This window comes from Gambusia affinis, linkage group LG03 (assembly GCF_019740435.1).
Source record: "Gambusia affinis linkage group LG03, SWU_Gaff_1.0, whole genome shotgun sequence".
NCBI classification, from domain to species: Eukaryota; Metazoa; Chordata; class Actinopteri; order Cyprinodontiformes; family Poeciliidae; genus Gambusia; species Gambusia affinis.
The window spans coordinates 13,796,628-13,867,965 of NC_057870.1; the positions used below are offsets into that span (position 1 = coordinate 13,796,628).

A 71,338-nucleotide genomic window follows, 5' to 3' on the forward strand; every position below is an offset into this window, starting at 1 on the left:
GAAAATGCAATATGGAAGATCTGGACTTCCAAGACGCTCCAGAAGCCTTGAATATGTTTAAACGTGTCATGTGAAGAAAAGCAGCGAGTTCATGTGGCGAGATGTTCTTTCACAAGAATAAAACATTACAGACAACCTGGATTATTTCTCACTGTACTGCTACAGTTGACAGAGAACAACAGTCTCCTTACAGCAGTGGAGCTTAGTAGCTCGGTGCTTGAACATGTGTGTGTGTGTGAGAGAGAGAGGAAGAGGTAGAGAGGTGTCATTATTGTGGATATATTCCTGTTGAGCAGCTACTGCAACATGTTCTTATTTTTCTGTGTTGACTCATTTCAGTGCTTGATTTTATTTTATCAATCATTTATGAGGGAACGGTGCATGAGCACAGAATAAATGTAAGTACACCTGCAGGGACATGAGTAGTGAATTTCAGTTCAGACATGTGATAGAAATATATCTGCATTTTCTTACATTCTGGAACATATGAACGCAAGGCTGTGGGTGAGTTTCAGTCAAAGGGGTTGCACTACAGAAGTGGGTGATGAAAACATTTGAATAATGCGCTTGTTATGTTCCATGCATTCTGCAGACCCCCTAAAAAGACACTGATGTGTTGCCCCGGGGCCAAAAATTCACCTGCGCGCACACATGCAAGCGCAACAATGTGTATTTCGGTGCACAAGATAATCCCCCTATTACTAAAATTTATAGGAGCTGCACACTATATGTTGCTTTTAACTGAATACAAATAGACACACAGAGCATCACACACACACACACACACACACGCACACACACACAAACACCCAGAAGGAATCTGGGGATCTAATGAGGCCCGTGGAGACACTGCTGAATTGTCAGTCAACCTTCAGCTTGCTGACACGCAGTCAACAACATCAGTGGCTTCTTTTCTTAAACAAGAGCAGCCTGTCAGATGGCATCAGCAATAAAGAAAAGTCCCGGGTCCACTGGCGTTGGGCTGAAATAGGTGAAGGCGTAATGAGGCAATATTCTAAGAATAATCATAAAACTGCTAACTTGCTTGTGGTAAACCTTGGGAAAAGTTGCAGCGCTTCGGGATTGCACATAATTCTTATTTTAGAGCTTTAAAGTACATCTCTGACCCATTGTTATGATTAAGATTTATGTGCAGGTTGCACCACAAGAAGAAAACAAAAAAAGAGAGAGGAAAAAAAGTGTTGTAACTACTACTTCCCCCCTGTCCTTCCACGAGTGCTTGCAACACCAAGCCCACAATCCTGTTCCTCAAACGTCAACGTCTGTCTAAGAGACGGACGGGAGGATCAGAGCGCAGCCGGCTTGAGGCATGAGAAACCCCGGCTGCTACTTAGGGCCTCCAGGCCAGCAGGGGGCAGCCAAAAAACTCTCACGCAGAACATACTGTGAGACTACTAAAAAATTTGCTTTCAAGGTTTATGAATAGGCATTGGTTGGCAAAAATGGCAGAAGCTGCGAGAAACTTTCCATTTTACTATTTCTGAAGTGAGAAGTACTTTTAATGAAATGACTGGAGTTTTTTTTAATACAGTGCTGTTTTTCCTCCAAGTGCTGGCTGAGTTATTACACAGCTAATGCATAAGCTAATGCCAGCTTGTGTTAGCAGATAATGGATAAAATAAATATTATGCACAGCTTCTTGAAACCTAGCTGCTAATTATTCCATTTTTGTTATTTTTTCCATGTACCAAAACTAAAAGAATAAATAAATGTTACACGCAATGTAACATTACTGTATCAACAATTATATTATTAATAAAGCATACTGTTCAAACAAACGCTATAAAATCATGTTGTTTACATTTTTGTGTAAATCCCATGACACATACAAACAAAAAGTGTTTTACAGACGGTTATTAAACCATAAGAATCTCAAACTGTGCATGTCTTTTTATGACTAACAGGTATTTAAAAACATTTTAATTCTACAAAATTTTATTTGTCAAGATATTAAGGAATTTATAAAGTACAAGTCGCAAATGAACAGAGGACAATTATAATAGTTTAAAAAGGGCATGTTGGTCAGGTTATAGCTCTGGGGCCCAATTGAGATTCTGCTTTGGACCCAATAAAAGACTCGCCCAAACTGGATCAGAGTAAGACATCTTCTCCCACCCAAACATTTACACTCTCTTGATTTTCTTCCCTGTTTTATCTCTGGGCCATAATGGCAAGGGCTTAACCCAGGTGTTAGGGCATAGTGTCTTTCCCCAGACATACAATTTACACAGTTGTGTATAATTTTCACTTTTATCACTAAAAACCCGGGCCAACACTGATGAAACAAACTGTGTTTCGCTGAATTTAACCAATAAAGTTGGAGCGTAGCAGTGTTAAGCAGAGGTTGTGAGTAAAAATGATAGAAATAAATAATTGTGATTCCTTTACGTGACTTATGTGATCTTCACTTAAATCCAATAACAAATCCTTTGTAAACAAACTGGAGTGACAAATGTCGTTACATTGTAGTCAGAGTTGAACCTACGTCTAACCGACTTAAATATTACTGGATGACATTTAATAGCTTTAAAAGAAATCCTTTTTGCAGCGCATAGGGGTAGCAGTGTGCTCTCTGGTGTCTGTAAATCTCAGATAGTTGTTAAGGTCTAGTCAAATAAACAGAGTCGGCCCAAGGCATATGCAAGCTGTTCAATGCCAGCAGAGCACGCCCGGCCCATCACAAAGATTATAGATCTCAAAACTTTACTTTCATAATTACGGTTATCAAGAATAAGCTTTGTTTGAACATTAATCAACACCATATTTCAAAATTTTAAATTTAACGTTAGAAAAGGACTGACAAGGGGGAGTCTGTGTGCACACGACTTTCCTTGTGGTTATCACAGTATCAGTCCATATGTAACATGGCTGCAAAACACTATTTACTGCTAAAAATCTAATAAGCAATGCAAAATGAATAATGCAGAGCTTATGCAAAAACACATTTTACGATCAACTATGAATGTAGAGTATTAAATGTGCAATATTCAAATGCTACGGTTTGTAAAATCAAACAAATATCCTATTCTAAATGTTTAATCAAAAAATATTTAAACAACAACGTGAAGTGGAAAATCACAGGAACATCTGAGGCCTTTGCACAAATAATAGCCTGCCACAATTAAAACTATTTATTCCACATGGCTGGGTTTAGGGGATGCTAAACCCTGGACTGGAGACAGTTTAGGTGCCGAACTCATACAGGTTCCCAACAAAGTGGCATGTTTTCAAGAAATTTCTCAATAATCGCAAAAAAACTTTTTGATGTCAGCAAAAAGTGAACTTAACATGGAAGTTGTTCATTTGTAAACAAACCAACTTAAAAACAGTCTCTTGTGAAAATGTGATTTTAAATAGCTAAAATCTGCTAAAACGTTGTCACCAGTCTGACTAACTGCCAGCCCTCCATGGATCTGGGAATTTATTTTTTTACTTTTCTGCAAATTCACAGGTTAGTGATGATATATATACACACACAGATATTTTTTAGACTTTTTTTTCCCTACAGGTACTTCTGATATAGTCACTATCTCTTTAAGTGCAAACGAAATTCTTCTCAGGGCCCCTTTATAATCCTGAGCCGCCCTGTTAATGAATAAGAGGAGGAAACACCAAATCAGCATTGTTATTATTATCATCATTATTATTATTATGTAGTTGTAGCCACTGCGCTTGCAAGTGTGTGTGTGTGTGTGTGTGTGTGTGCAGGCGTGTGTGCGTGTGTGTGTGTGTTAGGGGGCGGGAGGGGGTGGGGATAGTAGATGGGTTGAGGGTTAAGAATAGCTGATCTGCATGCTGCTGAATGAAGTGTCGGTTTTCAGCGCTCTAAACTCCTCCTCTACGGACGGGGCTGCTGCTTTCCTTCCACTCGAACAACCCGAGTAGTTTTTCGGAGCGCACTCTCCGGCAGCAATGTGGAGGGAAGGGGCGAACAGTTGAGCAGTTTTTCTTTTCCCCACTCCCACTTCTTTTTGAGTTCTCCTTTTTCTCCCCCCCCCCCTCACCCCCTAGTTTTGAACTTTGCGTGTGTTTTTTTTTATATTTTATTTTTGGTCGTGGAGAGGGAACACAGCGCAACACTGTTCAATAAAGGGAAGGAAAGCAGCTCTGCGACGCGTGTTTTCTTTTTTTTTCCCCTGCTGTTTTTTTATTTTATTTTTATTTTTTACTTGAGCCATTGTTTCTCACGCATGGATATTAAGGAGATAAAGTCGGACGTGCTGCTTTCTCTTCGGTAGGGTTGTAGTCAATGCCAACTCTGTAAGGAGGACGGCATTATTCCTATTCCTCAGGAGCACAAGAGCTCAAAACATATATATATAAAAAAAACACGTACAGGGACCACAAGTTTGTCCGCAAGCTGCGAAAGAGGCGGAACTTTGCCAAGTTGCTGCGCATCCGGCCGTAGAAGCCAAACATTTATCGATATTTTTTTTCCAACTTTTTTTTTCCTCTCTTTTTAACTGTGGATTATCATCACAAGCCTGGTCATGGATCACGGAACCAAGTTCAGAGGATGAAATGGGAGTTGTGAAACATGAACTATTGTAGTTAGTTGACTCCACCAGTGGCACGTTTTGGACTGTACGCTGAGAAGAAAAACTGCTTTTTGTGAGTGTGTGTGTTTTTCTCCTTCCTTCCTTTTCGATCCTTTCCACTCCGGTGCCAAAATGCCACAGCTGAACGGAGGCGGCGGGGACGATCTGGGGGCCAACGATGAAATGATCTCGTTCAAAGACGAAGGGGAGCAGGAGGAGAAGATCTCCGAAAACGTCTCCGCGGAGAGGGACCTGGATGACGTGAAGTCCTCCTTAGTGAACGAGTCGGAAAACAACAGCAGCTCGTCAGACTCGGAGGTAAAACAAAAATAAAAAATCCCCCAAAACAACAACAACAACAAAAATTTCCAAAATTGAAAAGAAAGTGGCTTGCCAAAAGGAATGGGGGGAGTTTTAATCCATATGCATGCATGTCCTCCCTTTCTGCAGCAGGCAGAGAGGCGCCCCCAAACCAGACCCGACTCAGAAAGTTATGAGAAAACAAGAGATTACTTCGGTGAAGGTAAAAAAAAAAAACCCATTCAAGATTCCCTGTATTTATCTTTTTAAGTCATGAAAAAAGTGAGAAAATGTGTCGCTTTTGCCTCAGCAAACCCTTAAATTTTTCCTTCTCCTCTGCAGCACTAAGAAGACAGCAAGATGGTGGCTTTTTTAAGAGCCCTCACTATCCGGGCTACCAGTTTCTTATGTTTCCTGACCTCACCAACCCATACCTGTCCAATAGTTCGCTGTCTCCCAGTGCAAGAACGGTAAGTTTCCCGTCATGGGATATTGTGCTCTCTGTGCTCATGCATTCTCTCAATTCTGTCATTCTCTACAAAAAGAGAGAGAGAGAGAGAAAAAAAGAGGAAAAACAACTTTGGCCGTGCGTGAAAGTTCCTTGTGCACTGCCAGACCGCCATATTCCCTCCAAGTGGCCTCTCAAGGAGCAGTACTAACTACCTCTTTGTTCTTTTAGGGGGTATAAATTTCTCCCTGCCACCCACTCTTTGCAAAGCCTTGCATTTGAACTTCTTGTTATGTATGGAACTCAGATTGCTTTCTTTATTTTTTATTAAAAAAAAATAAAATAAAAAAAATTTATATATATATACCTATATAAAATAAAAAAGAAAACCCCATACACTTATTTTCCTAACGGCCTTGCCTTAATATTTAAGTCTTTATTTTTTCTTACATTTCAGATCAGAGATGGTCTCCTTTTGATTTGTATTGCAGAAATCCTTGACAACTCAGAAAAGCCCTACATACAGAAGTAGAACAGTTGTTCTCGTACTTGTGTCCTGCAGTGGCAGCAGCATAAAACCTCGCAGCCCGCTGCAGCTGCAGCGCCCCGTGCAAGACGTTTTCCAGAGACTTTCGGTGTCCAGATAAGGCCGACAGTCTCAAGCAAAGTGTTGTTGACGCAGGGTTTGCTGAGCTGCATTTACTTGTTGCATGATGGCGTCGCGCTGTTTGTTTGCAGAGGTTTAAAACCGATTATTGCATTAGTTTGTCTGCAGCATTTGTTTTTGATGTGTGTGTGTGTTTTTTTATGTGAATGGACATGCAGCAAGTTTGGTAGGAATGCTGCCTCCAAACATTTGGCGTTCATTAGACAAATTCTAACTTGGAGCTGTGCAAACTTCCTTGGGATAATCCCCGTGTTCCTCTGAGCTTGTCCGACCCCCCCCCCAAACCCCCTCGTTCCTCCACCAACCTTGTCACATTCCCTCCCCCCCCCAAAAAAACGAGTACTTTCCTTAAAGCCTGGCAGGCATCTGACTGAAGAGACACCCCGCCAGCCCCATCCCCACCTCTCTGTGTCCCTTTTCACTGTTTCAGGCCCACTCACATCGCCTCCCCGCACCTTCCATTCAATTAGAAAGGCGTTAGTTGACCATTGTTATTCTGAGCGGCCTTGATGGCTTCATTGGAGGTCTCCATTGGGGCTCATTAACTAAATGGCTGCCTCTGCTCGGACCATGTGATGCGTAGTTGTCTCTGTGTTGTTGGTTTTAGAGGAATACCAGCTAACAGGTAGGCGTAAGCTCAGATTAAGAGTTGAGCAATATTTTTTTTCTTCTCCTCTACTATGTTCTCACTTTTTTTTTTTTGTTGAGAAGTTTGGCTTTTTGGTCATTAAACTCTGGATCACATCTTGTAGGGCAGCTAAAATCCATCCATCCAAGTGGGCAGATATATATTTGTTTCAGACAGAACATCAATACACGTCATCTGAATTATAAAAGACTTCCAAATATTGCAGCCAGGCAGTTTTTTTTTTTTTTTTTTTTGCAGCTGCAGTATTACAGGCTTTAATATGGTGATGATGGCTGTGGTTTGATCCGTGGTCATCATAAATTATAGAGATAAGTGCTCAAATCTTACTCTTAATCTAAATCTGTTGTGTGTTATTTTCTGAAAGCTTTACTTCTCACCTTATTTCCATTTATTTTGGGGCTGCTTCCTTTTTGGTTGAGATGATTCATGATTTAAAACAGCTTGAGAGCTCCTGGTCAAATTAGAATAACTATAAGCCATCTTGTGCTGAGAGCTGATATTTATTGGAGACATATAACCAGGCTTCCCTAAAGCAGATTTTATAGAATGTAAAAAAAAAGAAAAGAATGAATGGTTGTCAAAGTACGAATTTACACGATTGATGTGAAATCTCCATGGCGAGCATCCTCTACTCGTGTTTGAAAAGACTATGAAATGGTGAAGGGTTGACACGTACCAGCATCTGTTTCTATTGATTTCTTGACTGAAGATTTGCTGTGGAACCTGACATATTATGACCTCTGATCAAGTCAACAACAGCTGCTCTTGGTGGATATCCTTTACAAGGTCCCTGCAGTGTGTTGAAGCGTCATAAAAAGTTTCATGTTGTGAATATGACATGTTTTTACTTATTTGCTGAGAAATGCAGAACATGTATTTATTTATGTTTGAGAAAATCGGGTGTTATTTACCGCTTTGACGAATCAACTAAGCCTAGTAGACCGCCGAACCCTCGAGTCTTGCATCCAAAAGTATCAATTTCAAGCCTTAGAAAGTCTCGCATATGCAATATATTCTGTAATATGTCTTATGATACAACAAAATGTTGCACTTTTAATCATTTATAGGTCCGTCTGTGACTTATTTTTATGGTATATAATTATTTAGATAGAAATACAGCAAGGCATTAATTTCTTACTTTTTTTTGTAAGTTGGCATCGGAAAATCTGGAATCTGGTGTTATTTGACAAATTTGCAAGGTCGAGGGAGTCATTCATCCTTTCGGAACCAGGTTTTCCAATAAACATGAGAAATTTTAGACCTTGAAATGTATCTTAATATGCTGGGTTTTCCAAAATACCTCCAAACGATCATTTAGGATCATAACATATTTGTAGTTATTCCTTGCGTCTTCTGCGGTCTTTCATATTGGATCAATATTGTTATTCACTGAGAAGAGAAACGAAGGGATTACTTTGTTGCATTCGCTGTAATTTTGGTGTCTTAAACAAGATTTTTTGGTCACATATTACTCTTTAATTAAGCGCTAAAGTTAACTTATCTGGGTTGTTCTTTTGAAAATCATTTAATTCATAAAAATGCAGAAACTTCTCAACAATAGTTGCATTCAACAAACTTCCAGAAATTCAGTATTTATAGGAGGCACACGGCCACATTTTCTTGTCATAAACTATATTTACAGCGTAGAAAAGTAATATATCATTTCCTGACCCCGCAGTTAGACAGTTGGTTATAAAAATGACTGAAATGACATAACTGTGAAATAGGGAAGGGGCAAAATGATTATCACGACAATATTTTGCTCTTTTTGTGGATTGTGTCTAAGGAAATGTTGTTTGATTACAGTGTTTGGGACTAAAACAGGGAGGAACAACTCTATCCCAAACTGATGGAGAAAGGTTACTACTCTATCCTTATCTCAGTCTAACTCTGTTTTTTTTTGTTGTTTTTTTTTTGTTTTTTTGTGTGTGTGTAAGCCTCTCACTTCCTCGTGTTTGCATTGGCCAAAGCAAAGTTTAAATTAAAACAGCCATCTTTGTAGCTTCAGGCAACGCAGTGAATAATTAGAGACTTTTCTAGACGTATAATCCTCCATATTTAAAAAAGAGAAAGAAAATGAGGTCAATGGGACAGAATGCGCTGACTGTGTCAATCATCGCTGTGGCAGAAAACAAGCAGGCAGACAATGGCTGGCATACTTAGCGGTCGTCTTGAGGTCTCCATATTGCCCTGCCCTCATGGCTTAGTGTGAATGTGATGCAGTGAGTGTGATTGATGAGAGGCTCATGTTGGAACCTTTTTAGACTCGCATTCTGGGCGCTGGGGGCTGTTCAGACCTGCGGATCTCCGTCGTCTTCGTCGCAGTCCGATCTGGCTGCTGGTATTTTACAAGTTGGCCTGCACCAGCACGTCCGTCCGGTGGCTCATTTAAACTTGCTGAGCACCGCGCTTAAATGTATCGCCGCATCGCCACACTTGTTTGTGAAAAATGCGGCGATTAGCTGGAGAGATGGGCGCAAACAATCCTGGCGCTTGGCAAACACGTTATGGTATTGCATGGCTTGGAAAACCCTGCTGGGACAGAGAGGTTTGTTTTATAGGCATCGGGTGGTATGCGGTTGTACTTGTGCTGCGGGAGACGCATTAAAAGTTGCGTCTGTCAACCAGACTGTATGATTCATAGCAGGGAGCAAAATCCCAAGTTATTTTTTTTTTAATTCAAGGTGGGGACTTATACTTTTTTTTTTTTTTTACAGCTTTGAGTTAATAATGCAGTAATTACACGACTCCATTTGTTTTCATACGTATCCTGCATGTAAGCGCTCGCATCTCGTCCTCTCTTACGGGCTTTCTGGTATCGTCACATGTATGCCATGCATGCAGCAAACACAACAAACTCGAGCTGTTGCTCAAGAGTCGTCACGCAGTAATTTCACTCAAGAATGCGCTACACGATAACGGATTTAAAGTCCCCAACTTGATGAAAAAATCTGGATGTGGCAACCCCATCACGAGTAATGAGAGAAAGGCCTACATGGGATCAGCACAGAGTTCCCCCGAGGGCCAAGCATAACTGATTTAAAGCCTGCTCAGAGCTGACATTCCGCTGTAATCCACCGAGAGCTGAGGAGGAGGTTTTATGTTTGCAGAGATGTTCCACCAGACTCCAGCCTGCTGTGCAGCTTTTTTTTCTTCTTCTTCTTCTCCTCCCCCTTTCTACAAACTCAGCTCGATAAATCCAGCTCATTGTTCCAGCAATAGACGGGCTAGTGCCAGATTTAATTGGTGAACTCGCACTCCCGTCGGACGCCGCCTCTCGCCACCTCTCGCCACCTCTCGCCACCTCCCGCGTCACTTTTCGCTAACTCCGCCGGCCACGCTGTCGTCATCATCGCCGCCACTCGAGAGCGAAATGCCTCTTGTGTGCGAGAGGTGGCAAGTGGGCAAGAGCGAGGCGCGCCGCCTTAAACATATCTTCATCAAATAACGCGGTGGGACGCTCAAACTCCCGAGCATGATTGTTGAATAGGAAACTGTTTGAGATTGGGGATATGAATAGGAAAGGCTTGTATAAGTCTGAACTTGTCAGTGGCTGCGATTGCATGCCTCTCTTGACTTTTTTTTTCTTCTTCTTTCCATTCTTTCTGCTGCTGTTGGTGCTTAAAACGAGCAGACAAAGAAAAGTCAACACAGACATTGTCCAGCCGAAGAAAAGGGCCTCTCCTTGCGTAAGCAAAGCCTGGTTGTGTGGAGGTGTCTTTTCATCAGGTGGCTCACTTGGCATTTCACTCACCTTGCTGTGCATGTGTGTGCGCATGTGTGTGTGTGTTCAAGAATGAGCAAACATGCAGCCATGCGTGCTGTATGTTTGTCTGTAAGTGCCAGAGTATGAGGGAGGAGGAAGGGTGTGCGTTCAGGTGAGGCTGTGTGGACATTTTGCAACAGAGGGGACAGTGTGTGCCGCTCACGTTCTGACAACCGTCTGTGTTGTATTCCTGAATCGCAAATATTTTTTCAACCAAGCGCTATGTCAACAGAGCTAGCGTTTCTGACTAGGTTTTTAGTTTTGAAAGGAGTTTTCCTTCAAAGGCAAACACATCCACAGCAATCCGGTGGCTCTGTTCAATTAGAAGCAGAAACGCGGAGAGCTCTCGGCCTGCAGTGATTAATTTCGATAATGATCTTTTATGCTCAGGCTTGGAAAGTAAAGAGAAACAGGTGATTACAGTCTAAATAGTTACATAGCTCCACCACTTTTTATATGCTCGTGGCCAATTGAGATCAGATGTAATTAGTGCGAACACAAACCAAAGCTGCTTTTAGCCTCTCCTGCAAGCCTTTCATTTTGGCTGTTACGCGAACATGCATCTCCCATTTGCATTTCCTTTTCATCACAGATGCCCATGCTCACTTCCTAACCTCGCTTACACAGATCTGTGTGAAATGGTGTCAGTCCTGGTCTGCATCCTTCCCTCTCTGGTCTCTGTGGAAGGCGTTAGCTGGCGTCAATTCCTCCCTGCTACGCCATAGCCTGCTAGCTCGCTACCTAACCCACCCACTCGCCCGCTTGGCATTAGAAATTCTGTTTATAGCGCTCTCTGGCTTCTCGAGCGCTGGGCCCATCAGGAGCATCTCTGCACCCTTTGAGGAAAGGATAACCAACATCTCCCCTCTCTAGCCGCAGACTCCCCATGTTCAGTGACATCAATGAATCCCTTTGATGTGCCAAGATGAATATATGTGTGCAAATGTTTTTTTTTTTTTCCCCTTCTTTTTTAAAAATCAATTTATGTGTTTTTTCGGATTTGCTATGTTTGGCCCGGGCTGCTGCTGACTTTGGTGCATTGCTTTCCCCCTCAAACACTCAGGCAAACTTATGTTTGAGTTCAAAGACTTGGCGGGTGAAGGTGAACACCTCCAACGCACCTGAATTCACTCCAGAGTCTGAAGTTTTACAGTCCCGAAACAGATTCGAGATATGTTATTGACCTCATTTCTGCGGCCTAACAACAACAACAACAACACAAAATACTCCTGTTGCAAAGTTAAAGATCTGAGTGTTGCAGTGAACTCAGAACTTGTAGCTGTTTATCGAGGAAACTGCTGGTCATGCCCACGCATGTTCTGACTGCTTCGCAACACTTACAACCTGCAGAGGATAACAATCACTGCAGGTTTGGTTGCACTTAAAGACACCAATGGATTAATTCATAGAAACTAAAGCTTGCTCTCTTATGCTCAACAGATGCCAATCTATAAAAAGAGACTTTCATGGGGAGATTCATCGCTATAAGAGGTGGGGGATGGATTCATGTATGGTGCATTTTGTGAATACCAGTATAGTCCTGTCTGTGGTGTGGTATTAACCCAGAGTCCTGGTGCAAATGGTGAGGTCGGAGCCCCTGGGATGGTTGGAATAGTCAGACTCAATCAGATGTGGAATCACGCTAAAAAAACCCCAGGGTTTCTATTTGTAGCTAAAACCCCTGAAAACACAAAACGTACAAATTGATGAACAATTTAAAAAAATCACAACATATTTTGAATTGGATATATTTAACACTCGTGTCATAGATTAGAATAAGTCCCACTGCAATGTAGGTAAACTAAAAATGTTAGTAAAAGGTTGAGTTTGTAGAGCTGTAAAATGTTATGAAGTAGAAACAAGAGATAATCAATCAATCAATCATTTATTTCTGTTACACTTTACACAACCACAGAGTTGGTGACCAAAGTGCTTCACAAAGTCAGTATAAAGAAAACATGACAGTAGTAAGGCCTTTTAAAAGGAATGAAAGAAAACAACATGGTTCAATTCTATGTTTTGCTCCATCAGTAAAGTTAAAATGAAAATTAAGAACTTTTGAAGCAGCATTCGTGTAAAAAGGTTCTCAGTAGATAACATCTTACTTGCTTTGGGTAACTCTCTGGTTGTCTCTTATTTTGTAAAAATAACCTTAAGTTTACAGCTAACTCCTAGCACACTGATAGATAACCTACTCCCGAAGGCTAAAGCTAAAATCTGACCTCATTTTCACAAATGTGTAATCAAAGCAAAAGTTTACTGTCTTAAAAAAACCTTCTGGTCTCAAATATATCTTACGAGTTTATGGAAATGCTACTCAATCATTGTCGAGTTTGTATTAGATGGCTTATTAGTTGCATAGAAAATGAAAGTTGTATCCACCGAGAATAGAATATGTCCAGCGTTTCAGGTTAGAAAAAAAATTCAGTTAAGTCAAACTTTGGAATTTTATCGTTTTAAAACACTATCTTCAGCTTTAAAGAACAACTAACATGTATTTATACAAAAGGAAGACACTTTCAGAAATACGTACTACAAGTAAGACGTTTATCTGAATAAAACTGTCTTAGAAATTTTGAAAAAAGTTTTCACGCAAAATGCCTCTTTACATTATTTATTTGTTCTATAAAGTGACTGTGCGCTTGATTCATACCAGTGAACCATAATGCACACCTCACCGAATTAAATGTTTTCTCCCATGAGTGTACCATAAGTTTTTAAGCTTCGTTCTATTAAAATGTTCGGGAAGAAAACTCACAGAAAAACTCTTTAACAGGGTTTCATCAGTCTGGTATTCCAACCAGCTGTTTTCAGTTTAAGCTCTGCAGGCAGCAGGAGAGGAAGAGGGAGAGAAAAAGGGAGAAAGGAGAAGGCAGGAGGAGAGATTGTTGATGAGATGTGGTGGTGGGAGCGTAAACTAGGGCAGATACGGGTGCTGCTATTCGTTCCCCCTGCTATCCCAAGGTGGGCCTGCTTCCAGACCTTGAGGCATTCACTTATCAGAGGGATTTCTGTCTCCCACAGAGCACAGTTTCTCCTCTGTAGACCACAATGCTTCGCCGTCACCCTTACAGTAAGAGCCCAATCAAGAGACGGCAGCAGGATATCAGATGGTGCCCATGTAGCATCAGCAGTCCTCTAAGATTTACATCAGGCTCCTCTTCAGGTCACGCATGGGGCAAGCGGTCTGCTAAAGGCCGTGTAGAACATTACGTGAGTCGTATTAGGGAGGCTGAAGTGGCCATACTAAATTGAGAAGTGGACGGATATCTGTCCAGGATGAGGTTAGCTGACAGCGAGCAGGGCAGCTGTTCTTCTTCTTGAAGTTATAAATCAGCTTTGTTACTTTTCTCTCAATTTGTTCTTGTAATGGAACAACGTTTTAGAGGCCTCTGTCCCCCTTACAGGCCTGTCACAACAATTAGACCTCCACATGCAAAATGGATTTTAAAAAAAAAATAAAAAATTCTTGAATGCTTAAATTGTGCTGGGCTTTGGTTAAGCAGGTTGTATATATTTTACATGTTTTTAGTTGCTGGATTTGTTTTTCTTTTCTTTTCTTTTTTTTTTTTTTTGTTTCAGCTCCACAACTACTAGAACTTCAAGTAGCGGATGAGACTCACTCACCATCTGCAATATCTATTCTCTGAGTCTAAAAACACATGCAGCGCATGTAACAGATCTTATTTCTGACTGCATAAATCTTGAAAGCAGCCAAGGGAAATTTTCCATCTTTAATACATTCATATAAGTAGGACACATGTTACTCTGTGCTTGCTTTGATGTTGAAGTTGGTGTTGAATATAACAGAAAAGTACGAGTTGAAGAAAGATGAGCTTAAAAGATTTATCAACTATACTACATAACTGATTCGTTATAAATAACTCAGGTGCTTTGAATGTGTCGTCTTGGCTCGTCAACGGAATTGATATTTTGTCATGAACTTAATCAGTTGCGATTTAGCAATACACTTAGCTCACAGTACCATGTGAAGACAACAAATGATTTAATCAATATTTTCTGTCTTCTTAATTCTAGGGTTGCCCTAAGGCCAAAAAAGATGTGAAAATGCGAGGCTTTTAACGTTTAAAAGGATGGAATGGATATTTAGTAAACCTTAAGCTGTGTTTTAAACAATATGTCAGCTGAAGAATAATCTTATTCAGGTTTATATATTATTTTAGATTATTAATTAGAGATTAAGCTGCACAAAGGATTGAATTACAGTAATCGCCACAATATCAATGCATTTTTGCAACAAAAAAAAAACCAACAAAAAAAAAACATAACTATTTGGATACAAATGTATTTGGTTCTTATATTTTAGGTTTTCTTGATACATTGCTCTACAGAGCTAGAATGGATTTTCTTACTTGCGTCCTCTCTACCCTTGTTGCTCATACATTATGTGATGCGAATGATCCTGAAAAGTGTTAGGATCATTGTGCTAATTAAAATAAAAGAGTGAAAAATAAAGAAAATATTTTTGGCAGTTTAAATTAATTTTGTAACATTCAACAATATCGCCATCGCAATACTGTGGAGTCGTACCAGAGATCAAATGTTTACCGGATTGCATATAGCTTAGCGCCAATAACTCTAAAGGCTATGTCATCAGTGGCTAATGATTAGCCAGTCATTGTAGCCTTGCGACCTTTTTGTGCCTTGTATTATATTGGAATCCTTCTGCAAGCTGGAAATGAGCAGAAGAAGTCCAGACTAAGATAAACTAACATTAGAAATCTGCTTAAAAGAATCCATCGGTTTTCATTACTGATAGATTTTTATCGCCATTAGCCTCAAACAGTTCGCCAGTAATGGTACCTTTACAGAGCAATAAGCCTTTTAAATGTTATCAATTGCAATTCAGTCTCATTACATTAAAGTGAAGTAACCTTCGTGGAGGAGATGGCAGAAGGAGCGTCATTAGCAGCTGACAGCTAGCTAGTCGACTAATTGTCTGTCCCCTGCTCAACAAGTCATTCAAATAATATTACAAAGTAACAAAACTTTCTCAAAACTTGTTTGAGATAGGTTTTAACCAAACACAAAAGGAATTATTCACTGAAATATTTGCATGTGTAAAGAAAAACTGGTGTTTTTACTTCTGTCAGATTATTGGAAAGCTCAACAAACTGCATGAAAGTACTTGATTAATGTGTTATTGGAACAAAAATGCCCAGAGATCTTAGTTCTGATGCAATTAATGAACTTGAGGGGGAAAAAAATACAGAGTTATCAGTATCTTACCTGCTGATCCCCAGTTACAGGAGATCAAGGGAAAGTTGGTTGATTTAGATCTTTGGTCTATTGATTGGTGCATCACCACTCACGTTAGTCTGCACTTACTTAATCAGACAGAGTGACTTACTGACAGAATCTTAGCAGCACTTTGCAATACATAGGTGTTGTGATGTTTTAATATCGCAAGATCTGGTGCGACAGAATCTTAGCAGCACTTTGCAATACATAGGTGTTGTGATGTTTTAATATCGCAAGATCTGGTGCTTGCAATATGTGCTGGAAATGTGCGCTGCTTTTTTAAAACACACATGCCGTTTTCCCATGAAATCCGGCCTAATAATGGTGAAAGAATTCACCTTCTGGTGCCCCTTCCTCTGTCCCGTCAGCCTCATAAACCAATTGTATGAGTAAAGAAGTCACAATGTTCTGCAGACCATCAAATTCGATTAAAGCCGAGCAAAGGCGTGAGTCATCTAAAATGTGTAGGCTCCTTATTTCGGAACCATCTTGTGGATCCTGTTAGAAAAGCCGAAGCAGCAGAAGCCCGAGGTTTTTCTTTCAGATATTGCGTTTTTCCTGACCTTATTTGCTCAATTTGAAATTATGAGGTAATGTTCTTAATTAGTTGTGAGTAATGGCTGTGATTGAGGGCCTTGTGCTTGGCAGACATAAGACAGTCTTCAGTGATAGTGGGATTCCCCTGGTGCCTGTCCCCCAGATAATCAGCATGATTAGGTTTCTTTGTTCTGAGATGTTGTCATGTGATGCTCTCAGGTTGAGCTCTTCAGGACACAGTCTTGAGGTGAATTTTGTGTCAGATATTCAAAGTCTTGCACCTTTACAGGTACAATCTTGCCTGTAAAGGTATGGAAATCTGCTGATTTACTTTCTTTAACTGTAGAAAAGCTACATTAAGGGGGAAAAAAGGTCTAATTAAGGGTATACGGCATGGAGAAGGCCGAGGAGTCCTTTTTGTTTGGTTTGTGCCTGGGCTGGAGGGGCTGGCTATTGGAAATCCCTGAAGCAGGCTTTAGGGGCAGGTCTGATTCTCGTGTGAAATGGGCAGGCTCTATAGCTCTCGGCTGACTTGACTGGGGCTGTATGGGTGTGTTGGCAGGGGGAGCGCCGGTCATGAATAGGGTCTTTGACTACCTCAGACTTGCCCTGAAAGGCAGGACAAAGACCCTAGGGCAACGGCTTAGAGCCTCACAGCTGAGCTACAGAATGCTTGGCCCAGTCTTCCTCCCTCCTTGCCCGACTTAAATACTACAGTGGCTTTCAGCATTCTGGTGACGGAGGCTCGCATTCACCGACAATCGACCACCGTTTCTCTGTTATTGTTTACAGTGAACTAATCCCGCTCCTTTACGTAACCCCATTGTACAAAACCCATCAGTGGGGCTGGTCAATATGCATCAGCGAGTCTCTTAAACCACTGTGGAGACAGGCTCATGTTGTTCATATTAAGCAGAAGGTATTTTGCTGTAGATGAGCTCTTGGCACTTCTCTCAGAGTTGTTAATAATGGAGAACCTTTGTCCAGCTGAGATGTTGGCAAGTGAAGGAGATGAAGCTCGGCGCACACCTCTCAACCGCTTGATTATTTTTGACGGGTCGGTCAGCTTTCGAAATTTGTACGACGCGGAAAATAAATAGCCATAAATCTTTTCTGCGCAGTTAATGGGGTTACTTGAGCCCTGTCCAGACACTCTCTCCCCACAGAGTTTCTAGTTTCAGATGTCACTCAGAGCTTTGTTTTACCCCCTCCCTCCCTTTTCCCGGGTGAAGGGTCGGAGGCCAAGGTTCAGGGCCAGTTGGCTGAGTGGCCACAAAGGCAAAGGCTTCCCCTCTGCACATCCGATCCCTCCGTCCACACCGGCCAGCAGCCACAATGAGGGGATCAGCTTGCAACATTTGTCTTTTCTTATTATAACCAAAAACTTTCCTGGATTTATGTCAAGAGTGTAATTGTAAGGGGAAAGTTCAGATTTTCACAGTAAAACCATAAAACCGGTTTGGAAGTTTAATTGTTTTCTTCCTCGCTCTCCTGCTGAGACTCTACGTGTTTTCATTTGTATTGTCTGCATAATTTGAGACCTCAAATCACGAACATTTTTGTTCACTCAAATGTCATGTCCTCTGCTAAAATCAATCAAACAAAAAAAATGGCAGAACACCTAAAACCTTTAACCCCACCCCTACCCACACCCTCCTCCACCCCCACCCCCACCCACACCCCCCAAAAAAATCCCAACTTCTCTCCCCGCCCCACAGCCACCACCCAAACATGTCCTCCAGCCAGGTTTATTATGCCGTTTCACGCAGACCAAAATTGCAGCTGCATGGAGAACAATCTGGAGCACATTAGCTCAGGCGCTGTGATTTATAAATTGTTTCTCAGGCCATAAATCCCTGCTGTAATTGTGCACAAGCACCCCTCTCTCTCTCCCTCTCTCTCTCCAGTCACTTACCCCCCCAACCCCCCTCCACCACCATGCTCTGTCTCTCCTTCTCTCTGAGCAGCTTACAGTCCTTGGGTTAACATTTAATTGTTTGCAGAAGTGTGTGCAGTTTGGAGTGAGCAGAAGTTTGTTGCTTTGTGGGGGTACAACCTGAGATTGCAGCAGCAGTTTCTTCTTCTTATTATTTTTTTCATGCTAAGTTAAATGCTAACTTTTGAACGGTGTCCTAAAACTATTTTTCTGCCACATGGTGTGAGTATAGTTTTGCAAAATAGGATGGGAGCGTAATGTCTTCAGCTCCGTGTTCCTGTGGTTCATGCTCGGCATTCCTGAATACTGTGTAATTGAGAGGGGCCTCTCCTCAGCTCCGTCCCTGGGAATCTGATATTTACAGCAGCCCCTGATTGTAATCACCTCACCGTTCTCATTAGATTGTATTGAGAATGAAAGATAGCAGCAGCTGTATGCATTCTTATGTTCACCCTTGAGGTCCCAGCGGCCTGGTGAATGTCATAGAGACTTTTTCTTTTTCGTTCTTTCTTAGGTAATTCCAAATAAATCAAAACGAGGTCTTTAAAACACATTTCATATATCAGATTGTGCAGAACGGTGTGATTTCGATCAAGTTTCCGCATCTTGCTTTTGTTTCTAAACGACTGTTTTGCTTTCTGAAGCTCTCAAAAGCTCTGAGCTAACCTCATCCCAACTTGGCCTCCCAGCCTCAAGACCTTTGTTTTGACGGAAAGATTTATTCCTTACAGAATTTCAGACACTTAAAGGGAAGGCCTGCATGTGAACATGCAATGAATTCATAGCCGAGTGCATCACCAGGTCGTGATTTAGAAGTGAGTATCTGAGAGTTGTGCGTGTGCATGTGTGCAGCTTAAGGAAAACGAAGCCTGTAGACTGTGAGGAAATGACTTTTATGAAGGTTTCAGGTAAAAAAGAAAAAAAAAAAGAAAGAAAGAAAAGAAAAATGTGCTGGCAACCTTCCAGACCTCCCTGCAGTGGGCTGACAATACGCATAACTAATCCTGGGGAATGTCATGGTGATTTTGTGCTGTGTCACACATTGTGAAAGGCTTAAAGTGCTTTAAAAATATGTTCTAATCACATGAAAACTGGGAATTTGTTTTATTCCTAAACTTCTAAATAAACAATTTTGTGTCTAGTGTTGTCATCAGGCAATTCAGTAATGGCTCACCTTTTGCTAAGTTTTATTTTGCCGTTATGTCGAGAACGCTTGACAGTCTCTGGACCTGCTTGTGTATTAAGCATGTTGGTTCTGCAGATGCACCAATCAGAAATGCATCGTTTTGATCTGTCAGACAGTTCCAGAACTGGAGACAGTTCCGCATGTTTATTTCTAACCTTTTTCCTGTTAGCGATCACAAATCATTCACAGGACGAGGCGACGTCCCACTGGGCGTGAGGGGGATCAGTTGTAAAACAAGATTTTACAATTACTTTCGAAGACAAATTACACGGTAATTTCAGGGTTCACATCTTCCATTATGTCTAGTATGACTAGCAACAATGTGCTCCATGTTCATTTTCAAGCAAATATAAATATTTACCTGATTCTGGGATTGCCAAAGAATCAGGTACGTTTGTTGGACCTTCCTATTATTTGCTCAAAGTATTGCTCTCTCTCACTCTTTCTCAGCCTAAATGAATTATAGACATATTTGGATTTCTCTAGACAATCTGTATCGCTTGAGATAATAACACCTTCTAGAGCACCGTTTGGATCATTTTTTCCCTCCCTTCATTTATACTAATAATAGTTAATCAATCATTAGTCTATTTTTTTTCTTTGCATGACCTGCGAAAGCTTTCTTTTGGAGCATTCACTGATTGAAGAAATATCAAATCTGTGAGTTTCCAGCTTTATAAAGTTTTCCATGCATCTTCAATCATAACCTAAAACCTAAAGACCGGAATTATTTTAAATATAGAAGTAAATGTGCGTATAAAGTAATATTTATTATGTTTCTTAACTCTTGGTCACTTTTAAGAGCCAATCAAAGTGAAAAAAAGAAAAAAAAGAAGTCCAATACCAGCTATTTCTCGCTTCCTGTCAACTATTTCTACTGGTCTGTCTAGGTGCCTGTGTGACAGGGCCGACCAATGAACCTACCATACCTGTGGCAGTTCTGTGTGTGTGTTTGCATAGAGCAGAGGTGGAGGAGATGGAGGGTGGAGGGAATGAGGTTAGCAATGGGGTGATAGCAATGTCAGGTAGTAAAAACTGAGATGAGGCAGGGCCCAGGAGTCTGAGGGGCCTGGAGATTTGTGCCTTTGCACTCAGAGAGCAAACACAGGAGGCATCTGCAGCCAGCTGTGTGTGTGTGTGTGTGTCTGCGTGTGTGTTGGGGGGTGCTGCTGCTGTTGCTGCTGCTTGGGACGGGGGGGTTGAGGGCAGCGGAGCTGGGTGGTGTTGCAGAGAGAGAGACAGAGGGGAGGGCAGGGGTGGAGGAGGTGGTGGTGGGGGAGATTGGACTTGCAGAGTGAACACAATCAGCCCTCTGTTTTCATAAGACTTGTGGTATGTGAGAGCAGAAACAAATGTGTTTAATTTAGGCTCCTTTTTTTTCTTTCTTTTTTTTTTTTTACTTGCCTTGTCTGCTACACCCACTTATGCCCACCTCAGTTTTTCACAACTGACCGTTCTCCTCCAAGTTGCTTCATTACCTCTCCTGCCTTTTAGGAGTTTTATATATATATATATATATGTTTTTTCTAGGAGCCAAAAAGAGGAAAAGAAACAATCGCCTTCTGTGCCCAGTCAGAAAAAAAAGACAGCAGCCCTACTTAAGTCCACTCTTTGAGGGTGGAGGTAAATATTTGTCTGGTACTTTTAGAAAAATAAACGACAAGAGCTGTTTTTATGTTTCCGCTGCACATTTGGGGTGACCGAGCCCTCCGTTCGGCGTTCCCGACTCATTACCCCCACTTCACACACCTTGGCAGGAAGGCGCTGTCTCTTATGCTGGCAACTCGCGCCGTCTTTGGACAGTTTTGTGTTTGGCCATAAATGAAAAGTCCAGGTCTCACCCGTGTGTCACTGGCGCAGTCCTAGACGCACGCATTTGATTTCTAAGTTGAGCTTTACTGTAAACATCCCGCCGAGTGCTGGTAACCACCTCCAGCTCTGGAGTCAATTATACAGACATTTACAGCTGGGAGTTTCAATGAAACGAGGCTACTCCCTTAACAATAAAAGGAGAAGTTGTGTTCCTGCGCGACGGGCTAAACAATACCACAGGACATGGGATAGGGGACAATGTCTCTGACATTCAGAGGTGTAGCTCGTCCTGACACCAGATCGCAGTGACATTATTGGCAGCGGGGGTGGGAGGGAGCCAGGTATGGAAAACCACATTACTGACTTTAACTAATTGACTGGAATAGCTTCTTGCTTTCCTCTCTGTCTTTATGAGATAGCCCTACTCTTACCAGATGCATAATTATTTTCTCCTGCGTCTAATTACGCAGGGAGTTTTTTTTTTATGTGACCTGCTGTTGTGCTCTGCTTTACAAAATTACTCACTTATTCCTGACTGTAGCCTCGGCCTCCTTTAACCGTTTGATTGAAATTACCTGAGAGTCAAGGAGACAGAGCGGGTATAAACTGTGGGCCAGATGCAGAGAAGCTATAACTTTTTTTTTTTTTTTTTTGAGGAGAAAGAAAATAAACTGAAACAAAAAAAAAGAAAAAAAAATTGCTTGAGTTGCAGAAATGTCAACGGCTGCTGAAGCCGCAGCTCGCTCACCAGGTTAGAATGTTAAAGAAGTTCTACGAGGGGAGTTTATCACGGCCTTGTGTTCTGGTGATGCGGTTTTATTACTGAAACAGCACTAAATTTAGGGCAAGGACTTTTCAAATAAACCTGGGCTGCTGCGTAGTTTTGCCTTGCGCTGAATACACACGAGGCGCTCATATGACAGAGTTACGTTTTCACATTGTCCAGTATATATAGTGATTTTCAAACTCCGATCTCGATCTGGACCGCACTGCAATTAGGCCTCGCTCAGCCAAATTTCAGTAAGCTGCCGAAACAACAGTCACTAAGTTATTTAGCCTTTAGAGAAAAGCGCTTTGTATTTTCTGTACGCACAAGTTTAATTGGAGCCACAATTAAAACATGTTCTGAGCTGAATCACCAACAAGGCATATCAAAACAGAGAGGGAGGGTGATAGCAATGCCCTGCTGTTTTGATCAGCCTCCCTAGCAGCATTGTAAGACCTTGTAATTTCAGAATGATGCTTTTTGAAATGCATTGTGAACGACAAATTCCCATCAAGACAGTTTTGATTTTACAAAAAGACGTTTTAAGTAGTGTAAAGTATGTGGTCATTTTTGAATGCTTAAAGTTAGCTGACAGTTTGATTTTTAAATTATTCCCAATTGATAGCAGGATTATTTTACTGCTGAAAATTTAGATATTATGATTCTAGGTCAGTGAACATGGTTACTCCATAAAAGGGCATTTTGGTAACCTTTGAAGTATTCTTATCATTTCATTTTATTTTACAAGTAGTCTTTTATGGCTTCAATCTATCAATTAATAGTGTCTGAAAAAAAGTCAAATAACCTAATTTTAAGGGGAATAAAACAGAAATATGTGAATTTGGGAAAACAAATGAAACGGATTCCAGTCAGACCTGAGGTTCAGGCGACCGATTGAAGGCAGACAATAAGTGCAGCTTTTCCATACTGAAGTGATGTGTGTTATAACTATTTCTAGGCCTAAGTTTTACTTCCGCTGTTTTGATTTTTTGTGGAGAAAGAAAGAGTAATGAAGTAGAGCAGGTCCAAATCTTATAGATTTGTAGGTTTCACCACTCTTTAGCGCCTAACCAAGCAGTTGCAGACATAAAGTAAATTTATTAAACGAGCTTTGCTCATTTCTGGTTGTCCTGGGTTATTTTTGAAATCAATTTCGGACCTTCAACGTGACATTTTAGAATCCCTGCCCTGCATTATTGCATCTTTCTAGATAATCTCCTGTCCTGAAATGCAGACGTGTTGAGGCATCCTGGAAAACTAGCAGGAAGCCTCGCTGCCGTCTTGTTCGGACCTCCCCTGCGCTGCCGCCCCTCTCCGCCGCCCTCTCTCCCTCTTTGCGCTAATAGTTCTTTTGTGTACAAGAGCATGTTAAGAGGCCAATGAGCCTGGCCTTAATAGGGCCACGTCGCCATAGAAACCACAGCACTCTGGATGTCTGACCTTTGACCCAGTTTTTTCTGCAGCCCGTGAATAAGAGCGCGGGGACAAACCAAACGGGTCACAATGGAGGCCCTGACAGAACGAGGGAGCGCTCCTGTCATAGTCACTTAACTTCATTTCTCTACGGGCTAATGGACACTTCAGACGTGCTTCGCCATAAGCGGCGTGCTAAATTTCCACCGCGGCATCACGGGTTAATACGATGTAAGACGGAGAGAAGAGGCTTTAAATGAAATTTGAGTGATAAGCAGACACAGAGGGCGGCGGTTAATCGTGTGTTTTTCATGAGTGATTGATTAGACCACAGATAAACGCAGTCAGATGAAAGTCATCTGCGCTGATTTCGTTAAACGGAAGAAAATCCATGTCGTATTTTCGGATGTAGACAACAATGCGTCCACTCTTCCTCTAAAGTGCAACTTTGGTTTAAACTTTTGCTTTAATCAATAACTTCCCCCCTCTGGCTGGTAGATGTACCTTATCTGAGAAGTTGTACGGTCCTGATCTGACCAGCTGAGCTGCTTGTCATCTCCCCATCGATTACACACTAATTAGCACAAAGACTGCCGAAGTTTGCTTAAGAATTGTTAGTGTAATTGCTTCTAACGTTGACAAACAATGGGTCTCAGTGCGAGCCCTGAGACGAGGCGGGGCCTCTACTTATCACATTGTGTTTGTGCTGTAATCTTTTAATTGTGTTTCCGCGCATACATCAGGTCGAGGTGTCAATGGCCCCGGCGAGAGCAGGTGATCTCAGCAGAGCAAACCTGGGAGGAGCCGGCGGCGCAGGGGGCCCGACAGGGTTATTGTCTGAAGTTGCAGGGGACGGTAATTAACACCTCAGCCAAACAGCAAGCTGTGTGGCCTCATTTGTTTTCTGTTGGGGGGTAAAAGAAAACAATGGGGAGGGGCTCTTCACACAGTAGGTGAGTGACATTATCTGCTGGAGCGATCCCTGCAGGCATTCCTGCAGCTCTGCTGTTTACCATGAGCTGGGCAAAGGCATTTCACAAGTGTAATGTTGGCTCTGGGCAGACGCTTTGTTTTTTTTTTTATTTACTCCCTTTATTTGCTTTTTTGCTCCTAATTGATTGACTTAATCCATTTTGGTCAATGCAGACGAACTGGGATAATAATTGCAGGGTTCCTTTGCACTCTGGAGAAGTGACAAAAAGTGTTTTGCAGATCCGTCCGTCCGTCTGTCCATCCATTTATACTTTACAAACAGGGTAGAAGGACTAAGAATCTCAGTTTGGAAATCTGAGTTTTTACCTCTCAAAAAGTGTTCACTCTATCTGCTTTTTACTAAACTCCCATCATATTTATGTGCTTAAAAACTTTTCTTGACACCAAACTTTTCATCACATTCTCAGCGCGGCCCCTTAAGTCGACAGATAGTTTCTAGCAAAGTTTGGGATCCTCTTTCTGTCTCCTTGGCAGAGCGTCTGACTTAGTTTGACAGCAAATGTCCAGGACATCTGTCTCCTCTCCGTGCTCTGATGTCGGCCCGCAGTATGGCACCGCAAACACTTCAGAGATGACAAAGACACTTGGCCGTGTTTTTTCCCTCCCGCTCTGCGAGAGCAATGTAACAATTAGAACCCAGCTCTGGCAGGCCACATGCCCCAGAGCATATGTTGCATTCTCTCTGTTCAAAAAACCAAAAAGGGCTCCAGTGTGGCTCGTTGGAAAAATTTCGATGGCATCCCTGCCACCTTTGTCGCATCTGGGCCTCTTATAAAACTAGCACATTCTACTGATGTCTATTCTGGGCGTTGGAGGCAGCAGGGAAAGCTGGAAGACAATTAGAGAGCGACCAAAATGGACCAGCTAAAACTTCTCTTCAGACACTGCTTTCTTTCAGTTCTCCATCCGAGCGCATTTACAAGAGTTTCCAGGTCCCATGCTGCAACAAGCATAGCTATGGGCCCTCACCATATGTCTGTATTTACTTCTAATAAAACAAGGCCATGTGTAAAGCATTAACTGAATGCCCCGCAGTTGGGCTGATATTACTTTATCTAAGTTTCAATCTTTCGCAAACATCTAATATCACTTAAGCCTTGGCATAGCCATTTGAAAAATCCAGCTTTTATTGTTCTAACTTTTTTTCTGACACTTTTTTACCACTAAAATGCTGAGAAAGTTTTTTTTTTTTTTTTTTTTGCGTGGTATAGCCCACAATTCCTCGCCTTTTGTTTCCTGAAACAACTCAAGCACCCTCCCCGTCCCTCTCTGCCTCTCATGTCCCAGCGAGTGGAGTCCGGACAGCAGCTAATGTGACAGTGTGCGGCTGGCTGCTACCTTGCAGGATGTTTCAGGGAACTGTGTGTGTGAACAGTCGCTGCACGGGGGCACACTGGCAATTAGAAGCAAAAGTAGGTGCTCAGGAAAGAAAAAAAAGCGCCCAGGGGCATGTTCCTCAGCCTTGGCAGAAGCTGTCAAAAAAAGGGATGGGATCGGGTGGGAGAGCCGGGGTGGGCACGGGCGGTCCAAACCCGAAACGCTCGCAGTGGCGCTTGTTTCGTTCGTGGAAGGGCTTGTGATTGACATAGATTAGACAGTGAAAACGGCATTGTTTTGAATTTCTCTCTCCAGAGAGTTGCATTCATTAGGCGCCATGCACAGAGCAGAGCAAAGTTTCAATGGGGAGCTAGCAGCCTTTAAAAGCGACTGCCTCCTGACAGTTGTATGGACTCGGGCCCATTAGTTGGAGCCCACGATTCAGCCTTGAGCAGTATAGTGAAAATGAAGAGGGCTGATGTCAACTCCAAGAATTCCCCTCCTTTTTCGAAGGGGAAAAAGGGAGCCCCTTCCCCCCTGCTTTGGTGCTCTGTTGGACCCCAGCTGTCAGGAAACAATACCCTCTCCCTGCTCCGACAAACTCATTCCTGAAAATGTTTTTTTTCTCTCTCTCTTCCCTCCCTTCTCCTCTCCGTTTCCCCCCCGCTTACTATAATGTCTTTTCCATTTTTAACCCGCAGTCACCCAACCTTCCTTCCTCTTTACAAACCCGGAGTGACGAATGGAGTTCTGAAAATCAAAACCTGAATGCACGACTCCTCCGGTTTGCTTGTTTGTCGTCATTTATCCTTCACGCCTGTGAAAAGAAGACAAAGCTTCGCATAGTTTCTTAAGCGAGATTTGCCTTTCAATTTTTTTTTTCTTTCAAGAGTCGAATGTTGTTTATTTTCTGTTATCGTTTATCAGATGTTCGCAAAGGGTGGGGGACGAACTGTCTATGCAGAGGAATTCACATGTAGAATCCTGCATAAACCGCAATGACACGACTCCATAATCAGGTTTCCTACATGCTTGAAAAGCCAAAAAATATTTATCAGATCTTGACAGGTATAGAAACCAAAAAAAATATGATTTTAAAATGTTTTTTTTTTTTTTCTCTGGAGACGCCATCTAATTGTCCACCTGGTAAATATCTGCATTTGTAAAGTTGCTCCAATAAGACAGCAATTCATAACTATTTGATATAAAAGATGTTCATCCATCTTTTATTGAAAAAGATGGATCCTGTTTTCATCAATTAATCCATAGCTCTGTTTCTTTCCTTCCTTCTCTACTTCCCTCATTGTTTCCTTTTTTTCTTCCTTCCTTCCTTCTTACCCAGTATTACACTAATATGTCATGTCAAATATTGTTTTTTAATTAATTTGATATTGTACCAGAGAGAGAATCCACATGCCTGACAATCTGCTCTATCCGGTGTGTGAACTGATTCACAAACCAGATGTTTGCTGTGCTTATGGAGTTATGGATTCAGGCTATCGTCACTGCTAAAGGACACAACAGATGAAAGCAAACAAAGCTCAACTTGTTCCACAAAGCAATAAATAAAAAAAAAACCCAACAAAAAAATATTTTTTTTCTCGTTAAGAGTTTTATCTTGATCGCGCAGCGACGACGGACCTTAAGGGCCAACTGTCCTGATTGGACCGGCAGTTGTAAAACTTTTTGTGACAAGTGATAAAATGAGGGAGAAGCAGCGGACAGACAGCTCTTTATGATGGCTTTCACACATGTGTGAATTATGGCGATAATGGGGGAAGGAGGTGGGGCTGCGTTCGGGTCAAAGGGCCAAATGGATCGGACAGTCGGGGAGCGAACAACTCAGCGTCTCGTAGATCTGTAGACGGGGCTTCCTTCCAGCTGTCTCTTCCCACCCCGGCAGCAGTGGTTGCCCACAGCTGGCCTCTTGTTTTTCCTTGACAAACTGCAATTTCACAGTCGCTCACCAGTCCGCTGCGTTCACATCAGTCTTCCTGCTCTCCCCCGTGCCAGAAACTCCCTGTCTTGACTCCAGCAGCCATGTTGGTCTTGTACAGGTGTTTGCCGGAGGCCTCTGGGGGTTTGACACCATTCTTGTCATTTCTCATGGAGGAGGTGAGGCACATATTCGTACATGAGCGATTTTTAGAGACATTTTGACTCTCAGAATCAAATAGCCTTCCATAACTATTCTCACCTCTTGATGTAGTTTGTGTTTTTTGTTTTGGTTTTAGGTGACAGATCCGGACACAATAGCGCGTTATTGGGAAGTTGAAGGAAAACAATGCATATTTTTCTAATTTTTTAGAAAGTAAAATAACCAAAGTGTGGCATACATTTACATTTAGCCCTCCCTCTTCCCTTTGCTCTGATACCCCTAAATAAAATACAATGCAATCTTTTGGTTAAATCCTTCTGTGAAGACCTTAAAGGTTTGTTGGAGGACATTAGTGAACAACCAGCATCATGAAGTCCAAGAACTCAGCAGACAGGACAGGAATAGAGAACGTTAGAGCAAGAGTTAGGTGATAAAACAATATCCCAGGTGTTGAACATCTCAGGGGCCGCTGATCTGTGGTGGTCCACCTAAACTAACAAGACAGACAAAGAGAGCATTAATCAGGGAGCAGCCATAAGGCCCTTGGTGATCCTGGAGGATTTGCGGAGATCCTCAGCTCAGATGGGACAATCTGTTGACAGGACAACCATTAGTTGTCCCCTCCTTAAATACGTCCTTAATGGAAGATTGGCAGGAAGAAAGCTGCTGTTGAAAGAAAGATAGAAGAAGTCTAGTTCTCCACAAGTCATATGTAGCTTTTTGGTATACATGCAAGATGCTATCTGTTGAGGAAAACTAACATTGCCATCAAGCATGGCAGAATAATGTCTTGATGATTATTTTCTTCAGTAGAGACAAGGAATCTTGGACAATCTGAATGAATGCTGAAAATACTACAAAGTCAACTTTTTTTTGTGAGATTTCAGAAACCGTTGTCTTTCCACTTCCCTGTTATCCACTACTTTGTGTTTTTTATCTCTTAAAATTCCAAATAAATACAATGTTTGTGAATAAGTATCCACTTGAAGTCTCTGCTTCCTGCCTTTATTTGAATCTGTTTAGCCAGGTTTTTTATTAGTTTTAAAAAAATAGATTTTATAGTTGTGGATGTAATCCAATTAATGCGTTTATGACTTTTCTATTAAATTTGACCTCCTTTCTCTTCCTGACAGTACCTGCAGATGAAATGGCCTCTCTTGGACGTTCCCGGCTCTGCAGGAATCAAAGATACTCGTTCTCCGACACCAGGGCATTTAGTAAGTACAGACTTTAACAAGTACCACTAATCCAAACAGGAAACCGAAAAAAAAAGAACATAAAAAAAAACATTTTGACTTCAACGTGCACCTCAGGCACAAATACATTCTCCAAGGGTTTGATTCTGAAATGAGTTGTAATTTGGTGTCATGGAGGATAAAAATGAAAATAAAAAAATGCAGCATCAGCATGGTGGAACTTCATACACTAGCTAACTTCTCCCACCATTCAGCTTCTCATATTTGCGGCTCTGACAAGACGCTTCCTGCAGCCAACACTGCTCAGAACATTAACCCAATTATCGAACAAATCATGTAAACTTATTGGGGAAATCCGTTTACTGTGGAGAGGGGGGGGAGGATACAAAATGCTTTAATCAAACTATAACCGTAATATGGTTATGGACAGTAATGAAGTTATGGCCCAGTGTTCCCCAATTCTTCCGAGCTTCCCAGCGCCGCCCGTTACTGCGCCCGCAGGCCAGCTGCTGGGAAGACTGTCTGTCTTCACCGCAATAACTCAGCCTCCCCCATAAATCTCCAGAGCCTGATGCGCCTTGCCATGCTTGAACTTTCCCACACAGGTGTGAGCGAGTCATCACGCTGTCGCGCTCCAGTTAGACAATGCGGGGCCTCAGCAGACCTGTTTGGTTTGTGGCGCTCGCTGAGGGACGTGTGTTTTTGGATTGGAAATGTGCGATAACATTGAGCCTAGAAAACATCTAGCTGGCGTCTCACCTGTGCGATTATATCAGACTGCTTTTCTACTCCAGGAAGTTATTTCAGTGCAAATTCACTCTATGTCTCCTTCATAAAAAAAGAGAGAAAGAAGCAGAGAGAGAGAGCTATTGTGAGTCAGCCCTTCGGCCCTCTATGTACTCACTACTTGTGCTTGCTGAGTTTGCGGTTTATTCTCTTGATTGCAGAGATGAATATTACAAAGTCTTCATTGAGGCCCGTCAATGGGAAATTGTGAGTGGGACATGGGAACCCAGCAATGATTTATATCTCAATGCAAACCAATTAGGATATTTTATTGGAATGAACACTGACCTGGTGGTGACCCTGTTGTAACTGTTGCATGGTCTTTCTTTTATGTTTTTTATTCTTTTGAGCATTTAGTCGACATATAATGAAATATGTACATCCACGTCACAGGAAAACGAAACAGAACAGAAAAAAAAACTATTGAAAAACAACAATTATGTCAAAATCCAAAACATAAACTGGTTTAAATCTCAGCTCCAGCCCACTTCTTTTTAAATCCCTTGCTGCTACTTTAATATCCCCGACGTCTTCTAACCAGAAAATTTAATACAGAAGGGCAGCAGAGTGGAAGAACGAGAATGACAGGAGCCAAACTGTTTTATTGTAGGAATGCTTTTCCAAAGCGGTCAGGATTCTGCATGCTATTTGAAGAGGCATTTTGCTCTTTAGCCATTTCATCACCAGTGGGGAATTTTGTGGACGTAAGTTGCAACTTAAAAGTATCTTTTTTTTTATTCAAACCGCTGGGGAACACACGGGCTCCATGCAGTCCTGACAAACTCAAAGAAAGTCTGGAGTTTACTTTTAAAAATGTAAAAAAAATAAAAAAAAGTATAATATTTATTATAATTAGAGTTGGCACAATTTGAATTGTGTGGCCCATTCACTTGTCGACTGGTCAAAATTGAATTTAGCTCATATCCATTTCCTTTGAGAACAATAATATAAAAGGATTTCAGAATGGCATAAAAAAGGTCTGATGTCACTCTGCTGTGTTAGAGCATTTACTGTAAAACAGGGTTTCACTGTTATTTTAGCTAATGACAAAATATTACAGTGTTGAAGTTATAAATATATTACTTAACTATCCATCCATCCATTTTCTAACACCCTTGTCCCTAATGGGGTCAGAAGGGTTGCTGGTTTTTATCTCCAGCTGCGTTCCGGGCGAGAGGCGGGGTTCACCCTGGACAGGTCGCCAGTCTGTCGCAGGGCAACACAGAGACATACAGGACAAACAACCATTCACACACACACTCACACCTAGGGAGAATTTAGAGAAACCAATTAACCTGACAGTCATGTTTTTGGACTGTGGGAGGAAGCTGGAGAACCCGGAGAGAACCCACGCATGCACAGGGAGAACATGCAAACTCCATGCAGAAAGACCCCGGGCCGGGAATCGAACCCAGGACCTTCTTGCTGCAAGACAACAGCTCTACCAACTGCACCACTGTGCAGCCTATTACTTAACTTGATGAATGTTTTCCAATCAGAAATTGTTGGAAGAATCTTTTGGAAAAGTAGAACCTGTTGAAGTGGAGATAAAGTCTTGTCATGCAAATGTGCAGATGACTGAGAGATAACACGATTGTCTCAGTTGTCATTTGACTCTTTTCTCATACCGAGGCGTAAAAAAGTAGGGAAGCAAATCATTTTAATCTTGTGAATTAAAATAGAAAATTTCTCTGCAGTGTTCAGTGACTGATGATTGGGAGACTTCGTCTAATGCGGGATAAAAAGCTCTAATTCTGGTTGCAGTGTACACTGGCCACAAAGGTTGGAGAGTATGACACCCCCAGTGTCCTTTACCCCTCCCTCCCATCTCTGGGCTAGGTGCCCACATGCCCCTCTGGTGTGCTGCTGCTGTCAGGGAGCCAGGATGATTATGTGCTCATTACTCCAGCCACAGAGAGGAAGAGATAGAGAGGGAAAGAGGGAGAGACAGGGGGGAATGGGAGGAGAGCAGCAGGCTGCCTCCCCAGGCCTGCAGACTCCCCAGGCCCCCAACACTGCACTAATGAGAGCAGGGGGAATGGATGGGTACACACAGGGGGCCAGGGATTAATGCCCAGGGCCAGGAGGAGCCACGGAGAAGGGAGCAGGGACTCCTGAATCTGACCTGCTCCCCTGCAGTCGAGCGTGTGTAAAATTTACTATTGCTGAATTTTGTTGTGGTTTTTTTTTATGTCACAGTGGTCGGGTGAGGTTTGGTTTATCTGCAGAGACCTGCATGTAGGACTGAGCGTATCTCACTGCCTATCGACATGTCAGTCATTCCTTTTGCCAGGCTACCTATGTGGGTTGTTTTTATTTTTAAATGGCAGAGTGATACAGGAAGTTAATTAGATTAATAAATGGTTAAAAAGAAAAAAAACAACAAGAAATGCTGCAAGAAAAAAACTAAACACTCAGCGGACACAAAAAGTTCACGGATGCGGCGCGCCGCTTTGTCGCTGTGCAGATTGGGCCCATAAGGCCCGTATGCTAATCTGAGCCTGAGCCCGGCCCGAGTTCTTCAATTATTCAACAGACAGGTTTGTTTAGCATGCAGTTGGTCTTGCTTTTGCCAGTGGTGAAGGTGAGCTGGGAGGACTGGGAGGACAGGAATGAGCTTTTCCATGAATACGGGAATTTGTTTTGTCCTCGTATCCGGACAGACACCCAGGATCTAGACCCATATCTGCTGCCGGGTCCGGTGTGTTTCCATGAATAATCCAACAAAGCCGCTCCAGGGCCAGGTGATGCAGAATGAATTGTGTGTGTGTGTGTGTGTGTGTATGGGGTGGGAGGGAGAACTTGTCAGCTCACCAGTAGTGACCATGCGGCTGGTGGGCATGGTCTCCCCATGCTGGACTGAGGAGTAAAGATAGAGTGAAAGATAGAGGTGTAGATGTAGTGTAATACTCATTTTTCTTAAAGTACAGATCCAGTCATTATCACACACTGGCGATGACGATGTCAGGGCCGCATACTTTGCTTTCTGAGGTCACTCGGTGCCAATTTGTCCGCAAGATCTACTGCGTGTCTCATTATGGACTACACTGCCTTATGCTGTTATTGTGGATTAAAGGAAGCTGTGAGTCTCTAATGAGATAGAAGGGACCAGAGTGTCTGACATGGTGCTCAGAAAAGGCCTGATCTACACCTGACACGGGCAGAAGAATCCCACTATTTGATTTTTAATATTGTACCTGCGTCTGGAGCCATCGGGGCGCGGAGGAGCCGCGTCCTGTCAGCGCACCATGTCACTTAGTCGCAGAAATGTTAAAAAGAACTGAGGAGCCAAGGTTCAGAGCAGCATTCCAGAAATACTTTTGTGTGTGTGTGTGTGTGTGTGTGCGTGTGTGTGTGTGTGTTTGCCTCTCCTCAGTCTCGAGCTCTCGGGACCAAGTGACGTTTTTTAAGCAGAGATTTCAAATAAAGCTTTTTACTCAATCCCTTAGAATTAGACGAATTAAATAAAATAATGAAAATGTGCTCACTTTCAACCCAGTTTTTGCCCTAACAGAACTTTTGACTTGGGAAGTGGGGGAGTCCAGTGAGAATATTTCTTATTTTGCATTAGCCAGTGAACACCCGGGATCCATCATGAAATCAAAGGCTTCAGGAGGGCTGAACTGAATACTGATCTGAGGTCTGCGGCCCTGCTGGGCTGCTGCAGAGACAAGATCCTCTGCAGAAGTGTGTTAGGGAACAGACGCTTTGATTCCTGTCAGTTTCACTGGGGCAACAGACTCAGATTATACAAGATGCTTTTTTTGTAAGAGGTGGGTTTACAAGAAAATACCAGCATATGGTGAGATTCTGGAAATATTGCAGCGTACGGTATCACGGTATTTGATCAAAATTTAAAACAAGTAACCTAAAATCTCTCTCACTGTCACATTTTTTTTTTTTTTAGTAAAGAACAGCCACACTGATTCCCTTTTAAGAGAGCAACAGCTTAATAATAATAGTGGGTGGTGCTCCATTAGTTTCCAAACATGACTGTGGTTTTTTTTTGCTACTGAAAATGTCTCCAAACAGCCAAATTATTTCTTCTTGTAACCAGCAGAAGAGTATAGTTCTCTCCTTTCAGCCAGCTGACTGCCAGTATTCAACAACACGTGGGGGAGGGGCAGCACTGCGTTACTCTACGCAACATACAGCTTAAAAGTCGATGGAGACATTTTACATTGTAGGATTAGCTTGATGGGAAATATTGATTTTGTTGATATTGGTCTCACCAGAACTAGACAAAATGAGATTTTATTTTAGTTAGTTTAACAAGGAGACTAAGATCACTAAGTGTATTTCACATAATCTGTAATCAGTATGGACATTATTCCTATCCAGATCAAACTTGTCCATATTTTGTTAATTTTATGCTTTCCTAATTCTGTCCCAGTAAGACATTTAAAATGTCTTTCTTTTTTTTGCCTCATTTCATTATTCAAAGTGTAGACAATCAAATTCAGTAGAACTTTATCGAAAACACAAAATGTTAGCATTTTTACTTTGACAGCCAATGTTTGGTTGAGTAACAGTGACCCAGTTGCAGAAATACAAAGCTTTATAAATCATTTGTATCTCATCCATCACTCTCTTACTGTGTCTTTCTTTTTTTGTCAGAAATATAAAAATCAAATGATGGCGGCTTCTTTAATGTTTCCATAACTCGTTAGCTATCTCTGTCATCTCCAGAGGGCAACTTCTTAACTACTTCCTCTCTGTCTTCAAAATAAGAGTCTAGAGTAAAGAAACAGCAGGATACAATCCCTTCAATATCTCATTTAAATATGTGGGATTTACAGTTATAACATAGACTTACTTCACCAGATGAGGTCATATTTTGAGGATTAATGCACATTTCACTCGCAAGAAAACATGTTTGGGATATTTTGGAACACCTCCTGTCACGAAACACTAAAGCTGGCAAGTGGCATGTTTGTTATGCAGGCCACTGCAGGATCTGCCTGAGTTTATAGATATATATATATATATATATATATATATATATATATATATATATATATATATAAATACAAAGAAAATAACTTTATTTGGCAACATTTTTTATACAATAATAATCAATATGTTGTTTTATTTACAGTTAGAATAATTCAAGAGAAATGGAAGTGCTTGAATCATCTTATACGTCACGCTTTAAAATGTTTATATAAATACAATAATACACTGATGCCAGACCCCTTGGTGCGTCAATGAAACGTAATCCCACTATAAATCTACTATTTACAAATATTTACAATCCCTCTGCGTTTTTTTCCTCCACATAATCACGGTCTCATTTTCGGTGCCTTTTCTAAATTATTTCATAACCTCTTGGGGAGTTTCACTCCAGTAACCTGACGCTGCTTTGTGCTGTATTATTCTAACCTAGAATTATAACGCCGCTGACCTTTTCAGAGGCGATGACCGGCGCGTAAAGCGCACATCGCCCGTGATGAATAGCAGAGTTCTCTGGAGTGGTTGATTTTAAAGACATATGACACGGTCAGTCTCCCCTCACGTCCGCTTCCTGTTGGCGTTGACAAACAGGGCTTGGATTTCTCAGCATGCCAGGCATTCTTTTCACCCTGTCTTTCCTGGAGTTTTGAAAGGCCTCTGAGCCTCCCACCCAGAATCGCCGAGCATAAAGACACACAAAGCTGCGGGGTTATTCAGTTTGTTCTAAGCTCTCTTCCCCCGTCGGCTGTTTGCCTAGTAATTCAATTCAGATGTTCAGGATCCAAAAACATGTTTGCTTGAATGAAATCCACCCCTCCACCCACTTTTGACCAAGGACTGTGCTTTTCTTAGCTCTGGTCCAAGTTGGACAGCCAGGCAAGGTACTGCCACCTCTGCCTTTTTTAGCTCTAAGCCCTCAGAAAAGACAAGCGTCTCTCCCCACACTTCTTCAGCTGCTATCTGCTGTGTTTTTCCCCCTTTAAACCTTCCCGTGTCTATGTGAGGTCACTGCCTAAGAGCTGGTCTGAGTGTTTCTGCTTCTCTTACTTGAGATTTATGTCCTACAACAAGCACGTCTGTGTAAAGAGCATGATATCCATCTGCCAGTGCTGATACTGTCTAGTATCCATGCTATCGTGTTGATGTTTACGTTTAAAACATAGTTTATGTTCCTTGTGGTTTTTAGATTACGCTTTCCACAAGGATTGTGAAACCAGACATATGAATCTGTCATGGGCTGAAGGAGTATAACCTCGGTGCTTGCACTGAGTCAAAGAAGGCATTGATGCATTCCAGTTTGAATGATTAGGACAGTTTTTCAATAGCAGCGAGTCATAATTCACGATTTAAGAGTGTTACAAAGCTTAATTAGTCAACATGGATTGATTTACATCAGATTCTTCTCATGAAGGGTTTAGACTCCATCTTTATTGAGAAACCGGCAGTCGGGGGTAAGCCTTCGAACAGGTTGCCTGGAACTACTGAACCAAAAGTCAGCACAGAGTTGAAACTGGTGCCTTGAAAACTTGTGTTTAGAGCGCAACGAATCATGTATTCCAGGATATGAATTATTAATGGGGATCATTTGAAATTCTCACTGAACTGCTTCCCAAAATGTGTTGGCACCTAGGTCTGGAGGTCTCAGACAACCCTTTGCAACACAGGGAAAATCCAGGCGTATTGTACATGAAGTGGAACAACAAAGCACAACTTAAATATACATGACGTGTGGGAGCGGGGATTTTAACCCAGTAAGTTAGCTGTATTTTCTGAAATTGACTTTCATCAAGTCTGTCTGGATCGTCTTATCAAACGTGCCCTGAGCAAGTTATTTTTATTTTATAGCCTTTAAAGTCCACAAAATTCCAGATCCAAGTCATCTTAATATAAGTGCCATGAAAATCGGCTTTGTCCTCAAATTCCTTCTGTTTCAAGATTTTTGTCACATTTTCAGAGTTTGAAACAAACTTTATATAACCTGAGTGAATACAAAATGCAGTTTTCGAACACTGATTTAATTTATTAAGTGAAAAAAAACAACAAAAAAAACTAATCCACAGCAATGTGGAAAAGTAATTCCCACTTAAGCCCAAAGACTTGTGAATCTTTTGCATTTTCTCTGTTAATAACTTTGACCCCATCGTCTTCAGAATATCATTTCACTTCAGTCACACTAATTTCGGGGTATTGGACGGTTTTAGCTTAGGCTCATTCCAAAGCAATCTGATAGGATTTAAGTTCAAACTTTAACTAGACCTCTCCAGAACCGCAACGTTGCTTTTTGAGCCATTGAGAGATGGACTTGCTGCATTGTCCTGCTGCATAGCCCAGGTGAGCTCAAGGTCATGAACTGATGGTCGGATATATTCTTCTTCAGGATATCCTGCTAGACAGCAGAATATTTGGTCGGGTCATCCGCAGTATCACACTACCATCATGTTGCAGGTATTTTTTCTGACGTAATGTGAAAGTTTATAGGAAATGTGCTGCAATCTCTACAATGTTTCACCAAAGACAAGTGAGGCTTGGAGAGCTTTAGATGTTGCTCTGGGTGCTAATGTGATCCTGTCCATTCTCCTTTGGCGTTCTTAATTTTTTTTTAGATCAGGGTGTCATGCATCACTTTTGAGGATTTTCAAGCCCATTTCTTGCGCATAACCAACAAATAAGGTTCAGAGATGATTTATGATTCAAGTAAGGCAATGTTTGATATTGAAATGAGTTTGATGGTCTGTCATCACAACAGCAAAAACATAAAATGTACTTATTCACAGGCATGTTTAAACAGCAGCAAATGTTTCCAGCAATCCAACTTTAAAAAAGATCTAAAAGGAGCCAAAAGTTGGACCTCAAAAGAAGGCAATAATATAAAGTTAGAGATTTGGAACAATCCTGAGCAGCATGAAGTAAAAGAGAGTACAGAAGCCTCAATGCAAACCTTGTTCCCCAGCAGACCACGTTGGGGAGAGACAGAGGTTGAGAAGGGGGTGGGGAAGGATATTGAAGAAAGGTTAGCCTGGAGGAACAAGACTCCTTTCTCCCCTCCCACCCCTTGACCCTCCCATGTGACAAGTTGAGCCAACAAGTGGTCTATTCAGCCAGGCAGCCAGGGGAAATGGCTGCTGGGCCGAGCTCTGCCTAATGAAAGCAGAGACGCTTGTTATTATTATTGTCTTCATCGTTCCCGTCGTAGCCGTAATGCCGATCAGATCTCGGCGGGGAGCCGTGCTTCCTTCAGAAAGACACTCGCTGCAAGCAAAAGCAGGTTTCATCACTAAACCCCAGCAAATATCTGAGGCTATGCAGAATTTTAAGTGGATTTCCACCATTAGTAACGTTTATAACCCCCTCCTGGTAGCGGATTGCATTCAGACACTGCGGGAGATGATGTCTTGGCAATGTTTATAGGGATCCAGTTTACCTTATCGTGATTGTGTTTGTTTGCGGTTGGCTGGTGCAACTTTTCTGACTCGGTGGCACCATTGTTTTTCCTTTTTGGACTGAACAAACAGTTCTCTCCTCAACTAAATGACCGTAATGATCCTGGCATGTGTCTGCGAGGCTTTTTAATGCTCCTTGGTGCCGGGCCAGATTGCATCACAGGGCCAGTCACACGCATAAACTGTGATGTTTACCAAGGGAGGCATTTAAAAGCGATGTCCCATTCAATCTGCGCAGTTCTTTTGTTTGTTACAGTTACAGGCATGCTATCCTTTTTTCACATATAAAACAGCAAAACAAAATGAGGCTGAAATTAAAATCAAATGTGTCTTTCTGTGCAAAGGTTGCACCCTAATGTTGCATGTGAGAAGCAGCCATTGAGGCACTTTGAGAACCTTATGGTCTGACATTAAGTCAAAATGCCCCAGCTTCACAGTATCATGGTTATAAGCAACTCAATCAAAATTGTATTACATGTTCTAATTATCTTTGATCCAGCTTTGTTAACAACTTCTGCCCTATCAACTGTGTAACAATTTTTTTATGCTGTCATTTACTCATAGCTTAACTATTATTTTTAATTGGAATATTTTATAAGATACTTTTTATCTTCTTTGAGTTTCTTTTGTGTTTTTATACTGCTATGAAAATGCATTTGAATTGCACTGATATTATTTTGATTTTGTAACATAGCCTTAAGCAAAAGTGTAGGTTAGTTTCAGGTGTTTAATATTAAACACTCCTCCCATTCACTTCTTTAGTAACAGACGTCTTAACCCGCTTCTGTTTGCCATCTTGGAGCTTTCTTCAGCCAGCTGGTATGCAGTGTACAGCAACAGGTGGGGAAAGGGCAGCACTTTGTTTCTCTGTGCTCCACTCAGATATACAGAATATAAAACCCTTTTATCTTTCTACTTTTTAAGAAAACAACTCAAGCATGGCATGTTCATGTTAACTGGTAAATGAATTGTGCTGCTTACCCAAGTGGCCGGTGTGCGCCACTGCTCGTGGTTTTAAAACAGTAGCTTAATAAACGCGATCGAAGGCGCTTCTGATTATTGTCCCACAAATTAAATAAAAATGTTTTTGGGACTGAAAATGTTTCAATCTATTTTCCCTGAGGAAGAATTAAGGGAAAAAGTGTGGTCACTGTTTTTAAGCCAGCTGAAATGCAACAGGTGGAGAGAGGCATTAAAGGGATTTCCTACACTTATGTGCTCCAGTCGAAGAAATTTCCCGTGTCTTTTCAGGCATCTCCTTGAAAGTATTTCAAGCCATAGAAATAATAGGAAGGAACTTTTAAAAAAAAAAAACTTTAGCATGCCTTGGGTACTGGCTTTTGCCTGGTGAGATGTTTGTTGCTTACTTTTCTGTCTTTGCGTCTCCTGTTTCAGTCCAATAAAGTTCCCGTGGTACAGCATGCCCACCACGTCCACCCGCTGACGCCCCTCATCACCTACAGCAACGAACACTTCTCTCCCGGCACGCCTCCATCACACCTCTCACCTGAGATCCTCGATCCAAAGACAGGTAAGATCATCGCCTCGTGTTGTAGACTTCAAGTTCCTGATTTTTAAAGGGAGCTTTGTTTTCAAAGTTATGCGCCAGGAGAACTGCTCATGATGTTACCGGCTTTACGTAACATTTATAGGGTTATCATTTTGTATATAAACTGAGTATAAGTGGTGCTGGAAGCTGAAGCTAAAGGCTAATCTGAGTGCTACTCTGACCCAAAACCTTTACTGTCTTCCATTAGCAGTTTGTGTTTCAGACAGGAAGGTCATTGTTGGTGCACCACCTCCTAACTCAATTTCCTGTATAAATAATCATTGGTTTTAGTGAAAATAACTCGCCATTGCTTTAAAGGTTCATAAAAAAGTGTTCGCAATAAGTGTTGTGACAGTTCTCACAAGATCAAATGTTTTCTTTTGAGATAATACAAGTCCACTTTTGTTTTGTTTTCATTCAGATTAGCCCTTATCTTTAACCTCCAGCACCAAGTACCTTCATTTACATTAAGATTAGAGACGTATCTACTATGAGAGTTATCCACTGCAGGCAGCATCTCAACTATTTGTAACTTTTCACCAGAACCTTAAATTAAAAATCCCAGATTTTTAATTTCCGACTTAAGTAAAAATGTCAATCACAGCTGTAATGTTGTGTTTATTAAACAAATTTCTTTACTGAGCTGTTCAGTAAAGCCTCATGTTGTAGTGGTTTTAGAAGCAGACACTTGCTACAGTTGCAGCAATTTTCCAGAACCAATGAAGGTTGTGCCATTTTGAGCATGAAATAAAGTTGGATAATCACAGTGAGTAATGATCGAATTAGGCGCTATTGAGTGGGCTGATCATATTCCCATTATTTGGACATGTAAACATCTTAATCCCATTATTATAGCCTCTCAGAGTTTCCACTGCGTCTGCCTACTCACTGTGCAGCTTCACAATGCAGAGTTGTTTTAGGTCCATTCATTAACGACTCAGGACATCTTTTTCTTTAAGAACATGGTTGCTTGTTTAGCGTTTGTTCCCACAGGTTTGGTAAGGATGGGAAACGGTGCTGGGTGGATATGGGTAAATTAGAAAAACTCCCTTCCAAAGCTGTGGGAAAACCACAATGTACGCAGACTTGACTTGAGTGGGACTTATCACTGTGCACCATCTTGAAAACAAGAACATGAATGAAACTCACTTCATTCACCTCTTGTGGGCAATATTACCGGTATATAAAGTCTTCTATATTTGCAGACCCGTCAGTAGTGTTGTGCTGAACATGAAAATATAACCATTATGTTAAACTTTTATTGACTAAAGGCAGCATGTATTTGTTTGTGCTGCGTACATATCTGTGAACTTTATATAATATTGCAGATGTATTGACTGAATATGAAATGTCAGATATTACCAAAATAGAAATAGGTACATGTGCACTGTTTTTTTAAATAATTTCTTCTTCTATTTTGTATCTGCAGGTATTCCTCGAACACCTCATCCATCAGAACTCTCTCCGTACTACCCTCTGTCTCCTGGTGCTGTCGGCTCGATTGCACATCCTCTCAGCTGGTTCATGCAGCAGTGAGTGTCCTATATTATAAAGTATAATACATATATTTGGATGCATACTAGAAACACAACGATGCAGATTTTGACTGATCCTCTACTTTTCTTTAAGATCTGCTTTGATACCTTCATGTCCTGAGTAGCCAATAAACATCTGTATTTGCAGAGATGACATTATGACACGTGTGTGAGAGAGCAGTCATATCAAACCAAAGATAAAGTGATTATAATTCAAACCGTCTTTGCCATGGAATTGAGCGATATTAGCAATTAGCATGAATAGCATTATTGTTTGTTTTTTTTCCCTGAGAATATACATTTCCAAAAGGCTGTAAATATTTTGAAATACAGAATACTTCATGACAGAGAGGTTGGATGATCAGACGTATAAAAGAGCACATTTCTTGGACTTTGTGGAGCCTTCCTGTTATCCTTGCTCTCTCTTGCAACCTATATAATCTTTCCTTTTAAATAGCTTCTTGCCTTTGTGTGCTTCCTCTGATTTTATTTAAGCACATTGCTCTTGCTGGAAATAACTAGCTGTGAATTTTTCTCACTCAGTAAAAGCGTCCACGCCAAAGGATGTTGTTCCCATGGTGGCCTGGTAGCCCTTTGTTATATTTTTGAGGTTCCACTTGTTTAGAGGAATCAAGCTGAAAGCTGACCAATTTCAGTCATCTGCTCTGCCTCAATGTTTCTTGTCTTTTTTTTCATTAGAAGACTTTCTAAATATTTTGTTTTTCAGGCTACTTAAAAATTATACTATCACGTTGAGACGTTTTGACAAAGTATTGTGTCTCTCTTTGGGAATTTTCCTTATGAATGTGCACCGCTTCATAACTTACAACAGTCCAATCAGTGCTGTGCAGCCAAATGTAATGTGACATCGCTCAAGTCCAGTTGCATTATATGATAATGAAAATATCTGGCGGAATCTCTAAACATTTACGGGTTTTTCTACGGTTCTGCTAATCGATTGCAATGGTCCCGCTCCGCGAGCAGGGGATTTGAGTTGATGAGAGCAGGATTAGTGCTGCTGGGTTAGCTGTCAGCTGTGTTTGATCCACCTCATACAGGAGCTTTTTTTTTTTCTTTTTTTTTTTTGCTCACTCTCTCCCTGGTTCTTGTCTTGCAGGCAGGGCCAGCCCATGTACTCCATCCCTCCGGGGGGATTCCGTCACCCTTATCCGGCGTTGGCCATGAATGCGTCCATGTCCAGGTGAGTGGATCATGTTCGGCAACACGACCACCTTCCCGAGGGGCGGGGGACATTTAATACGTGCTGCTTCTGTGACATGCTGTAATCACATTTCCCCCTGCTCTCTTTGCCATACTGTAACAAAAGAAACAACTGGAGTGTAGTCCTAAAGTCGCATTGTTCACGCCGTATGATTGTTGGAGAACGTGCTATTTAGAAGAGAGGTGACTCGATGACTCTTAGCCGCATAAATTGGGGATCTAAAGCAACACTAAAGAACGTTCTTCTACTTGGATAAGACGTCAGATCAGGAGCAGGCTCGGGTGTCGGGTCCACAGAGGGATGAGAGCTATAACTCTGAGGCAGGCTCAGCTTCTTAAACAGAGTGAGCACATTATTGGCATTCAGCGCTCCTCTCCTGTCTTCTTTTTCTGAGCTAAACTTCTGTGGTCAGGCCGGTGTTCTGAGCCACTTCACACACACAGACACACACACGCCTGCACACGCACACACACACATACACACGCACACCCACACACACACACACGCTAGTAAAGCAGAGATGAAAGGGCTGGGAATCGATTAGGACAAATCAAAGCTTATCTGAACCCACATGTCCCATCAGACTAAACTCTCAGGCTCTCTGTCAAAATTGGAAAGATTTGTTACGAGGCTTCCGGTGTTAGTATGAGATGAAATATTCAGAGGGCTCTCTGTGATCGATAGCTTGTGCATCTCTATCCAGATATATACTCACAACATTCATGATGTGTCATGAAAGTGACAAATGCTTCAGGTTTACCTTTTCTAATGCTGCATCACACATCAATGTAGCGTAGCTCCAACTTGGAAATGAATCAAATGTCATGAAAAGTTGTCGGGATTTATTTACTTATTAATTTTATTAGGAAAGCAAAACTCCTATTATTTCATCTTTTATTTGTGTAGTATTTCAAAGATGTTTCGAAATATATTTGTGAAAATTCAAACTGAAATCTGGTGTAAAAAAGTCAGCGTATCGCAGTATTCCTCCAAAAACTGTATAAGGAGGTCTTGCTGTTATCTAAAAAAATAAAATGATATCATTGCTGCTACTATTTGTGGTTCCTTTAATTTGGATGCACACACTTAATTGAGAAATGGTAATAGTTTACGAGTAAAAGTTAATAGGTCAGACTTCTCTCTCTTCTACAGGCAGCATCTCTGCTTCAAATATCTGTCCTCCCCAGTCTTAAGACACCATCCCTCAGACAGAGAGATGGGTTGTGTTGCTATAGTTTCCGCCATCCAGGTTTTACATGACCAGAAATATTTTCAAGCAGCCAAATTTGCCTCTGTCGTACGTTATGGAGAAATACGATACGTGCATGCCTTTTCACAGCCAGCTGTCTGGCAGTGTGCAGCAGCAGGTGAGGCAATGCATGGATGTTCTCTGGTTACTCATTAAAATGACTTCAAACTGTTGGAGCAGGGGGACATAGAGAAAGTTGTAGTGGGGAAAAAAGAAATTAGTAGTGGCTTTGAAATGTAAAAGTGGCTTTAAAAACTTTAGTATGATTTGATTGGTCCATTCTCACAAGAGGGTGAACACCCGCTTGTTGATACAGTTTATATTGTTAGAATGAAAAAAAAAAAACCTTAACTTTTCTCTGTTGATTTAACAGTTGATTTGGTTTGTTCTTTGATACTTAAGTATAAAATGGAGCATTATTTAGCATAAATAAAGTACCAATTTTCTTCCAGTTCTTCTCCACACAAACATTTAAGTTTGACGTAAGATGATCATGACAAAAAATTAGCATTTATAGGTTTTTTTCGTTACCCAACCCAGATAGTTCATTTGAACGATGAACAAATTGAAACTCTTCTGACACATTCAAATAAAAATATGCTAACTAAGTACATAATGTTTAGTTTCAAATCACTGACTTGCATCCGGCTGCATCAACCCGGAAACAATGTGACGTCAACAAACCTCTGCATTGTTCTTTTGTGATTCCCTATTTTGGGTCTGGTAGGGAGTGTTTCTGCATCAAATCTCCCTCTTAAAACGCAGCTCAGCAGGGCTTATATCTGGCGCTTGACTCGACTAACCTGAAGCTTTCACTTCTTTCCACCAGCGAACTTCCTTTTGTGTCAGCAACAAGAGACACCGGCAGGCAGATGTATCGATAAATGCTCTTGGCTTCTTCTTCGATTTTTCCTCGAGGTGCATCGATCACTCTTTTGTGGCAGGTTTCTGTTCCTCCTGTTTTAAAAGGCTTCTGTGTGCTGATAGAGATTTCAGCAGATTCAGTCAACTTTCATGTTTTCCCATTTCAGAACATTTTTTTCAAGCCTTTTTGCTGTGAACCATCATGTACTATAGATTTTACGAGCAGAAACCATAAATTAACTCACTACTGCTTTGCTTCAGTCATTTTCAGCTCTTTTCAAGACATTTTTTTAGCGGTTAATTTGTTTAGCTTTTATGACTAAAATTGGCCGTTTCCATCCCTTAACTCTGGGATTTCCACAAGACTAACATATTCAAATCCGTCATTTTTATGAAAAGAGGTTCGAAAGCTCAAGAGAGTAAAACAAGAGCCATTTTCTGCTCAGCTTCCAGTTGTCTCTTCTCTGTTTCCTTTTAAACAGCCTATTTTTTTCTGTTTCATCTGATTTTAGTTTTACACACACCACTGATACTGATGATACCTTGTTCAGAGTTTTCTTTACTCAGCTTTCTTCCACACTGAAGAGCAAATGATGTTAGCCTAACCTGTTAGAATAGGTATAATTTATTCACTAGTTGTACTTTAATTTTCTGGCTGACTGGTCTTTTTTTTTTTTTTTGACTTATCATAGTCAGTATGACAGCACATTTTGATTTTTTTGGTTATAATATTAGTTACTTTAATTACATTTTAGTCATCTGAAGTCATTTCAGTCATTTTGACTATCTGCATTTTTGTTGTCATTTTTCCATGATTTTTTTTTTCATTGACACTGATATAATATTCCCTCAACTAACTAGTTTTTAATGAATAGAAAGTTGACAAAATATTTTGTCATGGTTTTTAGTTGGTGAAGCCGACACTGTGCAAGCAGAAAATGCTCTGATTTCTCGATTGCTCTGATTTTTTTAAATTATTTTTTTTAAGAAATCTAGCCATGGTGTTGACCTTTCAATTTCACAACATATTTTCTTTGCCAATGGAACAAAAAAAACCCCCAAAAAATCAGTCTTGTTCTAATTAAATTGGAGGAGGAGCTTATTAGTTGTTCGGCCCGTTGACTCACTAAACGGCATCGAGACGTTAACTTAAATTTGTGTGACTATGATCCAGGCTCATGGAGCTGAATGTTGCCCTTTCTCAAACGCAATGCTCCTTTGCACTAACAACTGGAAATGGAGAGGGCCACTTTGTAAAGGAGTTGTGTGCAGAAGGCTTTCTGAACACTCTCCGTGGTCTGGAAGGTAGTGAGGAGAAAGGTTTCAGGTGTCACGGCCATGCCGTCGCTATGGTAACACCACACTCCACTTTCCTTCAGCCGCTGGTGAATAAAAGGGCTTTTGAAGAAGTCTTTATTTGAACAAAAAAAAAAAAAAGAGAAGGAGACAGAAAGTAAGGTACTCTTTGTGTGTATGAATTTAGTCTAGACAGAGGCAGCGGGCTCCGTAAATTTACCCAGAGGGCAAGACAGCGCTGTAATCTGCCAAACGAGCCGGACCTTTTCTCGTCAAGTCGACAGAGGCTCCCTGTTAAAGCCCGGCTGTTAAAATGTTGCCTCTTTTCGCCTTCCCAGCTTGGTGTCCAGCCGTTTCTCCCCTCACATGGTGACCCCTCCTCCGCACAGCCTCCACCAGACCGGCATCCCCCATCCTGCCATCGTCTCTCCAGCCATCAAGCAGGAACCCAGCGGCGACAACATCAGCCCCTCCATGCATGCGTAAGAGCAAACAAACGCTGATCGCAAGCAGTACCGCCCCGGCATTCAGACATCACCGACAGAATCTTTGTATTGTTTTCGGCCAGCAGGAAGTCTCCCGTTCCTTCCAAAAAAGAGGAGGATAAGAAGCCTCACATCAAGAAGCCGCTCAACGCTTTCATGCTGTACATGAAGGAAATGAGGGCCAAGGTAGTCGCAGAGTGCACTCTGAAAGAGAGCGCTGCGATTAACCAGATCCTTGGGAGACGGGTAAGAAGCACCGACATCGACATGAATGTTGATTTGCAGCCAGTGTGGGAAAAAACGCATCTAACATGTTGACTTTTTTCAACCTAAATATGTTTCTAATGGGGCTATTTACATGAAAGTCCCACCGGAATCAGTAACAAACTAAGTAATCCACACTTATGAAGAGATCAGCTCTAATAAATCCATAAAATGTCTGTCAGGACCACATGTCGAACAGTAGGCCCACACCATGACGGTCACACCATGACCGTCACACCATGACACTCATACTACGCATTTTTAGGTTGAACTGCTGCCTTTTCTTCCCCAAACTTGACTTTTCCAGCTATATTTAATTAAACAAATTACAGTGCTACATTTTGTAGTACAAATGTTCTTTAACACAAGCCTCAGGATCTTTTCATAATTAATGAAAAGATGCTGGACCTGCTTGAATTTAGAGGTTCAAACTGGTTCAGGATCTCCCTGTTTGAACCTCTAAATTTGTTGGGTAAGGCCCGAGGAGGAAAAGTGCTAACGAGGTGTTAAATTTAGACTTTTCTGTAATTTTCTTTCCTCCTTTTCATCAATTTAACCTATATTTAAATTGCTTTTCATATATTTTTAGCTAAAAGATAGTAACTATATCACCTTATGTTAGTTTCCAATAAAGTTACTTATTAAAAAAATGCTTTACCTTCAGCAGTGGAGTCTTGTACACTTGTCGTACATGGAGGCCAAAACCACAACTGTTTTCTTTTGACCTACTATATCTCTGGTTATTCCAGATGTTCTGAAGCTTTCTTTGAGTTCTGCTTGGCTTTTGAACAATTCTTAAATTTTTTTTAATATACTATCAGAAACATTGTGAGACGTATCAGTCTCGCCTGTAGTCCTTCTACTTCCATATTATCATGCAAACAGTGTTCACCAGGGCACTCAGAAAGCTAGTGATACATCTATATCTATATAATGATTTAGCATGTATTCTAACAGTACGGTTGAGGAAGTCTTTTACATATGGTCACGTATTGACAATAAAAAACCCTTTGAATAGGCCACCAGTTTGGTTCACTATAATTATTGTGGATTTCTTGCCTTTTTTTGCTCCTTTTTTGTTACCTGTTCAATAGTTGCCACCTGTATCAATTGTTACACATAATTTAACTAATGTACTAATTTGTCTATAAGTGGCCAATTAGAAGTACGTTGCGATGCGTTCGATCCGCTCCCGTCACCTTACTTATGAGTGTGTGCATGTGTGTCTGCAGTGGCACTCGCTGTCCAGAGAGGAGCAGGCCAAATACTACGAACTGGCCAGGAAGGAAAGGCAACTGCACTCGCAGCTCTATCCTGGCTGGTCGGCACGAGACAACTACGTGAGTAGCGCATTTCCCCACATCTGATCTCGCTTGAGTAGGAGAAGGTATGAAAATGAGTGCAAGTCCTGCCAGTTTCAGGACGGTATGACTGCGTTGGTTAATTTTAGTGTGTGCACTTTTGATCTCGTGAACCAAAGTTGTTGAGGGGGTTTTACTTCCGCTGCGAGAAACAGTTTTTAACAGCATTGTTGTATCTGCGCAGGGAAAGCGGAAAAAGAGGAAGAGAGAGAACAAGCCAGACTCAAAACCAGAGGGTAAGAGGCCTTTCTTCTTCCTGACTGCCTGTGTTTGTTTTCTTTCTTTTCTTGCCAAACAATTGAGAGGGGATCTGGTTCTTTCTTTGTAACTCAACAAACGTCACGTTTGACCTGAAACGGAACATCCCTTTGATTATGTTCGTTTATTTCGTTGCACTTACTAACGTTTCTCCTGCTTTTATGCTCTGACAAGCAGCTTATGAGGTTCAGTGCTAATAGTGGCAGGTATGTTTCATAGCACAGCAACTGTAAATGGCCAGAAATAACACGCATAAGTCCTCCACCGCTCAGTGCACTTTTTTTTCCCTGTACATTTTGTGTCATTTTCCTGTTTTTAAATCATACAAGCATACCATCTGAATGAGCCGTAACATCCTCTTTTGCTCGCTTCTTTGTGATGTGATTTGAGAAATGTCACGTTTCAAAACTTTCACATCTTATTTTTTGATTTTTGATTTTTTTTTGAACAATTACTCATTTGCTTCAGTTGGCCTTGTGAGCGGGTTGATAATTTGGGTCTCTCTCAATCTGCTTTGTTTCCTCGCATCGCAGATTTCTCAATAAGGAGCAAGAAACAGTGCGTGCAGTACTTGCCCTCAGAAAAGATGTGCGACAGCCCGGCGTCGTCTCACGGGAGCATGCTGGACTCGCCGGCCACGCCCTCCGCTGCCCTCGCCTCCCCCGCCGCCCCGGCTCCCACTCACTCCGAACAGGCTCAGCCGCTGTCGCTCACCACCAAACCGGAGGGGCGAATGCACCACCACTTCTCTGTACCCGGGAAAGCCTCTGGCTCTGCATCCTCCTCGTCCTCCTCTTCTTCCTCCTCTTCCTCCTCCTCCTCCCAGCCCTCCATCGCCATCCCCGTCGGTACTTTGGGAAGCCAGTCGAGCACACCCATCCTCACCCGGCCAATCCCCTTCACCTCCCTGCACCCCTCCATGCTCTCCCCGCCGTCCCCCTTCCATCAGGCGGCCCTTCACTCCCATCATTCCCTGTTCCAGTCGCAGCCGCTCTCCCTGGTCACCAAACCAACCGAATGAATTTGCAAAATGTGTTTTCTTTACATTTTAATTACTTGTGCTGTATATTGCTTTCCTTTAAGAATAGGTATTAGAACAACTTTTTTTCTAAATGATGAAAAGGAAGAAATGTTATTGGTCAATATTTGACCGCCTCCTTTTCTACATCTCTCAATGAAAACAAAATGTATTTTTTGTAAAGTTTACTGCAGAACTGGGTTCTTTTTTGTTTGTTTGTTTTTTGTTTTCTTTGATGCATTTATCCAACAAACCTCTTGTATAAAAGAACCAATGTACATAAAGTTTCTTTATAAAAGCAAAAAGGAGACAAAAACATTTTCTTTTTAGCCAAAACTTAATTAATGTTAGTATGAAGCCTTCAGTTCTAGTCCTGGCCAATAATTGCAAGCCCTTTTTTTTTTTTTTTTTTCCAATTCACGAGTGTGTTCCCCCTCTTTGACATGTTAAATAAACATTTGAAATGGTTTCTTAAAGAAAATGTCTCTGTTTGCCTTTTTACCAGAGCTAGCCCAAGGCATAAGCAAAGTGAGCTGCTGTGCAGGGCCCAAAGCCAGTGGGGGGCCCCCAAGAGCACATGACTTCTCATAGAGGAGATATATTTCTGAAATTCAAAATTTCAGTTATGTTTATTAAAAACAAGCCTCAATCTAGCAATCAAACTCTTTATATAGCGCCCACAGTGCTTTCAAGGATAGCCAATCGAAATATACATGGACACAATTATCATGAATGTACAGAAGCAAAACACATGAAAAACAATGAAAAACAAAAATAAGAGCAAAGCTGCCTAGCTATCTTAACTATATGAGGAAACTCCAGTGACATAAATTTAGTTTTTATGTTAACTACAATAAGATAAATCACATATTAAGAGAGAAACTATAAGAAAAAAATAAGATTGATCAAATATAGGAAAAGTCTAAATTTATAGGTTAAGCTAAATAAATGCACAGATAAAATTAAAAGTATAATAGAATTTTTATCTCACTGCAAAAACAGATCAAAAAGTTAAATGAATGTTGGAAAACAATCTACATAAAGGAAGATGCAGTGATGCACTGTTGAAATTCAGGTCACCACCACACTAACAGCTATGGAAGAAAAAGAGAGAGACACCTGAACTAACATAAATAGATTAAGTGTCCAAACTCATCCTTGCTCAGTTTTTTGGGGAATTTGTTCCAAAGGCAGGAACCATAATCACAGGCTGAAATCTTGTGTTCAAGTTTCCCAAATTGAGATTCTAGAAACATTTGTTTTATTTAGAATGGAAAAGAACTAAAGAACGGAATAAACTGATTTATTTTGAGTTGTTGGGTTATTATTAGTAAGCGTTTCCTTCCCTGAAGCCAAAAGATGTCATTCGGCAGTGAGTTTGTAGAAAAGTTTGGCGAAAGGCTGACAGGTAGTCAGGCTAACCCTCACGTTCCAGCTTTATTGTGATTTAAAGTAGTTCAAACTGAAAGTGTTTATATTAGTAGGACACAATTCTACATTAAACATTTATAGTTTTTCATAGACACTTTACAATAGGTCTCAGTTGAACAACGTCCGTGTTGTTCCTGACTCCGCGTTGTTCCGTCTCACTTTTTCCAAACTCTGAGAGGAAAGCGGTTTTGATGCAGCCTGTCACAAAATCCAGACGCTTGCTCCACTCCTGCCGGATTTAAAGCGTAATGATAGTTGTTGAGTTGGCTGGATACAGTTGAAACTTCACGTAAATATCTGTTAATGAAATACCACAGGTATTTAAATTTGAGTCTTAAATTGCTAAAATCATCTTAAAATGGAAGGAGCTGTAAGCCTTTCAACACTTATTTTCTTCACTTTTATAAATATTATCTTGTGATGAATATTGATCCATTACAAGTAAGGACACTGTTACTGACATAGATCAAATATTTCAACCTTGCTTGAAAAAAATTAAAAAATCTAATGTTTAAAAATGGGGCATAAAAAACAGTTTTGCCCAGAACCACATAAAATCTTAGTCCAGCTCTGCCTGAAACATTTGTTTTTAAGAAGGTTTCTTAAACTTGGGAATGCAGCTTGCATTTATTTTGCCATATTAGTGACCAACGTTAATAATAATGAACTAAAAACTGTAGTTGCAGTCAAATCTTATCACAGCCATACGTTGAAAACTCTCCAGAAGCGCTCACACCTGTCATTTTGCTCCTAAGCAGAACCTCCCTTATAAAACCCTTGCTGAGGGTGGCAAGGAGTTTTAATGTTTAATAAAGCAGAATTAGGCCGACCGCACTGGAAAATGAGAGCCAGAACCCAGAGTGACTAACATCTCAGGCCCAGAATAAATACAAATAAAAGAATTATAGACATCTGCTCCGTCTTAGAGCATAAGATCCCATAACAATGACAAAAAAGCAGGTCAGCCCCATCCGCGGCTCTGCAGACCCTGCTCGGGTTCTCGATCCCTTCCCTGCACTTTTACAACATCTTTATTCACCGTTTGGCACGTTGCGGAGGCCTTAATTAACTCGGAGGTAATGGGATGGAACTCCTGGGACCTCATTAGGCATTTCAATTAGTGAAAAATACACAAGGTAGGTTACAGTTTTTGGTGGCTTTGGAGATGATGATCGGTGCCAGGGTTGGACCAATTAAGTGTGAGCAGAGGGGGAGCTGGCCCAGACGAGCCCACTGACAACTACCACCGCCCACTTCACTGAAAGTTAAATCAAGATGTAGTCCACAGAAAGATATCAAAAATGTGCTAAATATCAATTTTATCGCTCAGTTTTGTACTTTTGTTAAACAAATTACTTTTTATATGTAGATGCATTTCAATCCAAAAATAACAGCATTTACAAATTATCTCATTTAATTAATCCAATTCAAAAAAATTAACTCATGCACAGATCTACTTCATATTGAATTGCTTTGAGGGTTTATTTATGTTCATTTTGATCATTTGAACAGTAAAATAAAACCCCAACTCCAGTTTCTCTTCAAAATTTTAATATTGCACTAGGTCATTGAAGAAATATTAAAACAGAAATGACCTACACAGCCATGGGGAAAGACGGCCGACATTAAAGTTGTCCAGCAGTCACTGGCTCACGGACAAACTCCACAAGAAAGATGAAGCTGAAGAAGGTAATTTACAAGTTTAGAAGTAAAAGATAAGAGTAAACAAAGAAATGACTGGATTGACCAAAGTCATTTCATTGGATAAAATTTGATTTTACATTTGTTTTCAAAATAAATGTCTGATACTGTGCAATAATTGATAAGCAGCATTTACAATGTCAGGAAAGAATATAAAATATGACAGAAGTTAGTTATGGCTACAAACTGTATTTATGTTTTCTGCAACAGAGTGGTCTCTGTCACAATTTTAACTCCTTCTCCTCCTAAAACACCCAGTTGACTGGCAGACTGAGGATGTGTTTCTGCTTTAAACAATCATTAGCTATAATAAGTCTTTACTTGTTTTCCCCGTTCTGCCTTACATCATTCCAGGCCCAAATCATGGCTGGCTCCTGTGAGCCACTTCACCAATCCATCAATAAGATTACAGGTAATAAGGTGTCAAAACAGCCAGCAAATCTGCCGCCTCATACATCCAGGATTGTTCCTTTAGTTTTTTTAAACTCTTAACTCCTTATACACGCTTTACATAGGGATTGAGTATTTATGCAAACACACATGAAATGATTTACGTAACGCTTCCTTTGACTTTTCATCATTTGTCACGTTGCAGACTTTTAGATGACGGTCAGACTCAAAATAGTGCACTATTGTTACGTACGATGAAAAACATACCTGTGAAATGAAAGCTTGAAAAGTGTTGCCTTCTGTTCAGCGCCCCTCGTCTTTGCAGAACCACCTTTAGCGTAGTGACAGCGAGGAAGTTGTTTAGGTTATATTGTTAACAGCTGTCCACGCATTTAAAAAACTGTAAAAAATAAATTTTAAAAACGGTTAAAATAATTGGTGAACATTTTCATTTGAAATATCAGACTGAAGAATGTCTGTAGACAGCAATTTCAAGTTATGTGGCAAATTCTTAATTAGATATGGATCTGGTGTTAGACTGGATCATTCTAACAAGTGCATTAACCTAAACCTTTTCTTAAGGTTTTTTCTGTATGTTCACAGTTGTGGAAAAATGAACTTCCACCACAGTTTTAAGGTTTTTGCAATCTGTGAGGAACCACACATAGAGTTGGACAAAATTGCTTAAAAAATGGGGAAAAACCTGAATATGTATCATTTTATTTGTTTTGCTTTGGAGTTTGACTACTTGTTAACTATGTTTTTACTTTATTAATTTGGAGGGGTGTGGGAATCGTTTGTTTTTGAACACCTTTTGCCTTTATCTATGTTTGGCCCATCACGCAGTATCAGCTTTTCTTACAGGATTGCCCTCTCTCTTGCTCTGTTCATGTACCTGTAAACTCTGACCAGCTTCCCAGTCCCTGCTGGATCCGTACAGCATGATGCCACGTTTCACTGTGGGGATGAAGTGCTCAGAGTGACGTGAAATGTTAGTTTTCACAGCTTGTTGTAGTCAACTTTACATTGTGGTCAAAAAAAAAAAAGAAAAACAAAGAAAACTCAGTATGGTTTCATCTGAGCAATGTGTTGGAAAACGTCTTTGCTTAGAATGTCTTCTTGACACTTTTCCATAAAAGTTTATTTTGTTAGATTTTCTGTTTAATTTTTCTTCTCTCTGAGATGTGCATCTCTGCAGCTCCTCCAGAGTTTCCACAAGGCTTTTGTTTGTTTTCTGTGATTAATGGTCTTCTTGCCCTCGTGGATCAGGAGGACGACCATGCGTTAGTAAGTGTCTCATACTCACTCAACATGAAAACTTCATAGCCGGGGATATCATTTCATAATCTTACCATCTTTTACATTTCTCCATAACTTCCACCCAGGCCTGCCTGCTGCGCTCGCTGGTATGTTCTCTTTCAAACCAGCTGGGTCTTCGCAGAACAGCTGGATTTGTACAAAAAAATGAATTACACACAAATGGACTCCTTTTACTGAAGACATCTGAAAGGTGATTTAGTTTAATGGTGTCATAATAGAAGGAACTGAATTTAAATGGATGCTGTGATTTAAAGAATCCTTGCATCAATGTCACAATTATGCACCAGTTTGTTGTTGGTATGTCCCATTAAAAACATCCAGTAAAATACATTAAAATGTGTGGTTGTAACATGGTAAAATGTAAGAAGTACCCCTGTGAGGCACCACGTGCAGCACTTCATCGTGTATCTGATCTCTATGTCGAAAAGGAACCTGTAAAATCTAAATAATGATCAATTTGATTTGATGATTGAAATCAGCTGCAGGGTTTGCGTTGATCTTTTTTTTTGTGTCTGGATGCCGCTCCTCTCAACATCTGCCATGTAAGCAAGAGGTCAGATTTAATTCATGTTAATTTTTTCTCATTAGAGTCCTGCAATCTCTTGCCAGGATTGCTTTTTTTTTTTTTTTTTTTTTTTTCTCCCCAGGTTTTGCTTTGATCTCGGATTTATTCCAGGCTAACCATTTCATTTCACACATCCTGAAGCTGCTGCTCATAGAAAGTCGCACTATATTACTGCAGACCTCTCTTCAGGTCAGCAACCACAAGTGTAATCAGAAAGACTCGATTCTCTTTCTGCTATCGACTACATGACCTTATAGTCCCACTAATAACAGGATGCGGTGCTGGCGTCACATGCGGTTTCCTAAAGTGATATTAATTGATTGTTTCTGTAGCATTCACCGAGCTTAGCAAGACTCAGCTGGTGCCTTTGTGACGACAGGTATGGCTCGCTGTGAGCTTAAGACTCTCCTTAATGTATTATTCATACCCGTTTGACCTTAAAGATGGAAATGCAAATGGCTGTCAAGAATGAGAGGGATCATTGGACTTTTCAAATGTCAACTAGCCTGCTACAATTAAAACATATTCATTACAACAACCCACAGGTCCCCCGCACCCAGCTGAGATGTAAAACACCTCCAATTAACATTTAGATCATTATCTCTTCCCTAAAGCCACTGCACACGTTCAGGCGCTGCACTGTTACAGGTATCACAGGGAGAGGCGAAGGGATCAATGACTACTATTTTATTTCTGAGAGTAAAAAAAAAAACAAAAAAAAAAACAAACACTAGCCTTGCAAAGAGTATAGCTGCACTTGCTGGGAAACCTTTTTAATTAGCAAGAGTTGTGTGATCTGCTGAACTGTTGGTAGTTTTGCAATGTGCAGCATGTATCAATACTGCCATCTGTTGATGGAGTCAAATATTGACACACCCTCTTCGTTTTGAGGTCAGTCTGTCATGTCACTTTTCAGCCACATGATCGCTGTAGTGACACATTTTAATGGATTTTGGGGTAAAACATGAGAAGTGATCAATGAATTGAATATACCTCCTGTATTATTATTATTATTATTATTATTATTATTATTATTATTATTATTATTATTATTAGTAGTAGTAGTAGTAGTAGTAGTAGTAGTAGTAGTAGTAGTAGTAGTAGTAGTAGTAGTACCAATATTGCCTTAGGGTTCCCATTAGAATTTTGAAGTAATATTTTGGATTTTACACGTTTTATCAGATGGAATAAAAAAAAATCTGATCAAAGTTATTTATTCGCATGTTGAGTTAAACTGCTTCTTTACAGAAAATAAGTGCATAAAGAACATGAAAGTAGATTTCCACACTAATTGAAGCTCCTGCATTACACTTTCAATGAGGACACCAGTGTCTTCGTGGACTCATTGACTTGCTTTTAAATGTTTTTGGGGTTGCAATTAAGGGGTTAATAAAATAATGTTTCAGGTTTCTGGCCCCTTCCTCAGACTGACCAACTGTATGTGCAGACTCAACACCATTAAATATCAGCAATGCCTCTAATGACATGACACATCATCACCTATAGCTTTAATCCTTCTTTCCGATTTAGGTTGAAACTGATCTTTTATTTGACCAACATGTTTACTCTGACTGAAGGTAAGATTACGGTTTCTATAAAAATAACAGGGGGAACTTGCAAGCAGCTGTTTAGTGACCACCCCCACTCCACTAGAGGCAGTAGCAAGCCCGAAAAGATGCGACTAAGGAGCAGATTTAGAAATAGACTGAAAGCTGCAGAGTTCGTTAAAAACTGTGAGCTGCGCTGAAGTAAATAAAAGAGAGAAGTTCAAATACATACTGAGAGTGAATATTCTTCCTAAACGGAAAGATATATCACAGATTAAAAAAGAAAAATGGAAACAGGAGACCGCGGATAATATAGGAAATAGTCCCCTTCACTTCCGGGGTGCAATGGTCTCATTACCAAATGATGTTCATACAAACTTATGTGGTAATAATAAGGTGTGAACCTTATTATTGAGACTGACAGTGGACAGTTTCCGCCCCTTTCTGTTTGCTGCTGCGGGGTCCTTCTTCTGCAGTTTGATCTCCATATACGGTCACCAGGTCGGATGAAGCTGAAGCTATGTAATACATGCATTCAACCAGTAGGCGGCGAAAACAGCTCATCCTGTTTGGTGGAGCATCAGAAGAAAAGCGGTTTATACTCGGAAGCAAAACCACGACGTAAATCGGACAAACAGTACCTTCGTTTGTCTCTTGGGATTGAATTGAGAGGACTGGACAGATTTCGTTTACATTTCACCGGGTGGTGGACGCAGCGGACACAATGCGGACTGCTTTGTTGTCACTTTCTATTTTAATGCTCTGCGTGTTGGTCACAGGTGAGTGAAAGTTTGTGTAGTTTAAATGATTTAGTCTTTTATTTAGAAAAATGAGTCACTGTTACAGAAACCAAGGGTTGCGTCTTAACGTAACTCTAATATCAGCCATTGTTTTTTTTTTTTTATTACCTAATGTGGCCTTTTTGTCAAAGAATATGCACAGTGAGCGTTGACAACTAGCATGTTGAATAAGAAAATTTCAGAAATGCGGATATCCCCCTAAAGCTGCCATATTATCAGGTAATTACAAACCAGAACGACCTGAATGCTCAAACTCATTTAAATATAGTTTGTCAACAAGTTACTAAGGTCACTTTTTCACTTCGGTCAAGCCAGTCGACGTTGTCTTTATAGTAAAAGTAAGAATATTACCATACGCACAGTGCAAAATTATCTCAAGGAATTGGGGCCGAAGAACTGTGTGGTCATAAGAGAACAATGAGGCAGAAAAAGTTTTATAGTTGCAAGGGGGCATGAGGAATGGACTCTGGAGAAATGGAAGAGGATTACGGGGTCTGTTGAGTCCATACATATCCACCTCAGGGTCAGAAGAGAAGCAGACTAAAAGGATTTCACCCCTCTTGTGTCTTCTGGGCGCGGTCCTGCGATCTGGGGTTTCTTCAGTTGGATCAGGTTTAGGTTCAACAACATCATGCGACCAAAGAAGGAGGTCAGGTGACTCTCTGAATACAAGTTATTGATGGCATGACCTAATTCCAAGATAACAATGCCAGGGTTCATTGGGAAAAAATAGTGAGAGTATGGTTCACGGAGCACAAGACATCGTTTTTGCACATGGATTGTCTACCACTGAACCTTAACTCCATTGAGAGATTGTTAGTGTTCACACATTCCGTCTCCAAGGTTTAGAATCACAGCAGATGCACAGGACAAAAAGCCTCATCTCCTAAATCATGTGCAGTAATAAACAATTAGATTAAATTTGAATGTCATTTTTTTCCCCACTAGTGTGACAATTATCTCACAGCTTCACCTGAGTGTGGTTTTTGTTTTGCAATTTTGTAATAGCTAATTTTGTCTGAAAAAAAAAAAAATAAAAATCAGCTTTCAAACAAAGAAGTTGAAGTGTTATTGAATCATCTATTCACAGAGACTAAAAGAAAACTAGAGACCAACCATTAATACTTACAGCAGGGTGACAACTATTTCAAAGTGATATTTTAGAAAATGCTGTGATACGGTCCGCCTCATAGACTAAATGAACAGAGGCACATTGCAATTTAAATATTTGCCTTTTAATGACTTTGAGGGAGCCCTCAAGCTACCTGAAAGAGGCAGAATGTAGATTATTTCCTCTTCTAGATGCAGTTGCCCACTGCATGCAATCTGCGTAGTCAAATAGACTATAGGACACTGTATGTTGTGGCCATTTTTGTTGAGTTTTTATATGGTCTGTCTACTGTTGATTTTTCTTTAAAAACTTAAGACTATAGTTGAACTAATTTTGTACCTAAATCTGTAGTTAACTTTTAGTTTGTGGTTAATTTTGGTAACATTTTGATCCTCTCATTAAGAGACGGAGTTCCCGCCCAGTGTCGTTGTTAACCATTTGGGTAACCTAAGCCAAATGTTGCTCCACGACGGTTAAGCCTTTGTTGATCATAGTAACAGTTTTACGTTCCTTCCAGTAAATTTCAAATCGTTGTGGACTTCCATCGATTGTTTCCACACAATTCCCTGCTGTTTTATGACGCGGTCAATAGTTTTTATCACGTAGGTCAAAATGATCTACTCTAATAAATGATGATTGCTCATTCCCTGTAAAACTAATAGCCCTCATTTCATTGCGGGAGTCATTCCAAACTTAAGATAGATTTTTTTTAAATCAAAATCTGTCAATTTTATAAAATTCTTTTAATCATTCTTTTTAAAAATTGCTGTTTGTCAGTACATTTTCTTTTACCTTAACTTTCACTGATGATATTGTTTAAAGTTGTGTCCAGCTTCACCCAAATAGAGTTAAGTTTTTTTTCTATAAATTCATACTTTTCTTTTGGATAATGCACTGAGCAAATTAGAATTGCAAATAGAATATGCAGTAAAAATGTGAAGCATAGTATTCAGTATATGGTACTTATTTTACCTCACTTTCTGTAAGTAACTGCAGATTACAAATGACTGTGCAATGCTGTATAGTGATGTCTTGAGTATTTTCAGTTTATGTCACCAAGAGCTGACTTCCTTGCATTAGAAAATACTTCCAGAATGGAATGTCATAATGAACCCTTGGCAAAGCCATTCAATTAACTTGTACATTAACATGACATCAGGACTTTTAATTTTAATGACTCCTATACTTTCATTGACACGGACTCATTTCTCATGTCTTTGTTGTTTTTGTATTTATAATTTTTCATATTTATTTGTTCAAAGCAGTTTGACGCTTCAGTAGTTAATGTAAAATGATACTTTGATGCATTTTTTTGGTCTACCAATGGCAGAAGATTCTTCCTCTTTTTTTTCTTGTCTATAGCATTATTTGTGCCACCAACTTGAGTGCTGCAGTGACCAGTCTGCATATGCAGTTAGACTGATCTGAGCATGTATATCTCTGTGAGTAAGTAGCAATTTGAGGGGTGTGCATTTAAATCTCACACAGTCTCATTCAATAGTGGTCTGGCATACACTCGACTCTTGAGAATCCTCGCTCCGCCACATTCGTGTCAAACCTAAGATGTCTACTTGGCTCTGTATGCTGTATGTGAAGGTACAGGGAAAACTCTTCCTCTGAGTGCTCTCAGATGATGCTCAGAAGAAGAAGCTAGGATTTGGCCTAACTTGATTTTGTGGCATAATGTAACAAACCATTAGAAGAGGGGCACCACATTGAGACTATAGACAGGAGATTCATCTTTATCTCGAGCAAGCATGTTACTTTTGTGTACACGCCTTACCTATTTTTACTAGGATTGTTACGATTACTAAAACTATAACATTCTATAAGCTGAATGTTTTGGTGCCCACCCCAGGCATTTGGGCCAAGATGTGGACAGGACATGTTTTGTTTGTTAAATGTCTGGTTGGATGATAGTTGTTTTTTTTTTAGGATTTTCTGTATTTGAAGAGTCAGATTAGGTTCACTTACATATCAGTTAACTTTTGCAAGAATCAAGTTGGAAGGACATTCAGCAATAAACAAGCTGTTGCCATTCGGGAGGTTTCCGTGACATTTTGTACTTAATTGCTGCTTTTTCTCTTCTCAGGGGCTCCAACAGGTAAAAAGCCATCAAAAATTCATCCTCCAGGAAGTAATTCTGGCAGTGAAAACCGAACTGCTGTAGGTGGTGACTTGGACAATGCCGCAACGACACCGGTAAAGAACAAGTTAGCTGGTGGATTGGACAAAGCCGCAACGACACCGGTAAAGAACAAGTTAGCTGGTGGATTGGACAAAGCCGCAACGACACCGGTAATGAACAAGTTAGCTGGTGGATTGGACAAAGCCGCAACGACACCGGTAAAGAACAAGTTAGCTGGTGGATTGGACAAAGCCGCAACGACACCGGTAATGAACAAGTTAGCTGGTGGATTGGACAAAGCCGCAACGACACCGGTAATGAACAAGTTAGCTGGTGGATTGGACAAAGCCGCAACGACACCGGTAAAGAATAAGTTAGCTAGTGACTTGGACAAAGCCGCAACGACACCAGTAAAGAACAAGTTAGCTAGTGACTTGGACAAAGCCGCAACGACACCGGTAAAGAATAAGTTAGCTAGTGACTTGGACAAAGCCGCAACGACACCGGTAAAGAACAAGTTAGCTGGTGACTTGGGCAAAGCCGCAACGACACCGGTAAAGAACAAGTTAGCTGGTGACTTGGACAAACCCGCAACGACACCGGTAAAGAACAAGTTAGCTGGTGACTTGGACAAAGCCGCAACGACACCGGTAAAGAACAAGTTAGCTGGTGACTTGGACAAAGCCGCAACGACACCGGTAAAGAACAAGTTAGCTGGTGACTTGGACAAAGACGGAAATGCAGCAGAGACGCAGGGAAAGCAACCTTCAGGTAGTCAATCTGACAAAACAGCAATGGAAGATGAAAACAGTCATTTCTTTGCCTACTTCGTCACCGGAGTTGTGCTGGTGGTCGTATTCTACATCGCGAAGCACAACAAGCGCAAGGTACTTTAAACATACAATGAAACTGAACTTTATGAAACTCCAAATTGTTGTGTGAAGGAACCCTGAATACAGTTAGACCACAGTTCTCTTATTGAGAGCTAGACTATAGGAATCTAAAGCAAATTTTTGTAAAACAAACTGAAAATCGTAATTCTATTTTTCATTTTTTTTTATCCAGATTATCGCCTTTGCTTTGGAAGGGAAGAATTCCAGATCCACACGTCGACCTAAATATTCAAATTACCAGAAGGTGGAACAACATGTAAGTTGTAGCAACAATGAATTACGACAAACCATCCTTCTGCACAAACTCAGTCTGAAGGAGAAAATCTTTACCTTTTTATTTAGAAACATCTTTCTACAAAATGTTAGATTCTATATTTTTATGTTTAATTTTGTAAGAATCAGTTGACATAATGAGAGATTGAAAGAACAACAATAAAGAACAGTTTGCAACTGAGTTATGCTTTAGCTTTAACCTGAGAGGGGAGTAAAAAAGGGAGTTGGAAAGATGTATTGATCTGCCGGCTTTTAGCGACACCACATTAACAAAACAGGATAAAGGTCCTTACTGCGTCTAAAGGCGAGCTGTTGCCACTTACACTTACTGATCTAACTGGATCTCTGCTGGTATGCAGGTCAGACCTCATTCCTCTCGACCTTAACAGAGAATTTGTAGCAGAAACAACTGATTTGAATGGGCTCTCTGTCCTGGTTCAGGTAACTGGATAGGCAGGTGGTTCCAGTCTTTGGACGACACTGGAACAGGATTAGCGATACGACAAGGGAAGCACCTCTGGATAACATGCTAACATGAATATAAAGAACCAATTTATCAGGAGCCAGAAGCAGGTGTACTGCGAACAGCAGCTTATTAAAACATTGTAAATGTTATTTTAAAACTATCAAGTTTATTTTCAGCTCTAATTGTTTTTTGTTGTTGTTGTTGTTTTTTGTTTTTTGTTAGGTAGTTTAGTTTACCTAAATACAAAGAAAGAACCACAGACAACGTTATGAGTTTTCAACCAAGCTTCTGCAGAAGGAGAAGACACAGAGAGCTGCTCCTCAGAACAGTTCACCATGTGTTCTGAAACCCTGCAGTAGAACTTGTCTTTTATTAACACAAAACAAGAACAAAAGGGGCTGGTGCTAATAAGATTAGGAGCCCCCAGGATCTAACAGATAGCAGACGCAGTCTTACGACTAAGGGAAACTCTCAAAAGACCACCATCAAAGATCACACTTGTAGTGTTAAAGTAAGCTCAACTCTGTCTCAGTCAATTAACATATAGATGACCCAAGTAACACTACAACAGCTGCAACAATGATAATAATAAAATTATCCTAACATTTTTCATCTTAAAATGAAGAAAACCAAAAATGCTAATAATCCGATTGCAAAAGTGTTCATGCAGTATTGTTTAAATTAACATTTAAGCGATGTTAATTTAAGGTGAGGAGTTTAGAGATATTTTTTTACAGGGATAATACTGGTTTAAATATCTGTGTACATACGCTGCCTCCATGCACAATATCACTAAAATACAAAAAATATGAAACATTTATTATGAAGTAATAACAAAGCTCTGTCTGGACTGCTGGCTGGTAGAATCCAAACCAGTTCTTCTGCATGACCTTTAGTGGAAAAGCCAAACATCTGACCCTGGTGAGGCAAAACCTTCTTGATGTGCTCTAATTTCCAGTCTGAAGCCCCAGCTAAACTTGTTGGGAGGAGACATCAAGAGCGACTGATCGACCAATCAGAAATGGACTTAGATTACCGTGAGCTCTGTCTGGTTTTAGACAGCTAATGCGAAAAATGAATGCTGTTGTAGTGCAGTGAAAATGTATTTTTATGTTTATAGATTTAGCTGTTTTGTTTTGTCACACTTAAAGGTTTCATTTCTTTAAACACATTTTAATATATGATAGCCAGAATGTAAACAAATCAAACACCATTCAAATGAATTCATTTATTAAACCAAAGAAACTGTCCAGACTGACCAGGCCCAGCTGTGTTTTTAAAATAAAAAATCTTTAATCAAATGGGAAGGTTTTTGAGCATGTACAGTTTGTTTAAAGTCATGACAGAGAATCTCAGTCAGAGAATCTAAATGAAGGCCTAGTTAAAGGCCTTCATTTAGTTTTCTTCTTTAGATTCTTTAGTTTGAATTTCATAGGTGGACTTCAAAATTCATCCGGGTGCTGAATCAATAAAACATCTCCAGACCATCACACTGCCACCTCCATGTTTAAGCATTGTCATGATGATGTTTTTCTCCACCTGCGTGGATGAGTGTGGTCGACTCCAATTTTGTTGACTTTGAACTATTTGTCTTTCAGATGTGATCCAAAGCTGCCCAGAGAAGCTGAGGAAACGACTCTAGTAGATTGCGAGTGGATAGAAATCATGGATCTGCACCAAATAAAATGACCTGTTAAATGGACATTCTTCTATTCTTGACTTCTAAATGTTGAATGACTATGCAGTCGACACTGATGCCTTATTGGGAGAGGGAGGAAGTTAGATGGGGCTGAGATGGAGGGGTGTAAAAAAAAAAGTTGTGTGAAATAGGCTTGCAGTATTTTGCACTGCTTTTGCAATCTGACCTGTTGAAGGTCCTCACTCAGGATGTAGAAGTAGCAAATCAGTTGTCTGCACTTCTGTTTTATTTTGTGGTTTTGGACAGATTTCAACATGCAGACTGAATAAGTCGTCAATGTCCTGTTTCTGTTTAAATGCCTTTATTTTTCCAGTTTCTTTAAATAATCTGTTTTGGAACCACTGTTAAAATCTTGTCAGCCCAGTTATCGTATGCTTCGCCAATAGTGATCTGTTGTCCACAATATATTATTTTTACCTTACATTGCATTTGTAGGGTGGGATTTGGCTGCAGCCTCTTTGGTTTGGATCTTCAGGGAAAATATTGCTTTGTACACACGACATGACCACTAAAATAAGAAGTTTGTTCTTTCCCCTTGAATGGATTTGTTTTTGTATTTAGAAAAAAAAAATGCCATACCTGTGCCAAATGATTTAAGAAAATATTGTAATATATTGTGCTGCTGTGTTTTTTTTTTAATTCTTTTTCTCTTGCCTCATACTTTCAGTAATGTTTTTTTTTTTTACTTTTCTAGCAGGTTTTGGTGAAAGAGAAAATATTCTGCTGCTTCCTGGAAGCCATGTTTGTAGTATGCCAAGCAGTTAATCCTTTTTGTCTTCTGAGTTTCAAAAAGAATTGTATAGACATTCTGCTATTTTACTTCATATCAAATATGAACGGCTGACTGCTTCTATTAAAATAAAAACTGTTTGCTAACTTTCTTCTGTCACTTTTTTTTCTCTTAGAATACTTTAAATAGCACATCTCCAATTTAATCCCTGTCATCTGCAAAAAGGCCTGGGCTAAAAGGGCAAAAAAACTACAAAATTACATTATCATTCCAGCATGGAAAAAAATGCTTCTTAAAATTTCTGGTTAAAGTAGATATGCACAGCATAACTCTCAACTGGATGGGGAAAACAAGACATTTCATTACAAAATGTAATATCTGGTTTTTGTCTCTGGTTTTAAAAAGTGCCCTCAAGATTGCATCATGCTAGTCTTGCTTTATTTTATCAGGCACAGTGACTTGCACAAGCACTTCCACATCCTGAACTTCCCCATATTTTCTCAAATTTACAACCTTAAAGTATTTCATAGATATTGGTGTGAGGTACACCAACACAAAGTAACAATTTTTTTAAGAGTTCAAAGCTGGCAACTGTAGCGTTCATTTGAAGCTGATTCCACCGAGTTGATGTTTTTTTTTTTATGTACTTTTTGCTCTGACAGCGGTTTTCCGGTCGTCCCACAGATCATACATTTAGATTCTGACTGAAAGTTCTGACGCATGATTATACTTCGATCCGAAGCTTCCTGTGTGAGGTCGTTCTGCTGAAAGGAGAACCTCAGCAAGTCTTTTGCAGTCTGACACTGGTGTCCAAACTCCACAAAGGTCGGCATGTAAGGGTGGGCATTTATCCTATTGTTTCACAAATCACAAACATGGTTATACATATTCTATTAGTTGACACTAATCCAATCCAGGTTTGAAGTGTCTAGGTGTTGTAGTTTTGGAGCTGGAACAGTTCTAGTATGATCCTGACGCGAAAAGTGGTGAAATCAACCTTTATTGAAGTTTCACAAATCAGATAAAAGTTTCACAAAAAACAAACGTGGTTCTAAATATTCTGCTATTAGAGAAGAATAATCCAATCCAAGTTTGAAGAGTCTAGGTGTTGTAGTTTTTAAACTAGAGTCGATTAAAGATGCGGAAGGTATTGAAAAATTAGGTGGAATCGCCCTTTAGCCATTTCCCGAATCGGAAACCAACTTCAGCTTCGCTGCCATTTGTCTGATTGACTCATTTTGATGAGGAGGAGCTCCCTTGCTTGATGGAGCTCATCACCCGCCATTAGGGTAGATATAAGAGGCTTAAATGAGCAAAAGCTCATTTAAGCCTCTTATATCTGACCAGATCTGGTTCTTTCTTTCAGACCAAAAGAGAAACACATATAATTTTTAAATAGGCTAAGAAAAATATTAAAAACAGGACACATACAAACAAGTATTTACTTAGTTTATAAAAATCTCCCAGTGCCAGTAAGTCTGTCTTTCTAACCCAAAGATGACTCATGTTTACATCACTGCTCATCAGCACCACAGTTCATTGCCCCAATGAGTGAGTGTCTCTTCACAGAAGCACCATGTTCCGTGTCTCCTCTTCGTAAATGTCAGGTATCTCTCCAAAACAAGAAGGCACCATCCTGACTGAACTGCTCCCACGCAGCTCCGCCTCATACTGGATGAGCTGCCTCCAGAACCCGGGGTTCGGCCTGACGATAGGCCGACAGCTCTTCAGCAGCCGGTGGGCCTCCCGCAGGCTGTCCCCGCGGTACTTCATGAGATAGGCCAAGCAGAGGGCGGCGGAGCGGCTCACCCCGGCGTTGCAGTGCACCAGTGTGCAGCCGTGGCGCTCCGCGGTGATGTGTATTTTATCCGCCACCTGGTCAAAGTGGTCTCTGAGCGGGGACTGCGGGGAGTCGGGCACCGGGATGTGGATGTACTCCACTCCGGGAGGAGGAGCAGCATCGTTCTTGGTTTCTGTGGCGTTTATGATGCAGGTTATCCCATTTCCAGTCACCTGGGAGCAGTCCTTCGCTGCTCTGCTACTACTCAGGAAAAGGTGCTCGGTGACCCGGCACAAGCCAGAGAGACTTGCGGTGCCAGACATAAACGATCAGAAAGAAAACGGCCAGATGTCTGCAGCCGTCGACTTCCATTTAAAATGCGCCAATACAGAGCGGAGGCATGTACGGTAACCGAGACAGATCAAATCTGAAGTAGCTCACGTAACTATAGCGCTCCCTAGTGGATGACTTAAAAAAAACAAAAACAATGAAACAAACAATGAATGAAACAAAAAACAAACTGAAGCTAAAATATGTCTGGTGAAAATGAAGAAAGAACGTTCTGGATTTATAAATAATTAAAAACAATGATATTCCGGTCCAAAGGGGTATCAATTCCACGATTACATTTTGGTTAGGTCCAAAACTGCCGAGATTCTGAAAAGCTATCTTTGAGTTTTATTGAAAAGTTCCTTTTTTCAGTAATGCGATTCACTAAGTGATGCACATGGAATAATTACACTTGGAATATAAAATAATGAATGGATTCATGCTTTTATTTCTGTTAATCATGATGAGTTTAGGCAAACAGCTAATGAAAGCCCAACATGAAGGATTAGAATATTACATCAAGAAAAAACCCCAATAATACAGAAATGTAAGCTTAAGGAATATATTTTTCTGACGAGTGTATGATGTCTATGTGTGTGAATGCAACACTGTCTGTTGTTCTGTGGAGAAATGTACCAGCAACTCTGCAAGAATAGCATGGATGGATCAGAATCTTTCATTTGACCCAGATATCACTTGTTTAGAAATCTACCTTAGCCTACTGTTTTTAACTCTGGCAGCCTTCCAGTAAGATAATTACTTTAAACCATTGTTTAGGTTGGAATTAAACCTATAACCCAAACTTGTGCTAAATTACCCCAAGAATTGATTGATCCATATTGAACTCAGGACAAGATTAGAAAAAAAATAAATAAATAACCCACATTAGGTTGTCCTTAAAAAAAAGGCAAATCTTTGGCTAAAAGATTACTTTGGTTATTTGGCATATGATTAAAAGACGTAAAATAGCCTTGCAGCACCTGTTATAAAAATGACAGTGCAGCAATAGTGTGTTGATTTGAGGAGGCTGCGGTGCATTAGCTGGTGCCTGCAGGCAATCCTCGGTTGCCCAGGAAACACAGATGGTGGATAAAGGGGTTGCATACAAAAGACCATAAACCTGTAGCAGCAGCTGGAGACCGAGAGCCGCTCATTCTCTCAGGACTGCGCAGTCCCGCTCATTCAAAGGAGCCTCTGTTCTCATTAATACCTTCGTTTCATCATCTTTGTCCAAAGCTTCCTGCTCCACTTTGTCCTGCTCCACCACCCCACCCCCGCCGACTGAACTGCCATCTCCTCCGTCAGTGCGCAGCTGCTGCTGGCACTCCCACATCTGCTTGTTTCAGCTCGGCGGCCATGAAGAGGACGCCGAGCCTCGGCTCACGGTGAAAGGCTGGAGACACGGTCCGAGCAGCGACCTCCTTTATGTGGTGAAGGCAGATAAACTGCGCCAACACAGCGGGTATGCACATGTTGAACAGCTTTCGCCCAGGATGGAGGGATAAGCGGAAGAAAAGGAGGAAGCCACGATCTCTTCGCACCCTTTCATGCTGGGGGACAGGTGGAACCTGAAGATCTATGGTATGGAAAAATATTCCTAATTTTTCAATACAAACTTTATAAAATTATTATTTTTTTTTTAGCTTTTTATTATTCCAAGGAGTACATGGAGATTTCTTGATAACACATCTGCTCCCTTGACATAAAAGGCCCGTAGGTCTTGGGAAAAAAAGCATTCTCAAATTTGTGGGCAGTTGTTGTAAAAATCTAAAATATATACATGTAATAAATGTTTACAATGAATAAAATAGAAAAACGTGGTCTTTCATCATCAGGAAGAGAGCTGGCCTAAGGCAGAAGCAAGCTCTGTTGGCAGGGTCTCCAGGCCAGCAGGGGGCCCTCAAGAGTGGTTTCCTTCTGAGACAGAAAACATGCCTCAAGACTTTGCTGTAACATTGATCAAGCATTGCCCTGCTTTTAAATTTGCTCCTAATCTGTGTTAATGTCAAGCAAATTTATTTTCTCAGGCAAATCACGTAAACGGTGTTGATAAAGTATTGATAAAGTGTTGATAAAGTATATTCAGCTATAATGTAACATGATTAGTTCAATGTTCTACTTCAGTCTCTCTGTATTTGTAGTTAAATCTAAATAAATATGTCAGGGATTAGCAGGTAACTACCAGAGTTAGTTTTTGATAATGATGTGGTTCTCCACCTCTGGTGCTCCTTATAGAAACAACAACAACAAAAAACCCTTACCTGTCAGTTTAACCAGAAACCACTCCTCTACTTCTTATTTACAGGGTTGACTGAACACCCCTCGTGTTTTACACTGTAAGTAATTATGACACTTTATTGAACTTTGATGGTTTTCTGTTTTATAGAGTCTATCTTAGATGGACTCCGCATCTGATCATTTCTAATTTAAAGTCTAAAACTCATACAGCCGTTCACAACTGAAATGGGTTATTTGACTTTGTATATTTATTAAATTATTCATGATTCATAAAAACTTTATTTTATTTGTGAAAACGAAACAGATGGTTGCATTGCAGCAACCTTTCTGTTGGAAAAAGGTTAGAGTCTGTCTGTCTGTCTATGGAAATAATCAATGCTAAGCTAATGTTTGTAAGTCGCTTAAAAGATGCTGAATTCAATGTAACATCTGGTCACGGCTAACCTGAATTATTGTACATTGATTGCTGAGTCAGTGAAACTGTGGGAACTTGATCAATGTGATAATTATGCACAAACAATGAAACTCAGACCTTCTTCCCCGACTCTCCTGAGTCTGTACTGAAAAGCTGTTCATCACATTTTAATGCCAAACTAAACTAATATATCAGAGAAATTAACCCGTCTCTACAGTTTGTCTATTTTATGTTTAAAATGCATAATATCCGCCTCTGAGCTGAAGGCGATGGGCTCTAACACAGTTGTTAATCAAAGCACTCTGATCTGACAAGACACAGAACAGAAAGTAGAGAGGAATAAAGAAAGACCAAAACCGATTGAGAATAATGTGTTTGCTGTTTCAGCTGACCAGCGTTGTACGGGCTGGACTCGTCCCCAGAGCTGCTGACATGGCACCAGACAGGACTCTGGGAGGATCCAACGACAGGGCAGTTTATGTGTTATCTTTGTTAAAATTGCTGGAGCAGATTAATCTTCACAGATCAGTTTCTGGTCATTTAGTTATCAGTGTTATGTTTTTGCTCGCGCATAATGAAAAGCTCTAACGGGAAAGAACAGGAGCCAGATCCCTTCGGGGTTCTGGATAGGACAGTTGGGTTGCGTCCCACTTTTCTGCTGCTTTGTGTTGTGTGTCCCTTCTCCAGTTACACTGATGAAAAAGCAGATTTGGCCTCAACCAGATCCCATTGTGCCCCACCTGGCGTTCCTCCATCTCCTTTGCTGCGCTGCCTTACAGAGCGGTACTGAATCTGCCACTTTCATGGTGACAGACCCTTTATTTCTCTCATATTCATTTTACACTCTTACCCTATGGCTCTTTACTTTACTTTCTTTTAACCACTGGGTATATTCTTTATTAACTTACTGTCCCTCTAGCTCACTGAAATACAGATTTCAGTGTATTTGTGTTTAGCTCCTGCATCAGTGGAAACATGAGCTGCAACATGAGATTAGCAATGTGTTAAGTCACTGACATGTTTCTGTTGATGTGAATCTGCCATATATGTAGGATTACAGTATAGAGACAAACCAACATGAAAGCATAGATCAAATCTGATTAATATAATCTCCTTCTCAGATTTATTTATTCAACATCACGTAGGATTATCCCAGAAAATTTTTTTTTTTCCCATGATGAAGCTCTTTAGGTGTTACTGTTACTGAAACCTTATTCAGTAATTCAGTTCAGAAAGCATAACCCCAACATCATAGTGATTTTACAGAGTGATGTGTTTCCATTCATTGTTTCTGTCCACTTGAATGTTCACAGCTAGTAAGAACTTCACTTAGTTCTTATTGCCAGATATGTCTGGCAGTGTGGGCAAGTGCCAAGTCCTTTTGGAAAATACAATCAGCTTATAACACATTGGAACATTGGTTCTCAATTAAGATGTATTTTCATATTAAAATAAGACTTTGGACCACTGAGTAACAATTCAGTCCTTTTTCTGAGCACAGACAGACATTTCTCTGGTTCAAGGGTGGCTTAAAGCAACAAGGGTAAAGGCTGTAACCCATGTCCCGGACATATTTGTGTTCACTACAGCATGGGACTATTCATTTTGCTGATGAGCCACACTTTTTCCTCCCAGTCAACCTTCCAGAACTCTGTGAACTGTGAGTTTTTTTGGCAACTCATTGTTTTGTTGCCCACCCTCCTTAATCATAAGAGCTTATTTATAATGCAATTAGTTTTACGGCATTGGCCTCTAAATTAAGAGAAATAAATTCTTAAAAATATCACTCTGACTGTTCTTAATCTGTTTGAGTTTTACTGCTTGAACTGAATCACCCAAATTAACTTCTCAATGAGTTTCAAACGGACAAAGATTCACCTTTGAGGTTCGAAAAGTTGCAAATGAATCTTTATTTGCTGTGTTTGGTCTGATTCTCTTGCAGTGCCAGAGACTTGTGACGTGATGCGTCTTCGAAGGAAAACCTTCAGCACTAGTGTGTCTCTCTACCAAGAGACGACGTCTGCCTCTGTTCATCAGCCAAGAGAAATAAGCCATTGCTTTGCCATCATTATCCGTTTAATCATGTGTGGCTGCTGGAAGGGACTTCATTCAGAACCGTTTGCTGCTCTGCTAAAACTGTTTTATAACTTAATTCAGTCCCTCTCCTGTTTCTATTTCTGTTGATTAGATGCATAGAAACCTTCACTGTCAATCAACTCCACCTGAGTTACATTTTCTCGCAACTGATCGTTTCTCCCAAGCTTTCACCTGTTTATGTAATGTTACCTTCTGTGTCTTTTGGTGAAAACTGGCCTCCAGTGTTTGCAGATCCAAAT

The 71,338-nt window shown here is 40.7% G+C and overlaps 3 protein-coding genes and 1 long non-coding RNA gene across 7 annotated transcripts in view; 3 read left to right on the forward strand and 1 right to left on the reverse strand.

Annotated features, from left to right (window-relative positions):
* The first annotated feature begins 3,727 nt into the window (after positions 1-3,727).
* tcf7l1b (transcription factor 7 like 1b) lies at positions 3,728-49,666 on the forward strand. Of its 2 annotated transcripts, none has more exons than XM_044111290.1 (12): positions 3,728-4,877; positions 5,010-5,082; positions 5,202-5,329; positions 28,843-28,926; positions 39,480-39,615; positions 41,063-41,165; positions 42,286-42,369; positions 46,138-46,281; positions 46,368-46,530; positions 47,781-47,888; positions 48,094-48,145; positions 48,701-49,639. In XM_044111290.1, exons 1-12 carry the CDS (start codon positions 4,692-4,694, stop codon positions 49,186-49,188), a joined length of 1,749 nt encoding a protein of 582 aa, XP_043967225.1. In that variant the 5' UTR covers positions 3,728-4,691; the 3' UTR covers positions 49,189-49,639. The 2 variants fall into 2 exon arrangements, with proteins under 2 accessions (XP_043967225.1, XP_043967226.1); XM_044111291.1 differs by having other exon boundaries at positions 3,730-4,877; positions 46,371-46,530; positions 48,701-49,666.
* A 7,013-nt stretch (positions 49,667-56,679) lies between these two features.
* Positions 56,680-63,985, forward strand: tgoln2 (trans-golgi network protein 2). 2 transcript variants are annotated; one of them, XM_044111293.1, is made up of 5 exons: positions 56,680-56,918; positions 60,143-60,852; positions 60,901-61,065; positions 61,244-61,327; positions 63,409-63,985. In XM_044111293.1, the coding sequence occupies exons 1-5, from the start codon at positions 56,864-56,866 to the stop codon at positions 63,412-63,414; spliced, it is 1,020 nt and encodes a 339-aa protein (XP_043967228.1). In that variant the 5' UTR covers positions 56,680-56,863; the 3' UTR covers positions 63,415-63,985. The 2 variants fall into 2 exon arrangements, with proteins under 2 accessions (XP_043967228.1, XP_043967227.1); XM_044111292.1 differs by having other exon boundaries at positions 56,685-56,918; positions 60,143-61,065.
* Positions 63,986-65,669: 1,684 nt separating this feature from the next.
* On the reverse strand, positions 65,670-66,451 carry zgc:153044 (uncharacterized protein LOC751678 homolog). Its single transcript, XM_044111294.1, has one exon. It carries the CDS (start codon positions 66,340-66,342, stop codon positions 65,803-65,805), a length of 540 nt encoding a protein of 179 aa, XP_043967229.1. The 5' UTR covers positions 66,343-66,451; the 3' UTR covers positions 65,670-65,802.
* An 845-nt stretch (positions 66,452-67,296) lies between these two features.
* LOC122828064 overlaps positions 67,297-71,338 on the forward strand; it is a 7,658-nt gene continuing 3,616 nt past the window's right edge. Inside the window, exons 1-4 of one of the 2 annotated variants that reach the window (XR_006370157.1) lie at positions 67,297-67,930; positions 68,655-68,685; positions 69,390-69,808; positions 70,945-71,338. The exon at positions 70,945-71,338 is cut by the window's right edge and continues 3,616 nt beyond it. This is a non-coding gene — a long non-coding RNA (uncharacterized LOC122828064). The remainder of the gene's footprint in view (positions 67,931-68,654; positions 68,686-69,389; positions 69,809-70,944) is intronic. The other variant, XR_006370156.1, reaches the window with a different exon arrangement.

Coding starts and splice junctions, on each gene's coding strand:
- tgoln2 (XM_044111292.1), top strand. CDS start 56,864: ATGCGGACTGCTTTGTTGTCACTTTCTATTTTAATGCTCTGCGTGTTG. Junction 56,919..60,142: donor GCTCTGCGTGTTGGTCACAG/GTGAGTGAAAGT, acceptor TTCTCTTCTCAG/GGGCTCCAACAGGTAAAAAG. Junction 61,066..61,243: donor CGAAGCACAACAAGCGCAAG/GTACTTTAAACA, acceptor TTTTTTATCCAG/ATTATCGCCTTTGCTTTGGA.
- tcf7l1b (XM_044111290.1), top strand. CDS start 4,692: ATGCCACAGCTGAACGGAGGCGGCGGGGACGATCTGGGGGCCAACGAT. Junction 5,083..5,201: donor AAGAGATTACTTCGGTGAAG/GTAAAAAAAAAA, acceptor TCTCCTCTGCAG/CACTAAGAAGACAGCAAGAT. Junction 46,282..46,367: donor ATCAGCCCCTCCATGCATGC/GTAAGAGCAAAC, acceptor GTTTTCGGCCAG/CAGGAAGTCTCCCGTTCCTT.
- zgc:153044 (XM_044111294.1), bottom strand. CDS start 66,342: ATGTCTGGCACCGCAAGTCTCTCTGGCTTGTGCCGGGTCACCGAGCAC.